Below are 72,089 nucleotides of genomic sequence, written 5' to 3' on the forward strand. Positions count from 1 at the left end.
GGTCCTGGGACATGTTATTATTGATATACCCACGAAACAACTCCTTTTTAAAATTTCACTATTATTTTAGTAATTCCTGAAATATTTATTTAAATACAGAACATTATTTGAACGTCTTAGCGATAGAGCGCTGTCCACGTCTCGTACAAGCTTGTATTGGACAAAGTGGTGTTTTGGATTTTCTTAAGTATATCTTGTATCTCCCACTATCGTCACACTACTACAATTCACCTGCAATTATCATTTGTCTGTTTTACTTTTTAAGGCGTTAAAATAAATTTTGTTCCATCTAATTAAACACTAAAACATATGGCCCTCCTTATTTGCGTTAAAGAACTAACTGTATCTTACCACTAATTAACTCAAATTACCATTCAGCGTGAATGCTATTTTATTCCCTGTATGCATTACAACAACAAAGTAAGTTGAATGTATTTATGAGAAAAGCCATCTCGTTATTAACTTCCAGTTAGGGTCGCGGTGGCTCAGTGATAAAGCGTTCACCTCTTGTGCATGGAGTACTTGGTTCGCGCCAAGTGAACTTTGTGGTGGACAAACACCGTATGCGTGGGTTTCCTCGGGGTTATCCCGTTTCCTTCCACTTCCTTCATTCCATCATTTCATTCTTCATCATTACCTTCTCCTTTAGCCTAGCCGGCATAAGAGTGGGACGTAAAACTCAAAGATTTCATTTCATTCATAAGTTCCAGTTAAACCTTCAAACGAATAGATTAAATCTATCAAATTTATTTATTACAACTTTTTTTCCATTACGATCAATTCAATAAAATAAACTAACGGTTAAACACATTAAAGAAGATATGAATAAAATAAACATGCAAAGATTATATAATTATTTCCACATTATTGAATAGCAAACGGAAATTAAAAAAAAAAACAATGGGATAAAACTAAACCACTGTATGTAAAATATACAAGAAAAATTAAAAAGTGCTATTATGAGGAAAAAATAATCATTATAGATGTTTTTATTATTACTGGTTTTCCGCCAAATGCTAAAAGAAAAAATCTTATCATGCTAATGTAAATTATTATGGTTATTTTCAAACTGATTACAGGCTGGTACGAAATATTTCTACCGCAAAGCCTCAAAATTATTGTCTCAATGTTAATTATTCACTGAACTTTCTTTTTATGAGTGAATATTAATATTTTGTTGCCATAATTACATTTTTATAATTGAATAGTTATATGCTTAAACTTTAATTAAATTAGTTTAGAACAATTCGTAAAGTTATTAGCAGCCACACTGAGAAAAAAAAAAAAACCTTTAGATATGAGGATGGTGGTATATTGTACAAATATACAGAATCCTTATATTTACTACGGAAATCAATACGAAGCATACGTTATCCATATGTTACAAACCTGCTTAGATGTTACATCATACTGTTGCAGGATGTATGACATCTAGCACTCTTCCATATATTACATACATATACATATATTACATATGTCAGCTATAGCCTACATACGTCCATCTATATGTGAGATCCTGACCGCCTATATACGGTTCTTTCGTTCGTACGGAAAGTACGTTTATTGGGAACAGTTGTACGGAAAGTACTATAAAATATACTTTTTCAGTTATACGTTTGCTGTACGTTTAGTCCAAAAACTACAGGATTTACACATGTAACCTACGTTCTTACATAGGATACATACGTTTTTTATCAGTGCACCAATTGAAATTCCGTTGTTCACAATTTTTCTTACTACAATGATAGAGCGCTCACTTTGATACGAGGGGTCTCTGGTTCGATCCAAAGCCATATGTGTTTGTGGCGGACAATATCGTGTCATTGTATTTTTTTTCAGGTTGTCCTGTTTTCTACCGCTTTCTAATTCCACCAATTCCTTCATAATTACACTTTTTCATTAATAACTGTCTCTTTGAGTTGAGTTGATTTTAGCTTCCCTTTCAACAACGAGGCTATATGAGACATGAGACGTATCTCCCTCTCGTTTTTCAAGTTATCAGAAACACAGAAATTTAAATCAGAAAGTAAGCATATATTGTTTTAAACGTATAGTTCCTATCTGGGCGCAACTACAGGGATGTGCGCTAGGTTTTAACCCCGTCTTTCCCCAATCTTGCAGAATTCGACATACTTGTATATCTGCAGAGTTACTAACATAAAAAAAAAAAAAAAAAACATACTGTTTCTTTTTAATAATATTAGCTGAACCTTCTGGATACCTATTTACACAGCGCACATTTCTAATATAAGCGTGAATCTCCTTCCCACTTCTCACTATATCTGTGCAAGTCCTTTACGGACACAAATAAAGGGCAGGAAGACTCTCAAAGGGAGTGAATTGCTATAGACAAACATGTAAATGTAGTATTTTAATATATAAAATGCTGGGGGGAGATTGTGGCAAACTTGGATAAGTGATGGATGATACCAAATGCAAATATTTTTTCTTATAACTCCATATCCGAGTAAGCCTCATTGTGGGTCCACTGGTCTTCGAAGTTGTCAGCTTGCAATTAGGTTTTGTCATTCAGATTAAAGCAAAGCGCCTGAAATTTCCATCAACGCTATACGTAGCTCCTCTACTGGTTGCCTTTCACAAGGGTATCAACCTTAACGTCCTAGTGGGAATATTAAACTAATAGGATCAAATGGAAAAAATGTGGAATAGAAAAAATAGACAAGTTTTTTTTTTTTTTTGTTTTAGAAAATTTGCATGAGAACTGGCAACTCTACACAAAATTTGGAATCGATCGGTGAAAACGGCATGTTTCTAGCACTTGTTGTTTTCAAGTTCTCATTGTCAAAAGGATTGGCCACAAACATATAAACTTTTCTTGACCACAAACATATAAACCAAGCATTTTAATATATAGATATTTATGCAGAGGGATGTTTAATGTAATTTAAAGACATACATTTATGGTTCTTTTTTAACTACTACAAATGTATTCCTTTTCAATCATAGAACCATTATACTCTACTGTTTTCGAATCAAATAAGTACTATCGGGAGATTTGTTTGTTAAAGTTGAGCGTTTCTTTTGAGCACCGAGGCTATATGAGACGTGGGCCTACCATTAAAGGTGAAATCCGAACCACTGTAATGCGTTCAATGCTCTTCCACTGGGAACCGTACCCTGGATCGCGTACCCCACCGGCGTATGCACTAGATCCTTTCTATTTCAAGTATACCCTCGGAAAATATGTGAATCATTCTTCGGCTCCGTCCCGCCACTCTCTTACGGAGGAAACCCTCCTTTTGCTTCAAGGAAAGAAGTGAATGACCACGGCTGTGTTGCCAATTTGCCATTCAGTCGTTTGGTCTTGACCAGTGAAGATCGTAAGCTACTTAAGAGTGGCTAACAAAACAGTGCACAACGAAGCCCGTGTAATAATTCGGAATATTTCAATGTGGTAACCCTGTCCGCATTCAACGATTGAAGGACCTCGGCCAAAGCAACTTGTCCCTTCTCTTTCGAGAGAGGTACGGGAAAACACACATTGACAGCAGCGCCAGCAGGGGCGCACTTTAAATAGCAAGGCTCTAAGTCATTAGATCGGCAGCGGAGAGTCGGCAAAGAGTTGAGGTCCAACATTTTAGTCCTGTGCCGGGATTTTTAAACTTCTGTCATAAAAAGCACTGGATGTCAATGGATACAAACTCCCGTATAGCCAGTGTTGCTTTTTCCTATTGAAAACTCATTAAATCAAATTTCTCTTCTACATGAGTTCAACCCAAGGTTTCTGACTCCAGTAATATAATAAAATGAAAGGTTGCAGAACTAGAAACAAAAACTTTTTTTTTTTTTTTTTGCAATTTATGATTTTTATCTCTTTGATCTTGCACGCTGGACGCAAGAAAAACTGCACAGAAATCAACATTCCATGGTGATGCTAGTATAATCTTTCGCATCCTAACAATGGAAGGAGGAGAAGACGTTGAAGCCAAGAGGCGCGGAGGATGCCACAGCTTCTGTCTTCATCCACCATTCAGTTCAATAACCGACCGACCACCGAACCAGCAACAAACATGCTTTCTCCAACAGACCATGTCCAAATAGAAAAAGCAGAAAGCTTCTCGATTTTTCTTTCTACGATGCACAATGATCACGACACTAGGGCAGTTTTTTTTTATTTTATTTTTTAAAAGAAAAAATCTGCTCTTTTTTCACCTTTAGTTTCTTTAGTGATACCACAACAACAACAAAAAAATCGAAGTACCAAAACCCTAAACCAGTGGTATCATTCAGTTAATTTGTCAGGCTATCGGAGCCTGTTGTTAAAATTCTCTCTTTGTCTCTAAATCCAGTAGTTACGAAAACAAATTCTATAGTTCTATATTTGAAAATCAATACAAAATTATCAATATAAAGCTGCTGCATGAGTATAATAATAATAATAATAATAATAATAATAATAATAATAATAATAATAATAATAATAATAATAATAATAATAATAATAATAATAACAGTGAATCATTTAGAGGACAATAACACAGACAAACGACAATCAACTGTCCGACTCAAGAAAACTGAACTCCTTTCTGAAACAGTAGGATTTATGATGGCCATACAGGACCGAGTGATACCAACCGGAAACTACTGTAAATACATATTGAAGCAAGAAATATCGGATAAAAAGCACAAAATGAGGAGATACATCAGAAACAATTGAACACATCACAGGCTCATGCTGTATAATAGCTCCCACAGACTATCTAAAAAAAGACACAAAAATGTTGCAAAAAACCATTCACCAGTTTTTGACACATAACATGGAACTAATCACCGATACCAAGCCGTACTCCGAATACCAACGAAGTCCAGTACTTGAAAACGATAAATACAAAGTCTACTGGTATCGAGAAATCAAAACAGATATAACGGTACCTGCAATTAGACCAGACATCACTATTATCAATAAAATGGACCAAGAAGTAACCCTTATAAATGTAACAGTACCATTGTCTCATAACATGAGTACAGCATTCAGTACGAAAATAAACAAATATAAGGATCTTGCTCACGAAATCAAAAAGTTATGGAAATATCAGAAAGTTACAGTAAGACTAATCATTATCTCAACTACAGCAATTGTTCTTAAAAGTACTGTGACACAACTTGAACAGATAAACGCAAAAATCTAACAAATCTACAAAAATCATTAATACTAGACACCTGTCATGTGGTCAGAAAGTTCTTTGAAGAAGAACTCTTTAAATAATCTGCACTTGTCAGAGACAGACATCAGATTACTAAGCTGAAACCGGTTAAAGCCGAGATACAGCAATAATAATAATAATATACAAATATATGGTAACTTATATGATAATATTCTTTCTAAGTAACTTTATACTTACTAACTCGTACTAACAACAAAACCGGAGATTAACTGATTTGAATGATTTAATTCTCTAAACCCGGATCTACCGTGTCAATTCTTTAAAAAAAAAAAAAAAAAAAAAATCCTTTCTTAATATGATAAAATTGCGTCTAGAAATTTAGACCCAATGGCGGTGACCCGCTTGTCTTATTGCTTGAAAACCAAGTAAAATATGGTGTTATTGTGGTGTAAAATAAGAACGGTAGCAGGAAGAGTTATGTAGAGAGCTGGAGGCTCTCCTCTAGACCTGAGAGCTACAAATGTATCGTCTAAATCTATTAAAATACATTATGTCGGTGACGGGAAATTTAACGTCACGGAACGTTAAACTAAAAAAAATAAATACTCCCCTTTTTTCATTTCAGGAACGTACGGTCTGCACAAGAAAAATAATTTCATTTAGCACCTACTTTCATGCCAAGTAAGATTAAAATGGAAATAGTTCTGGAAATCGTTAACAATATTGTCCTTGTAATTGAGTTTTTCTTAGAAAAGCCAAATAAAGGACAAAAATTTAGAAACGAAGCTCCAAATAGTCTTTTCAAAATGCTATTAAACAAACTAACAACTGTTTTAAAATTTACACTTATGGATCAGGAATCTAGATGAGCAGTTTATAGTCATAATTATCGGTTACACAAATAAAAAAAAACGTTTATTATCTTAACTATTAGCTCAAAATTCATGAATATTCAGTCGCAGCCTGGACTATAGCTACAGCAATAGAATTAGAGAGGTAGACTTTATAGGAGAAGAGAGCAAAATTTACATCCTCAAACATATTTTTATCCTGAAGAAACAAGACTCTTACGATACCTATCCGCAACATTTTATCTGGTTCATAGATAACTTGCATATGATTCATCCTATGTCAATAAATGTATTTAAAAACGACTCTACAGTTATAGATAGTTAGAAGTTATATTATTTTATCAATCTTTGCACTATTTCTCAACTTTTTTTAATTATAGTTTTGTTACTATTTTATTCTTGTTATTGTTTGTCGATTCTTCTGTGATGAATAATACTCCTTTTACAAATTTTACATCTGTAATAAATACATATTTTTAAATATATATATATTTATTTATCATAGATTATATCATTATATTATTTATCATAGATCCTTGATATTCGATTACCGTAGACCAGAGTTTTCCAATCTGGGGTCCAATCACAAGTAAGGTCACGAGAGGTATACAATGGAGATCACGAAGAGAGATTTAAAAAAAAAGATAAATGTAATTGCGGCAATGTGAAGACAAATAAAGTATGTGAACTTTCTTCTCGTGTTTGTAGTTTCTCAATTCGAGATTGCGCTCACTCCTGGTGCGAGGGTTCCCTGGTTCGATCTCAGGACACGATAATTTGTTGTGGACAACATGATGCTCGTGAGTTTTTGTTTTCTCCCACATTCTCATCCCATCAGCTCTTTTCATAATTATACATTTTGCTTTATCATCCGCCTCTTTCAGCCAATACAACACAAGTTTGGGACGTAAACCTAGAAAATTCATTTAATTTCCAACTCAAATTGAGATTGATTGAATTATGTCCTTTATGATTAAATTTATTGATTGAATTTATGTCCTTTACCAACAGCTGGGCTATATAGGACTAGAATCCCGGTTTAACGTAGGATATGAACCGCTTTAATGCGTACATTAGATTATCTCTAATCGGGATTTGAACCCGGACATCGTGCACTATTAGCGTAACGAGAAGGACTTCAAGAGTTACTAAGAAAATCATATAATATATAATCTAAATTGTTTTGTATTAGTTTATGTATAAAATTCTGCTTTATTATCCCTTTTAAAATATACGAAATCATGAAGCGTTACTGTAACACCCATGATAAATCCTACTTAAGCAGTCGACAATACAACTGCATGCATGCGACATATGCATTGCAATTTCACCATGTAATTTTCGTGAACGGAAATAAGATGCACAACTTATACATAAGGCAAAATTATTACTTATATCTTTGTAGTGCGTGCATACGTTAGTTAATATCATACTAATATATATATATATATATATATATATATATATATATATATATATGAAGCGATAATAATACATTAAGACCTTTTGTTTTTATGCTTTCAAATTGGCGACAAACGTTCTCTATTTTCTTTCTTTTTTTTTTTCTTCGGGAACGATACAAATATCTCAAAACAAGTAGAAGTACTCAAAAACGTCCCATAGTAATTAGATGTACAACATATCCACAAAAGTAGGCAGCGAAAATAAAATAAACGTACATCACTATACACATTTCATTTGACTTTTCTAAAGAAGAATAAAATCAGTCACAAACAGTGTATATCACGGAGAATTTTTGATTTCTTACAGTTAGTAAGAATGTGAAATACTTTTCTGAAGAGGCGCTTATTTTCCGAGTTATGCCGCATTAAAGTTTAGATTTCGGCAAGGCATGGTTCGCACAAAAAAAAAAAAAAAAAACTGTTGCTACTAAAGAGAAGTATGGAAAATATAGAGAAACTAGATACATTGAACGAACCTTTTAAATGCTAATTCAGTGTGTAACTATAATAAAGATTTGCTAGGACGAATTTATTTTCCGTAATTAACTCATTAATAGTTTTGGTTGGCATTCAATTGCAAATTTTGCCAACTATTATAGAACTAACTGAACTGTGTCATCTCCAAACAGAAAGTGTTTAAAGTTAAAATACAAATCTGCTTCTAAGTTAATCAACACCAAATTACACGCATTCACATTTAGGACATGCAATATATATTTAAATTTAGAAGTGTGTGTGTGTGTATTGTTTTATCATAACAACTAAAACATTAATTTTATATAGTAATAAAACTATGGTACCATAACGTTTGAAAGTGCACAAACATTGAAAATGTCACGTAAATTTACGATTAAAGTGGAAATATTATGAGACGCTATGTACTAATAACTACGAAGTCCAGCGGTTCTCAAACTGTGCGCCGTGACAATTACTGGAACACACAGAAATGGTCAATGACATGATTGCATGTGCCCATTAATGCAAACAATACTTTTTTTATGTATAAATTATTTGTTAAATTGAAACAGTGTTTTGTTTACTTGTTTAAACTTAAAATAATGACTGCGCACTAGATCCATGTTCTGACTTTGGAGACAGTTGACTGAATAATATTTTAGAGTGTATAGTTTGGACTAGAAGTGTTAATTTAGGTGGTCCAATCGGTTGTTAGATCATTGAATTTTATGGAGTATGGTTGAAGTAGATGGACTTATAAGTAGTCTATAATACTTAACTAGTAGAGGAATGCTTATGGGAATATAGCTACATAGACTAGAGTTTTCTCTTTTCTGATAAATAAAGCTATGAGGTTGTATTATTTTTGATGTAAAAGTGACTTTATGCTCAAGAGCTTTGAGGTTATAAAATGTTCCTATACAGTTTCACGTCGAGGATATCCAGTTTGACGCGCTGTTAGTATATTAATCTTCAATCTTCAAGCGTAGTGGATACTAAATTACGCACAAGTGATGGCCTTACAATAACCGAGATAGGGTCTATGTGGAGTATTTATCTATTAATTTTAGCCTTACGTAACTAAGTTTATGCTTTACTATTTAGACACCTCTCACCATCCTCATCCAGTCTTTGATACGGAAGTGTAATACCGGAAGATTATACTCAGTAGCCATTCGCTAGTAGATGACTAAAATATGGGAGCAAGTGTAGTATCGAACCTTACTTATTGTTCCATCCCCCTCGCTTTTGAAAGTGATGCACGTCATCTGACATTACAATCACTCTAATCTAATACTAAACAACACATTCAACATACTTGTTCTCTGTATTGCTCTACTTCTTTCATATTCGTCTGAATATAGTACTTTCAGCGTCGATCCATTTAATCTATACAAAATATAGAAATTTCAAGTTTCAATTGTATCTAGCGGGTGAGAATGCCGTGAAAGACAATGAGGTAGTTTATCAAAGAACAAGTGAAAATTCTTTTTAAAGATAAACATACACTACTTGTTTCTTGCAATTTTCCTTTATTGCTATAAACTACAATTATAAATTTAATTAAATTCGTGAAAATGAAATTAATCTTCAACTTGTCCTACAACTACCTGTCAAGGCTAAAAGAGATTATGAGGTCTAAAGAAACAAACAAACAAAAAATCTTCATTATTTTTATTAAATAAACTGCCCAAACAATATTAATATTACTTCAAATAAAATAATGTTGAATTAGTTGAAAAATCTTTGCAAAAATGACACAATTATTTCGCTTTGTTGGCCACTGACGATAATAATAATGAAACAAGAAGTAATTTCGTCACGGCCGCTTAAGTTTCCTTAAGACAGGAAATGTTACTTCCTTAACGACAATTTAATACTATTGTGTGTGCAGGAAAGTTAACTTTTTAAAAAAAGATAGAGAAATCTAGTTCCAAATAAATATTCTTCCTCGTCTGTGAGACTGCCGATTCTTACGTTATTTCAAACATCTTTGCTTTTGACGTCCCTTTATATTCAGACTTAATTACAAAAGATATTCCAATTCATTGTCTTTCTAACTACAAACAGGAACAGAAACAGTGGTATTAAAAAGAAACACTTCTCCAGGAAAACAAAAAAAGTTGATGGAATCCTATGGTAATCATGCGGACCATAAAATTCCCCAATTGTTATGTAACTAACTAGTTACAAATTTTACCACAAGTTTTTTCTATATGTACGTACACAAAAGTTAAACGACATTTTCACTTCTTTTTCTTTTTATTGAACTAGTCATTGCTCCCGCGATCATTTTGTTAAGGTTTTTTAAACGCCCAAACTACGAATATAACTGGATTCCGACGATACTCGAAACATTTTCAGGATACAGAACAAGAAACAAAATAATGTTGGATAACACCAAGTAATACATTTTAAGGAATTATTAGTATTACCTCTTTAAAGCAATAATAATAATAATAATAATAATAATAATAATAATAATAATAATAATAATAATAATAATAATAATAATAATAATAATAATAAGCAGCAGCTTACCACGTTTTAAACATACCTTTATCATTGATCCAACATTTACTACTTTTCATAGTTTTCATCATAATAGTACGAAATTTAACAACAATGATGCATTTTAAAATACAGTAATTATGTACAAAATCTATATTATAAAATTGAAAGTGACTATGTTTGTGACTCATAATCTCTTGAACCGCCCTACCCATCTCGATCAAATTTTCAACGAAGATGCGGTCCTAGCCTGGGAGTGTTTTAGCAAGTTACTTTTATGGTACAACTTAGGGGAGGGGGAGGAGGGAGACAGAAAAAATAAATAAAACGTAATAACTCTTGAACCACCCTACCGATCTTGATCAAATTTTCAATCTAGATGAGGTTCGGGACTGGGATGATTTTTATCATTTCACTTTGACGGAGCAACGTAGGGAAGGGAGTGGTGGGGGATATATACAAAAATCAATAAATATAATAATAAAAGTGACTATGTTCGTGAATTAATTACTTTTGAACCACCCGATTGATCTCAATCAAATTTTCAACATATGTGAAGTTCAAACCTGGGAAGTTTCTTTATAATTTCATTTTGACAGTAGATCTTAGGGGAGGGGGAGAGGAGGAGGCGAAATATATGAAACTGAATAAAACTTAATAACTCTTGAATCATCCAACCGATCTCGATCAAACTTTCGACGTAGATAGACGGACCTGGGATGTTTTCGTTATTTCACTTTTACAGTGCAAACAAAGGGGAGGGGGAGGGAGAGATATATGTAAAAAGAATAAAAATAAAAGTGACTATCTTTATCACGCTTTAATCACAGGACCGATCTTAATCAAATTTTCAATATGGATAAAGTTCGGACCTGAGGTGGTTTTTGTTATATCACTTTGACGGTAGACCTTAGGGGAGGCGGAGGGAAGGGACAAATATATAAAAATAAATACAACTTAAGAACTCTTGAATCACCCAACCGATCTCGATCAAATTTTCAACATAGGTGACGTTCGGGCTTGGGATATTTTTTTCGTTTAACTTTGACGGTGTAACATAGGGGAGGGGGAGGAGAAGCGCAGATATATATGTAAAAAATAAAAATGAAAGTAACTGTCTATGTCACTTCACTCTTGAACCACATGACCGATCTCGATCAAATTTTCAACCTAGATTAAATTCGAACATACGATGATTTTTGTAATATCACTTTGACCATGTAACTTAAAAGAGGGGACAGACATTTACAAATGATCGAAAATGGCCAATATTGGTGTCGCATCTATAGTCTTAGAGGTCGCTGAAATGAAGAGTGACACTTCTGATGCCATTTAAATCCAAATTCATCCTCGCAAAAATTATATTATATATGTATATAATAAAAATGACTAATATCAATGAGCGCTTTAGTAATAGCAAAAAGTGACTGACTAACGAAACATATTACTATTTTTTCTTAATTTAACCCAGCGGAGCGGATAATTGATGCTAGTACTAAATAAAATGGTAATATTTTATGTTGCAGTTTATTGAAATGATTATGAACCTATGAACATATTAAAACATATTATACATATTATTATTGTATTGCTTCAAAGAGATAACATAATTATTTTATGAGGATTTATTATTATTCCATATTATATTATTCATCCATATTATTTGAAAGAGATCTATCGATTGGTATACATCTCATCTTTTTAGTTTCTCAGTTAAACACTATATATATATATATATATATATATATATATATATATATATATATATATATATATATATATATATATATATATATATATATAACAAGTAGAGGTGTATGAGCTGCATGTACACGTACATATTCTATAAGGCCTATTAGCAATTACTTAAAAAAGAAAAACACTGTAACTAGCTTAATTAAATAATGTATGATACAATCTCCTTTTCATCAAAAGTATTGGGAAAGTTGGTATGAAACATGCGTTTTTTCAATTAGTTTTCCGAACTGTGAACAGCAATCTGTGTATAGTGTACTTCCACTTTTAAATTTTCTCTTGTGTAGTTGGTTACTTGTCAAGCAACGCTTTCCAGATGCCCCTATGTGCAGTGGCAGTAGCTGTTTACAACTTTCCACTTCGTTTATTTAATGCACAAAAATACCACATACACACTCTCTCTCTGCCTTGTAAAGTAGCCCTGGTTTCGTGTCATTTTTCTTAACTATAACAAAAAACAGTTACATTTAAAAAAAACGTGTTACTGCATTAAGTCAACGAACAACAGTTACTCATACGTAAAAAGGCACTAATAAAATTCAACCATGGAAAGTGTATTGTTAAAGCATACAGTATACAATACATCTGCCTATAAACTGAAAGAAGTTCATATTAAAACTCACGCTTACTAATAAAAAGTAAGTATTTATTTTATATCAATGCATTCTGAAAGATGTAATTAGAAAACGTTTTCCACTGTGGAAACCAAACCAAACATCTATACTGCAAATGAACTTAGGAAATAAGAAAACTAATGTAATCACGGAATGAAATACTAGAAAGGAACTGTTCAGCATGTAACAATGTATTTTGATTTCGAACACAGTATATAAAGTCAAATATTCAACTTTTAATAACTTCATAATGAGGAACTACATAATTTATATCGTTTATCAAACATTGTTAGGGGTCATCAAACCTAGGAGGCTCAAGTGGGCAGGTCATATAGCCAGAATGGAAGAAAGTAGGAACAATTTCAAAGTTTTAACTGGAAATCCAATCGGAAAACGACCATTAGGAAGATCTAGGCGCAGATGGGAGGACAATATTAACCCTCGCACTGAAGCATATAACTTACGGTGGTGCAAATTGAAGGTTATTGTGTCTCATTAATTTGCTGTTTTAAGTTGGTGAGCAAAAATTCCTCCCTCCTCCGTTGGTAGGATATATAACTGACATTTAGAAGTGTCACTTCTAGATGGCAGTATAATAAATAGTTGTATCCCGCTTTTTCTGAATTTGGTGGTTAGTCTTATTCCGAGTGCTGTTTACTTCGGTCACTGTATTAGTGTCAGTGGCGGATTTAGTCCGGTTGGGGCCCGGGGGCCCTAGCCTTCCCAGTTATTAGAGTGACAAAAATAATTTAAGCTATTACTTATATATTTTTGAAAGTTTATAATAAACTCATGATATACCTATCATACTCTGGGTTCTGACTGCCTCCCCAGTTTTTACCTTCTAGATCCGCCTCTGATTAGTGTGTTAAATTTGCTATTTAAAATTGATGGGCACAAACTACCCCCTCCCCCCGTTGGTAAGAGATGTGACTGACATGTAGAAGTGTCACTCCTTATTTCGTGGATTGTTCACTTCAATCAAGTAGATTTTTGTGAGACTCTAATTTTTTTTTTTCTTTTGTGAGATATATTAAATCTTACCAGGTGGGTACAAAATGATCCCCCCGTACAAAATGATCCCCCCGTACAAAATGATCCGCGTTACAAAAAATGCCTAGGTAGTGCGAGGGTTAAGATGAATCTCGCAGAAATAGGAATACAAAGTGGAAACTGGATCAAATTGGCTAAGGATAGAAATCAATGGAGAGCTTTTGTGAACATGGCATTGAATCTCCGGACATGGGCGTCATTTAGGGGGGCAGGAGGGGCCAATCCCCGCCCAGAGTTTGAGGAATACATATACTTTAATCGTTTGTCTCTAATATACTAGTACAAAACGTGAAAGTCTTATGTCGGTGGTGCTCGTGCCCCATCAAGCGAAGACTGAAATGATGCCCCTGTCTCAGGGTTCCATAGGCCGTAGAGTTAGTTATTTAACTTTTAATTATCATTCTTGGAAACAGCGACAACTTGACAGTAACTGATGCCATTGGGAAATGGTCTTCACCTGACTGCTGCGTTGAGTTTTTACACTTAGTTCTTTCTGGCAAAAGATTTATACACGTAACTCAGCTCAAATGATTTCATGCTTAAGAAATCGGCAAAAAATTTAGCTAGTTCACTAGGGTTTCAGACACCTCAATTGCAGCCTGTCAGTTTTATACAATGTTTTACTTTGAAGATATGCACCACAATATAGAGAAATAAAACAGGCTTCCATTGTCATAAATTACTGTATGTACACTATTTTAGTCTTTCTTTAACTTTGTTGCAATGCTTTGCCACCACGACGACTTGAAGGAAAAAGTAAAAGAAAGAAATTCAACACTATCTGAGAATCCGTGACCAATTGTTTTTCCCGTTTTAATCTCGTCCATGTTCAACTAACTTTCTCCAGTTCACTCATTCGCAGTATTGCTACTTACATTGTATTTATAGAAATTTCAATACATTTACGTAAATTTAAATATCACACCATATACTTTGTAGTGGAAATATTACTCTCGCGATTAATCGCAGTTGCTGGATGAGAGCACGAAAAAAATATGGCATCGCTTCTTTAAAAAAAATAAAATAAAAATCAAGAAAACTGTTATCGCAAGCGTAGTCTTGCAGGTGTCCTATAGATTGAGGTGGACTTAGGAACAAGCGAGAGTTGATTTATTTGTTCAAGTTCAGCGTCCCTTTTCAGCACCGACGCTAGACACAACGTGAACCTACAGTTTAAAGTGGAATCCGAATCACGGTAATGCGTTCAAATTTTTCAATGCTCTTCCACTAGGAATCAACCCCAGGACCCGGTGTACCATAAGGTGCGCGTCTGTCATTAGACCAGCGGGCAGGCCAGGAGAATTATGAAACAAGTGGAAAGGAACAGCTGGAAATTTTCATAGGTACGACGCTGTCTGCTACAAATTAATGTCCAGGATCGAACTAGAGACCTTCACACTACAGGCCAACATTTATACCCTATACGAAGAACCAACTAAAACAGGAGATCACATATTTACTTTGGCCATTATCCTCTGGAAACAATAAGAAGCGAGAAACATCATACAGATTTTAAGTTGACCACACAGACCATTTCTAGATCAAGGTAATTTCAATTACTGTACGTATATCATTTTAGTTGTAATTCTTTCTTATGATGTTGGCAACCCTGCTGGATAGGCGCTCTGGAAGCCAAGAAGGAGACAATAGTAAGTGTGACTGGACTCCGGTGTAAATAAGAATGAAACCAGCAGCCTTGGACCGATTCTTCCGCCTCTTATCCTATCAAAAGCGTACACATCGCATTTTCGATTTTTTTTTTTAAAAAAGAAAGTGAGAACACTACTCATTTTTGTTCTAATCCAGTAGAAAAAGAGAAAAGAAAATACTTTTTTTCTTCCAAACTCATCCTTAACGCTGTAAACATTGTTACGATGAGCCACAACGTTAAATTCTCACGAAAGAAAAGGACATCATTCATAATAAATATTAAAATCTACTTGATTACTTTGGCCGCCCCTAGGCAAGAATATAACATGCATCCATTACAACAAACGTAACCTATGTGTTGTAATGTGGTACGCACTTCGTTCCATATGATTCATCAAATCTTACAGTTTCTCCCTAACAGTAGATATTTTTGTCTATTTAACCTTTCTAATGATTATGGTTAAAGTCCATAATAACCATGGATTGATTGGAAATAAAGTTACTTTATTCACCTTAACTGCCCATATTCCAGTTACTGCTGAAGAATTGAATAGTATTTCCATTTATTTTCCTTTATAGATGGCGTAACTCTCTTCAAGTCGTTGCTAGCCTCAATTAGCAGAAAAAATATTCTTTAAATAAAGAACTTCTCTGAGACGCTCTCTCAATCCTTCAACACCTTAGTGAATGCACTACCCTTCCCCAAGAGAAGGTGTAACTCTAAAAGGCGTTAGTCATCAGTGGCTAGCCATTTAAAGAGATAAAAAAGCAAGATCACTTTAAAAAGCTCTGCCAGTGATCTTCTCTTAACAAATCATAAGCGGAAAGAAAGAAAACAAAGAACGATTATTAAAACTATAGGGCTAGATGCCGTGTACAAAGGTGGAGACATGCTATTAAGTGAGGGAAGGATAACTGTAGCCGGAAATGCAATGTGTTACTTGATACTCTCTCATACAGTGCCATGCCGTGGAAAACCAGCGCCCAGGGCGAGAGTATACGACGGCGCCCCCGTACATATGAGCGAGGTCAACAGACCAGCCGCGAAGCGCCACCATGGTTGGCGCGAAGAGTATGAAAATTTTCAAAAGTAAATCCTGCTATTCCTTGATTTTGAGCACTTCTCTACTTTTTCCTTCCATTTTATATATGTACACATGCATTTTCCTAACATGAGTAACTTTATAGAACCACTTCTTAAAGCAGGAAGAGAATTTAAGTACATACTAGTAATTTTTCCTCCCGAATTTTACGCCCCCTTATTTCGGTGCCCGGAGTCGTTGGCCCGCTCCTTCCTCCACGGCACGGCATTGTTCTCATAAAAATTTAGGGGAAACTATACATTCAGTTTTGTTAGTACAATGTGTACAAACAAGTTCATAAGTGCATTTAGATTTCATGTCTTTTCGTTGTTTGGGAATTCGGAAAGAATTGATTGATTTGAATGCAGATTTCGATAATATCGAGAATACCATCCCTGAAACTGTACTCTATTCATCATTGGTTCCGATTTTAGGAGCCAAAAAAAAAAAAAAATGAAATATTATGCACTTATGAATTGATTAAAGATAATTATTCTTAATTGGATTTTAACTACAAGCAATATATATAATTGATTGGTAGACCTCTAACAAAACAAGGAAACGCATAGTCATATTTCGTCAAAATCTGATTTTTCTTTTAAAGTTAGAATGCAATATAAGACAGATGCCCCACCCGCATACACAAATATAGTTTCCTTTACGTATTGAATGATATTACCTCATTCGCTTCAATAATTAATAGAATGAAAAAAACTGCGAACTTTATCCGGATACATTCCTCAACGCATTATGTCAAGCAAGAAGCTTACATGAACCTTATTCCGAAAGCGAGATCTCGTCGCACATACTACTACGCAACTGCAGTTAGAAGGTTTTTTTTTTTTTTTCCTCAATAGTGGAAATGAACAACGTTTCCAGTTATTAGAAACAAACAGTAAATCTTGATATAGATTAGTTATCACTGGATTAAATACGCTGTGATTAAATTGTCTCAGGATCGGAGAATGTCAAGAACCAAGTTAGTAAATTTCCAGGGCGGTACCAGCACAACGGAAGTGAAAATACGGACAAAGAGATAGGTTACTGAACAATATGGGTATAACAAAACCGCTCCGTAAGAAGCCTATACTGTATATAAAGCCTGTTAATTGGATATTGCCAGGAACCATCTCCTTCCTACTAAACTAATCACCATTTATAATAATGCATTATATATTTTTCATTAACCTTGAACAAATTGAACAGAGTAGATGTATTGTGGTCTGTTTGTCTTGTAATTTATGGATTATAGGTTTGATACTTAATGCATATAGTCGAATCAATTTAACTTTTCGCAGGTCTTATTTTAAGCAGCAACACCTAAGCAGAAAATCTTATGAGTTGAACAACTTATATAAGACTATTACGATAGTTTACACTTTCTATTTATAGTCAATTGTTTTCAAGAGTGTCATCTCCGAACAATTTATAGCTTCGGTTGGATTGAACAGGTACAATTCTCGTCTCAACTCCTAGGTTTACACATGAAAAAAAAAAAAAAAAAACTAAGCTATTTAATCAACTAGAGTCTTCCGACATTCATAGACTACCGAAAAAAATATCAAAGGTAAAGGTATAATCTGTCAATTTTTATTCTATCTTTGTCTCTTTAAGTTTGGACCTGAAATCATTGATAATAACGGAAATATCTACAGATCTTAAAAATTTAATAATTGTACTTATATTTTTCCTTGAGCTTTCGAAACTTCAACTTTTACAAGTATATTATTACATTAATTTTAAATTAGACACAAATACACGAAATTATATTTTAAAAACTGTTGGTTGTTTAAACAACCAGCAAAACATTGATACTAATAAACACATAAGAAAGAAATATTTTTGCGATTCTACAATTCACTATTTTTTACTGGTTTCCTTTTGCAATCGTTTCTAATTCAGAGGAATCAGAGAAGTGAAGAGAAATGTGTATTTCCGAATTGATGTAAATATTTACATTTTTCTTTCTTTTTAAAATTTTATATGTAGTAAGTTCAGCCATAGAAACACAGAGACTTATAGTTATCACACCATTTAAGATCAAAGTTAAATTTCAAACACGTATTTTGAGATATTACTTACAATTACATCTAAAATTGTTTTTTTCCTCTTCCACCACTTCTAACATCCTCTCATTCGTTTTCCGCTCGACCCAGCTAATTATCTCCATTCTTCTCCACACCCATATTTCAAAAGCTTCTAGTCCGTTTTCATCGTGTTTGCTTAATGTCGATATTTCTGTCCCATACAGTACAATACTCCATACGAAACATTTTATGAGTCTTTTCCTCAGTTCTTTATTTATTCAATGACCCACAAAATAAACTTTACTTCCTTTTAAACGATTCTTTCGAAATTCCTATCCTTGCTTTTCTTTTACGTTCGCACTTCATATCATCACTAATAATACTACCCAGGTATGGAAAAAATAGTCACCTGTTCTATTTTCTCACCTTCTATTTGTATATTTGACACCGACTGCTTCGTTCCAATCATTATGGCTTCTGTTTTTCAACATTTATTTTCATCCCATATTCTTTGCAGCCCTTCCTCAAGTTTTTTAAAAATATCTTATTGACTTTTTTTGTTTCAGATTCCGACACAAGTGCCATATCATCTGCAAACCGTATACACCTAATCATTTTATTTCCTACCGAAATGCCAAAGCGGCACGGTGGCTCAGTGGTAAAGCGCTTACAGGTGGTGCGTGGGGACAAGTACGTTTGCGGTTTACAACATCTGATCGTGGGTTTTCTCGGGGTACTTCCGTTTCCTCCCACATTCTCATCCAATTAATCCAACATCAATCACTTGTCTTAATCATCGTCTCCCTTAGCCTAAAAAGGGGCATAATCATGGGACATTTAAATTGAAATATCTCATTTCATTTCCTACCGAAATGCCGTCTTCTGTGTGTAAACTGTTTTTCACTAGGGATGCGCACGAGACAAGATTTGAGGCTGTCTCGTCTCGAAAATGTGCTGTAAAAGTAATATCTCGACTCGAAAAATGTATATTTTTCTATTGGAAGAGCCGTGTCTGGACTCGAATTTTGTCAGGAAAATCCTGTCTCGACTCGTCTCGTGCGCATCCCTATTTTTCACTATCTCTCCTGGATATATTTTAAATAATGTTGGCGAGATACAAAATTCCTGTCGAACTCTCCTCCCAACTGCATCCTCCTATTCATTTCTTCCCCTATTCTAACACTTACTTGTTGGTTAATATATGTTTTTTTTAATGAGTTTTCGATCTATCCATTTCATCCCAACCATTCTTTACAACTATCAACAGTAATTCCTCTTTTTCCAGATCAAATAACTGGTATATTATCTATCCCGATTGCCTTTCCATTCCTAATCTTGGATATAGCTTTTCCGAACTTATCTCGAAGAATGTTAAACCCTTTATCATCCTCCCCAACTTCATTTCCTACTTCAATATCTAGGCCACATGGTCTATTCCTACTCTCATACAAGTCCTCAAGTTATTTCCATCTTCCTCAGACTTCACTCCTCTCGCTATCTTCCCATTCTTATTTTTTACTGCCATCGTAATAACCCTTTGTTTCCTCCGAAGTTCTCCGGAGTTTCGCCCCCTCGTACATTTCCCCATATTTCCAAACTCTTTCTAATTCTTCCATGTGCTTATTGTCTTTCCTTTTGTAAAACTCTTCTATTGTTCTGTCTGATTCCCTTCGTATATTTGTTAAAACGGCCTATATAATTTCAAAGCAAGAAACATTAAAACTAGATTTGAAGAAGAAAACAGTAAGAATTAGAAATGTTCCGTGCTGTGAAGAATTAGAATTGAATAATTAGAAAATTCAGTTATTAAAAATAATAATAATTCCCCATATAAAACAATTAAACTACATGGCATAATCCAACAGATAATATAAACAGATTAATTCTATATAATGATTTCAATACAAATCAGTGCATAGATGAAATCATATTATATATTTACTTTTTTTAAAAAATAAAAGAAATAAAGAATCATAAATACTACTAACATCATGAAAACCGGCACCATCAATGGTTTAGATAGTTGCAAATGTGCAATGTTTTTTTTTTAAAAAAAACACACAAAACAACACAAATGAAAGAAGTGCAGCAAGCAATTCATTTGTTCTTTTTTTTTTTTTAAATTTCTGTGTGTCTGTGCTGTGTCAGTTTCTCTATATTGTCTCTGTTCTTCAACCATGGGAAACGAGCGAGAAGGTAAAGCGAACAAATTAACGGCTGATGATCTTACTAATTAACAAAGTCCCGTAAGAGTCTTTCACGTGAATTTATCGTTTGCTACTGCTACTGTGCCGGGGTCCCCAATGTCACTTCCTTGTTTTTCGTTTGAAGGAGAAACATTTAATATATGAGTTATGTCCTTCTGTTAAAAAAGAAGAAAGAAAATTCCCACCTCAGTGCACATAATGGACCTCAAACTGCATTGTTTGTTAGTTTTTTTTTTTTTTTTTTTTTTGGTCGGGTTATTTCAAACGGGAGAACGGAGAATCAAAAAGATATTGTTTACCCTTTCTAGACAGACACACACACACGTAGAAATGGAACATACTGAACATGACATGTGGTGACGTAAGAGCAAGTTAAAGACCGTTTAGGTTTGCTTTTAGTGTTTTATCATCTTTAAAATAACAGTATAACAAAGAATCGCATATAAATTTTGAATTAACAAATCAATTTGAGACGGTATTGATTCTTCATATTATTATTATTGTATTATTTCAAGAATGTCCGGGAAACCATTTTCACTGGAAAAATTAAGGATTTTCATCATCCTTAATATTCTTATATAATTTCCGCGGTGAATAAAATAAAGACAATATCGGAAATTTAGAAAGTCAGCAATCTGGTATAGTTTGAAGTTTTTTTTTCTTTCTTTCTTATAGTCCAGGAAACTAATGGAATATGATGCCGTAATTACCGGGTCTAAATCTCTACCCTATATGAAAGGTCATTGAAAGAACTACTCATGTGTGCTCTCTTTTCCTACTCAATTCTATACTAACTAAAGTTCTGAAATTTTTGTATAGATACGTAAACCCAGTGATAGGGGCACACCCACGGGGGTTCCATTGGATCCGGACCACCCCAAATCTTCCTAACTTAACCTACATTTGTACATTTTCTAAACTAAACTATATTTGTTTAACAGGGAATTGATTATTGTATCATTTATTTTCTATACTCTTTCTCTTATAAATGCAATCTAGGTCTACGATATTTTTTTAAAAAAATATATAGGTGGAATGTTTTTATATTATATAAAAAATACACTAAAAAGTTGAAAAATTATTGTTTCAGTGGAATACAATAAATAAATTATAGTAAGACTGAAAGCGTTGGACACAATTCAATGTCCCTAGTATGCATAAGAACTTTAGGTCTCAACTTTTGTAAGCAAACCCAATGCTTTTAGCCTGAGTTCTATCTCTTCATTTTTACTCTACCAAAATCATTATTTCCACTCCTTTTAGTTCATTTTAGGCTAGCACTGCTCTTAAAAGTTTCTCTTACGGTTATTAATTTCTCTTTTTGTTTGTTAGCCACTTTTCAAATTTATCACACATTGGTAATGGTTATTACATTACTATATTGTCTCTGTTCTTCAGGCTTTTAAAAATTAGAAAATTAGAAAAAGTTGTTGAAAGCATGAAAAAGAGCATTTAACAATGAAGAAGATTTTTCAAGATTGGATTACCTTCGGTCGAGATGATTAGGTAGGAAATTCTAATGACTTCAAGCTTCTGTAGATTACCTTTTATTGAACTTATAGAGTTAAAAGAGGTATTATTCACTCAGCTATGCATGTATTGCAATTGATACAAATTTTATATTTCATCACTCTGTATTATTTGCATCATCTGCTTACGTTTTAAAAATTAATACATTAAAAACTAGTTGAAAATACTCGAAGAGCATTACCAGAACGAACTTTCTTTTTTGAAATTTATATGAAATTATATATTAAATTTATTTGATTACATTAAATAGATAATACACTTACATATTTGGAACCTGCGTATTAGGGGATCTACTGGATTGCAGATATAACCAATGGACACCGGTTACTCATATTTGGTACCAAATGTTCACCATCCTCTTAGGTATTGATCAACACCAATATCATCTCTTTATGACTTACAGTTCCCGAGATATGGCTCCTTAAATCTCCCGAAATTCGAACTTTTTGGGTCCATATCTGGGGAACGGTGGCTAGTTAGCCAGTGGCCAGCGGTTACTATTTGGTACCAAAATGTTCACTATCCTCTTAGATATTGATCAACACCAATATCATCTCTCTATAACTTAGGGTTTCCGAGATATGGCTCCTTAAATCTCCCGAAATCGGAACTTCTTTGGCCAATTTCCGGGGAACGGTAAGAGTGACGCGAGAAATTCCATCACTTCTTTGAGATAATTTTTGATGTTCTATCGAATGGAGGATTCAGAATTGAAAAGTTCGCAAATAACACACACACACACACACACACAGAAAATTCAGTAACGAACTTTTTAAGTTTGTTGAAAATACTTAATTGTGTACGTTATTTCTTCCCCTTGGCAAAAAATTTAGAGAAGCTATGGCATTCGATAAAAGAAGTGTGCAATGTTAAACAGTAAAAGCAAATTTTCCCCCTTCTTAGCACTTGCTTCCTTCCAACACGAATCTAAAGTTGAAGGTAATGAGAATCCGTGCAGAAGTGCTCATTACATTCTAGGTAATATGGTTCATGCGTAAACAGTGATCCCGAAACTACCATCAAGGTATTTTGCATATTACAAACAAACCATATTATATAAGTCATTGCACAAATTAAAAATAAGTATTTCAAGTTTTAATAGTTCTTTTCTGGTATTGTCATTTATACCATTCAAAATGACATAAATGAATGTTGTTGTACCAAATTATCTACTAGTCAAAAAATAAGATAACAGCTCGTTTTTGAGTATTCAAATTTAATGCGAAAATGGCAAATACTCGACAAAGATACTTGTTATTATATGATACACCTAGAACGAAGCATTCAGAAATTTACCATTGGTTCGAATGTGCAAAATTGTTGTGTTTAGATTTTAGTACGTCATTTCAAACGCATTGTCAATTATTCCGACAAAATGTTTTATGCATTTCTATAAAGTATACTCACATGTTTATTTATATGTGTGTATTAATTTTACGTATTTTTGCTATTGTAGCTATTCTAATATTAAATAATTTGTTAGAAAATTAATTATATAATCTTTATCTACATTCTTATTATTTTCTACAATTATTTCTTTGTTTTAAATGTGTTATAATAACAAGATTGTAAAATATTTTATTCAGGTCTTCTGTAATTGGAGAATATATTCTCTGTTGAAGACAATAAATAAATAAATAAATAAATAAATAAATAAATACTATTCAAAATCAATTTAATATTAATTCTATTCCACCTCAGCTCGCCATTTATCTTTTGGTGTAGCCATTCAAGCAAAGAAACAATACACTGTAGAAACCACGTTTCCCGAACGTGGAACTGTTCTGCGGTTTCCGTTCAATCATGGTGTATATACAAGCAACACGAAATTTGGGACAAGATCACTAGGTCATTGTGAGATAAAATATAGAAGCAAAAATAGTAATGGCAACTGCAGCATAAACGAAGTCTAAATTCGATGCTGTTGACGGATTAGCGAACTCCTATTGGCTCCGATAATAAAGTCTAATTACCCACAAGGGAGCTGATCTAGTTAACACAAAATGTTAAACTAAGTTGTTTTATAAAACAACTAGTTATAAACGGAAAAATAATATTAATTGAAAATGCTGTTACCTATTTGCCTTACTCAATGGGATAGAAATATGAACATTATCGAGAAAGAGATGAATAAAGACTGCAAGTTTTGGAAATGTGGGATTGAATGGAGAGAGTTAGCTGCGTCAAACGGAAAATGAATAAGGAAGTGTCAAAAATAATAGAGGAGAAGAGAACAATTTTAGATGTAATTAAAAAGAGGAAAAGGACAGTTAAGATAATGGCTTAGAAGAAACTATATCATAAGGAACGTGATAGAAGATATGGTAGCACGGAAAAGAAACAAGGAGGAAAGAATCTATAGCTGATGGACGATATAAGAAAAAAAATCGTAGGTGAAGACGGAGGGGTTAACTGAAGATCGTGGTGCATGCAAGCTTCTCAGTTGCGTCAAGTGACTTGAGAATAATGCCACGATACCTATGATGATGAGATTTGTCTTGGGTAGCAATGCATTAATATTACTTGGCAGCTGGAGTAATTATGCAGAATCCAGCCGATATGAAAATTTAAACGTTCTATGGTTGACACAACTAGTAAAAATTTTAAGTTGTGAAACTGAATGAATATTGAAGGCGTTGGAGAAATGATGCAGAAAAAACGAAATAACATATGTGTATTTCAAAAAGTAAATGTAAACCACAATAGAAAAAACAATAATTACCATGATTATCCATTTAATTTGCTATTCAAATTGAGCTTTACAACATTTTGTTAGAAGGAAAAGTTGAAGAAAGCACTGAAAATTCAGATGTAAACGCTTTTTTTGATAGGGATATATACTGTTCAAGTATTCGATAGAATTCTGGTACAGAAGGCTAGAAGTAACTACTTCAATAATACTATTCTTAGACACTACTATAATTTTAGATTTGTAAAAGTATTGGAACAAATTAAGTTTAACACAATAAACTTTTTTTTTTTTTTTTTTTTTTGTTCACTGGTTTCGCTTTACTTTTACATTAATGTCATCTTTAGGCCGATTCTGTAAAATACTTGAAGTTAGTATATAGCTGTAGCTGTTATATTTAATTGGTTTATCTATAGTCGAACTCTAAGAAAGGGGTTCTTGAACGACACCAGGAAACAATAATGATTATATCAGCGTATGAAACAATTAGCACTTAATAAGCTCTGTTATGGCTATATGGTTAGCGCACACGCTTTGGTTGCAGAAGGTGAGTTCGATACCCGATGGAAGCTTATGCTGTTCAGTTTCCAGGTTAAGCTGTATGTCCATGTCTCATGGCTCGGTGCTAGATACCATGTTACCCACTAAACTTTGGTTGAGGAAAGAAACATTAGGAAATTAAAGGGAACTGTACATTTTCATTTAGGAAATTGAAATACTATTGCTACGTTAAACCGCTGTGGCTCAACAGTAAAGCACTCACCTCTAGTGCGTATGGCCCCTGTTAGATTCCAGCGTGCGTCAAGTGGACTTTCTGGTATGAAAAACCGTATGCGTGGATTTCTCGAAGTTCTCTCGTTTTACCCCAGTTGTTTCATTCCACCATTTCATTCATTCTTATCATCACCGTTTCCCTTAGCCTAGGTACATAATTGTGGGACACTAACCAGAAATTTCATTTCATTTCACTATTGCTAGAACGTCAGGATCCTAATCAAAATTTGAAATATTCATTATTTTGCCGCCCGAGGCAGTTCCAAGACTCGCTTAACTCTTGCAATGTACTGACCTTGAGTTAACGAAGATTCAATTAAGCAAGAGTAAGGAAGATGAGATAACCTATTACAAAATACTAGTAGGTATAATCAAAACTCCCTGGTCCACAGAAGATTATGACATGATGCACGTTTAACTAGGTTATGGATATTTAGCGCATTGACGACTCCCTAGGCCATTAAAAAAAAGTTTTCTGGAGTGTGGTCCTTAATTCAGATAGCATCTCAATTGATTCACGATCCTAGGTCAGCATCAAAAATTATGTATTTCTAGCCCAACAGTTCAAATACACAATGTAATCTCATACCATAACTAGCTCAGTAAATGTCATTCGGGTTGCCAAGACTATTACCAAATCTATCGTTCTTCATTGACTGTGGCGCTGGGGAGTTCGTTGAGATCACGCTAATCAGTCTTATAAAATTGCAATATTAGTACATCTGTCCGTCCGTTACTCTACACGGTAACTTTTCAACGAAAACGATTTTTTTGATTTTTTTCTTTCTGCAATAGCTAGAACGATTTTCTCGGCCAAATTCGTTAATGGAGTCCGCTGTTAACATATTAATTGGTAACGATGACTTTAACGGTGGATATTCATGTTCTATTCATTCACAAATCTACGTTTCACGTAAAGCTAATATGCAACCCTCAAAACAGTTTAACAATTACGGGTTACATAAACATCTAGGCGAAAATATTATATACATATTTTTAATCATTATTATAAACTCAAAATTATTCATTGATAAATACATTTCACATGGTCTTGTTTACTGCCTTTAGCAGAGTTTATTTTATTTTTAATTTTTCGTCGGTTATCTTAGGTTCTATATCCTGGTCTAGTCTAATACAACCTAACTTACGTATTATCACAATAATAACAAAAAGATGCAACGATGTTTTCAGGTAATGGGCCTGCGGGAATTCTCCTCTCTGCTCCATACGAGCTACAAAACTCCTCTCGGAGCCATATCTTTCTCCATAGTCAATGTGAGTTACCAGTATACAATTTTAACTATTTTATCTCCTTGCAGTTCCATAATTCATTTGTCAGTTTTATAGAAGCTCATCAAGATATCTTGTGTTCTTTCTTTTGCTGATTCCACTAAAGAAATATTTCCTTTTTTTCCCTTTTGCCGCTCTGAAAGTTCATAACCCTTTGTTTTAACACTATATACACAACACACATCAACAACATGTCAACGCTGCTTGTACTCAGTTTCCGCACCAAGTCGTTTATATATATTTTATTACTTACCAAAAATCATTTCCTCTTCTTAAGATACCGTTAAAAGCCATAAAAGATTACTTTTTTCCCTTTTTGGATGATGTTAAGGTTAATAAGGAGAGTTCTTGGAAGACCTACAATGGCATGATACAGTCTGTAACTTCATATTTTATAACTCGTTATCTAACCAGGTGTATCGCTCGTGTAAATCCACAGCTTCATGGGAATAAACACAAACGCTCGTCAACGGGAAAGGGGCCCGCATACTCTTTCTTCTGGTCTCGCGGCTGGGAATCGAAAGTCACTGAAGAGCTTCTTAGACCGAGAATTTTAAATGGTAAATCTACATTCATTCCATTCGCACATTACCCTAGGGGTAAAGCAAATAAAATGCGAACTGAAATAACTTTTAAATAGTAATTTTACAACAACTAGCGTTTAACTGAAAAAAAAAAGTCCAAATATGAAACATACGCCAATCGATAGATCTAGTTGAGCTGAACAAAATGATACATAAAAGCTCATTTTATGATATAAAAGCTCATGCTGATGCTGTACAAGAACCACGCTATCGGTTAAGGTAAAAATGATGCTGAAATATATTCTAATGAATATAATAAATTTAATAAAAATAAAAGTGATCTTTTCACGTTTTTTAAATGGAAAAATAACAGTCAGATAATTACCTGACTATGTATGATTTCTTTCCTTTACTCCAAAGTTAATAATATATTATTATAATACTACCAAAGTTTATAATTATTTAAGTAAGTTCAACTTGTTTTAACTGGTTAGAAGTTACATTTCTTAAAATACAGCAATTTATTGGAAGTGCTAAATAGTAATACGAAAGTACTAGTTTCATAAAAGAAAATAAAAATAATTTTCTCAAATGCTTTGAAAGAAGTGTAATCAGAGGAAGCGAGACCTACAAGTATCATCAATACAGTCATGGAAGATTATTGAACTATATACAAATAACCTCGGAATGTTTTGACCTTGTTAAAAGAGAATCACGCACCGCCACTGTAGCAGACACAACAACGTGGTAAATAATTAATGCGTCAAAATGGGAAGTTCTATTCACTTCCCAGTTCCTTTATTTTCTGCTGTTTCTCCTATCTAAAGAAATCGATAGCAATTCCATACAAAGTAGAATAACGGTTTTAATAATGTAATTTTATTATAATACGAATAATATCAAATAGGCATTTTTCTATAGCCAATGACGTTTGTTGAAGAAGTTACCATGGTTATTAAGAACAAATTAAGTGGATAACACTTTTATTACCAGAGACGATCTTAGTTCTGCATATTATAGATGGCCTTGGTCAGTTAACTATTTTTTTCTGCATAGAACTACCATGAACAACGTAACAGTTAATTTTATCCTTGTCTCACATATCATGGACAAACAACCTTAATCGTTTGTAAACAACTGACCAAATGTTTTGGTACGTTTAATCAAATACATTTTAATTCAAACAAAATTGCCATTGTAACCAGATAGCTTACACCTCTCTTGAGAGTTCCATTTTCTCTTCAGTGGTATTATTTTTCTTTCAATGCACAGCAACACTACATCAACTATTACACAACAGTCCATATCTTGTTTTGAAGATATTGCAACACCATTTAAAAAATGAAATGAAATCTTGAAGTTTTACGTCCCACGGTTATGCGGAAATGAATAACATGGTAGAATGAAGAAAGTGGGAGGAAACGGGAGAACCCCGAGAAAACCCAAGCAAACGGTGTTTGTCCATCACAAAGCTCACTTGGCGCGAGCTGGGATTGAGCCAAGGACCCCATGCACCAAAGGTGAACGCTCTACCATTGAGCCACCGCAGCCCCTGCAACACGATTTAATTTTACACACAAAAGATTATATTATGTTGTCACTTTCAGAAGAAAAAGATGAAATTTTAAAATTACATACATTTTGAAATTTTGAGCGAATTTCTCACAATCCTCTTAAATCCGATATGTTTATTATATAGTCAATGCTATGTTTAAAACATAACACACATATAGCTATATAACGACAACTAGTTTCAAATATTTCAAATATCCGTACATCTTTCAAACTTATATGTACATCTGAAGTAAAAGGCTATTTTTTCTGCCAATGAACAAGAAAAGTAAATACTTAAATAAACAAAATAAAATACAAATACATGTCACTACAATGAGTGCCGTAACGGTCAATGGACTGAAAGAATTGGTCATTTTTTTTTTCGTTATGTTGCGGAAGAAACTTTTATTTTACTGTATAAATACTCAGCATACTACGATAATGACCTTAAAATATCAAACTACCCATTGTATCCTATATATATATATATATATTTTTTTTTATTTTACATGATAAATTAACAGATGTTTCATAAGAAAAGATAACTGACTCTTATATAACGAGATAAATACATAACGTATCTTAGTAGATAACATTTAACTAGTAGATTAGACACATTGAGATAAAATATATTTACGCACGTTTAGTCATACAGTAAGCAAAATAACACACTTTATATGAATTTCAAAAAGAAAGGGGGGGGGGGAATCTATGTTTCCTACTCAGGGACAGAAACGGTGGTACAGGGGTATATTGTACGTCCTAAATTTTGATGGAGAGGCATTCAATCCGTTTAATTGACCCTATCTATCTATATCTACAAATTTACTCTTCTGACGCATTATTCGTTCTCAATTATATATATATCAGGGCGCCACTGACGACTAGAAATTTAGAGTTGGTGACCAGTGTTCAGTACAAATGGGTTCTGCCTAAACTCACAGGGTTGCGCAGTTTCTGTTTCACACGAAAATAACTGTCACCGAGGAAAAATCTCTGAATTCGGTGTGGAAGAAATAAAGCTGTTTTCTAAGTACTTGCAACCAGATATACATATATATATATATACAGTGAAAAAGAGGACCTTGTCTTAGCAGAATATAAACTTTTGTTTTCTTCATTGATGTTGAATCAGACATTGAAAAAGGTTTAGAGTGAAAACTTCAATACGGGATTTCCAAATTTGCTTCCACTTGTCACATTTTGTGTAATTTTACTTGTGAGTACTGCTTCATGTGAGAGAGGCTTCAGCAGTCTCAACAGTTAAGACTGCCTAAAGGAATTCACTGAAGACACACTGGATGATTTGCTGACAATTTCCATTAATGGTTCTCCACTTAAGTACTTTGTTCCGAAAACTGCAATCGACAACTGGTACTTCAATGCAGAGAGAGAGTGTTACACAAAAGTGAAGTCTTAAAGTAAGATATATTTTTAACATGTATATGAATTGTCCAATTCAAAATTGATTATCCTCAATCTATTAACTGTCTGATTTTGAAATGTTATGCCCTGATGGAATCTCTTTCTTTGTCAAATAAAAGGCCATGTGTGTTTGAGGGAGGAGGGTTCTCACAATTTGTACGTGAGAGATACAGGCGACCATCAATTTTGGATTGGCAAGTGCGTGTGACTTTGAAATTTTGCGCCCTATATATATATATATATATATATATATATATATGTCCAAAGCTAAGACTTGCGTATTTTTCGATGACAAAGATTCTTAAAACAGTTTCAAATGCCAATATAAGTATTCTATAATTTATTTTGCGATCAAATACGAAGAACTATGTGTAGAAGGTAGTGTTACAAGCAACAACAAACGTCTAATGTTAAATTCTCTCAGTGAGGATATACATTCCTATTTTCTTAAAGTTTTCTTTGTAACTTCCTATTTCAAGGGTTCTTTTATATGTTCATGATTAAAGTAAGGAATGATTTTTTTCCCGTCACTTTTAGGAACAGAACACGAAATTTTAAAATTATAGGTATCTTGAAATTTGAAGAGAATCTCTCACAATTCTCCGAAATCCTCCTCTTACTTCCAAACATGTGGAGGATGGACTTATTCCCTATTTTTAGTTATGAAGTTAATTTGTTCTATACACACACACACAAAGTACTAGTTGCATTTTCCATCATTGTTACTGTCATTATCCTTATTATTTATTTTGTAAAGTATATGTAGCAACCAGCAAGTAATATGTACTTTACATATGCAAATTGTTAAAAAAAATCATTAAGAAATAGAATAGTAATAATTGTAAACTTTTGTAATTTTATTCTGTATGACCACAAATAGCATTTTAGTTTCGATTCTTTTAATATCAGCAATTAAACGGATTGAATTTGTTAAAAAAAAAATCATGTATTATTTAGACAATACTATGTTCAAAACTTAACATATATATTTGAAACTATGTAGCACCATCTACCTTGAAATTTCTGGTTCAAATAGTATGGAAATTATGGGGTGAATATGTGTATGGTCCGATTGTGAAAATACATATACATACAGGGTAAACCACTTACAGTGATCGCTCCTTGTAACTTCTAAACTAATTGACTGGAAAAAAGCTAAAATTTTGTAACAAGCAAATATGAAGAGGAAAAAGTAGTATGACATCCAATACTTCCAGATCAGCAGTCTTGGCAAACCAACATAAAATTGTATTTTTTTTTTTTCAAAAAGCATTACTTCCGGTTATGACATATTTTAAATCTATATGTAAAGCAAAAATTTACAATACCACATCTATTATTCTATACTGCCAACTAAGATAATGTAGTATCACAAATATCCAACTTTTGGAGTTCTACAGTAATAATAACGCATTTCAGATGTACGGGTCGAAGCACATTCAAAGTAACTTAGTATTGGACATTATGACTAGGAACAAAGTTACAAGGAAATGAAAATTTTTACTCTTTTTTTCTAGAAAAGGGATTTCTTTCGAAAAACTGCTTAGATCTAAGGTATTATATGGTTTCTAATAGACGAAACAATCTTACACCAATTTGACATCTCAATCATTTCAGAGCTATGATAAACATTGGTAAAGTTTGGGACACTGTTTAAAATGACATATTTGTGAATACTGTCACTAATTGTGTTATTGTCACTCCTTACAAAATACATTATAGAGAACTTGCAGTAATCTGAGTAGATGTATGAGTTATGGGCCACTGAAAGGTGGAGCACTTAACTATCATTGAAACTGTATATTTAAAAATTTAAATTTTGATCGAAGATAGAATACTGCTGTATAATTACGCTTCCCTGGAAAGTTTGCCTTCTTATGAAAAAAAAAAAAAAAAAACACCCGTATTCACGCTACGAGCCAAAAGATTGGCACAAACAGGCTTTCAAGTAAATTAATATATCTAGATATAAATCCTTAATAGAATGTTTCCTTTTTAGTTTTTCAGGTTAAGGGATAAATGCATTATTCTCAGCAATAATAATTTTTCGTTTAAATCATTTATATATGTTAATGCTGCTGCTAAACATTTTTTTAAAAATTAAAAAAGGAAATGTCTTCCATAAAAAAATAGATTCTGGGTTTACCGTTCCCGAATTATGTCCTGTACACTAAAGGAAATGGAGAAAACGAATGATAGTTGGAAGTAAAATCGGCCAAAAAAAAAAAAAAAAAAACTAGTCAGAGGAAAGAGGAAGACTCAAAAACATTTTGGGGATCATGATATCTACTAGTTAACATGATCCGGAATTGAACCAGAAATTTCTCTTACGAGCTTCTAGCACTGAGCTACTTGTTTCTTAGCTTAACGCCTTGCTCATACATTTTTGGCTAAAGCATATGAGTCGCATTTAGAATTTCAATAGCATTGATGCCATTCAACATCCCATCTACTAATAATAGATAGAATTAATTAGTAATTTAAAAGTTAAAGAAATTTTGAATTGTACTATCACAAATTTCGAAAACTTTGATGTCTACATATGAATGAACGTTAGCATTAACGATTTGATAATAATTTACCTACTCGTCTCCCACAAGATTCATTGATCGCTTGGGAAGATCGAAGTTCATTTGCCAAGGTCTTGTTTTTCGTCACGTGATCTTTATCCACCACCGTCACTAAGAGCATAGCTAGCTAAAACTGAGTGGTGAAGGTCGCTATCAGTCAATTTTGCTGGGACACTCTCAGTACGGCAATAAAGTCCTCGGTTATATGGCAGTGTTTCATAAACAGACCGAAACAAGTCACGCGCAATGTTACTTTTTCTTTTCATGGGCATAACTGAAACTATTCTGTTTAGCCTCACCCACATTAACATGATCCGAATTTTTAATATGTTATAGCAAAAATGAAAGAGAAAAAAATAATAATAATGGTCTTAGAGAAATGAAAATGTCAATTTGAAATGCAATTATGTCTAATCTTCTTTTACGAGACTCATTGGTAGCATGCAATGAACGAACAATTTTTAAAGGATCCCCTGCGGCAAGGACGTTTTTAGTTCTTTCTCTCCACAGACACAGAATAATCTTGTGGTTTCTCAACACAACAGATTGTTTTCTTTTCGTAGCCAGAAGCAAGCGATGACATGTCACACACACCATTATGATTATTGCTAATTTGTCTCAAACTGTGAACAATTTATCTGTTGACTGTAATTTTCTTTCCAATGTCTTTCTTCTCAGACACAGAACGATATTGAAATCAACGGTAAACAATATAATAACCTCAAGGTTTGTTAGCAAAATGAACAAGTGTTAAAACCAGAAAGAAAGTTTTAAAAAAAGATTTATTTGAACTGGTTGTTCTTTGAATCTTCTTATTCCTAGAGACATGGACAATATGAGGGAAAAAATGATATAAATAAAATACACGGAATAGCCCAAAGCAATGTTGTCAGAAACGGAAGGACACAGCAGAAGAGGAAGAAGGCCAAACTCCTCACGCAATGATAAAATTGTGGCTTCTTAGTCAGCAGTTAATGTATATAAATCAATGCAGCAGGCTGGAAAGACTCATTCTCTCGCATGATAAGTTTCATTGGTCATGCCACACGCTATGGATAAGTCTGTGAGCGCTTCCCTACTTTCATTATATATTATATATATATATATATATATATATATATATATAACAATAATAATAATAATAATAATAATAATAATAATAATAAATCAATTTATTACGCATCAATTCTTACAATCTATACTTTTCACCATCATATAAACACAATAATTTCACTATAATAATTACTACATAATTGCTAGCACAAACACGTAGTAGTAATTGCTAGCGCACACTACTAGCAATTATTAAAACACACAAAGGAAATGAATGTAGACTATTATTTATAATAATAATAATAATAATAATAATAATAATAATAATAATAATAATAATAATAATAATAATAATAATAATAATAATAAATTTTAACGATCGCCACACTAATCACTGTGCTATTATGGTTACTGTTTGTACTGTCCATTTTTGAACTGTCTTAGATTTATGCTTCTTTCCCTCCTATATTTTAAAGTTTTGGCAGATTGTTCAATTCACCGTTTTTCATAGTGAACAATATGTTCAGTAACTTAGCAAAATTTATATTAGATTCGAAGGGATAGGAAATCACCGTAGTTATAGCCACTCATCTAGAACTAAGAATGTACTTTCGTCACGTAGCAACGATCCGCGTTTAGTTTTAATATCTTAAATAACATGTTTTTAGAATTACTAAACGACTATTTTAAATATGATCTTAATTCAATTTACCTCTAAACGACCTTACAGTGATAACTTAAAACCGAAAATTGTATGTCCCAGTGGAATCAAATCTAGGACAACGCTAAGCAAAATCACGGGATGTTTCTAGTTGGCACGGAAGCACTACTTAGGAAAGAATATATTATTATTTAAAAACAAGAAAATATAAATGTTATTGTCAGTCTCAAGTGACCGTCATAAATAGCTAAAAATTACTATAAAATGCTTGATAAAATGAGTAATATTTTATAATTCAAAGACTCGAAACAAAATAATTAAATAAAAATAAATATTTTGAATGTCGTTAAATAACAATAAAGAAATACCTTTCTTTGAAACCTTGCTTTACGGGTAACAACATTAATATGTATTCCTATAATAACATTAAAAAAAAAGCACATTCTCCCCATTTCTGTATGTCATATAGCCAAGGACTGCTATTAACAACCAATGCCACTCCTCCCATTCAAATGACCTCAAGAGCCGAAAGTTATTGTGTTCCGCACAATATTTGAATTGTTAATATTTCAGAATCAATCTACTTTCATGTTAATTAGTATACCAGAATTTGCACGACTATTTACAATTAGAAAAAAAAAATCATGAATCATGATATAAAAAGAAAGAAAAAATATTTGAGACCAAAACATGCTTCATAAAATTAAAAAAAATCTATTTTTTTCTTTATTTATTGGAAGGTCATCAAAGCTAAAACGTCCTTCAGATTTAATGAAAAAAAAGTTCGATAAAGAAAGAAAGAAAAAAATAGATGAATGTGTAACTGGCCACTGCACTTTTTTATTTTATTTTTCTGTTTTAGTGCCAAACCAACTAAGATTTTGCATTGTTGCGTATTTTCTTTTTCGGTTGATAGTTTTTTTTTCTTTCTTATAAACTCTAAATGCGAAAAATAATAAAACAATACAATTACTAACCTCACCAAGTGAGGTGGGTCAAGGCGTTTCGTCACAATTACAAATTTGCATTCAATTCCCGTGTAAGGAAAAAAAATTATTAGAGAGAGATATGGAAAGTTTCCCTTTGAATCTTCAAGATCCACCGAGCGGATACGGACATGAGTACTATATAAAAGAAACAGCAATTCATAGATTCACTATAGTTTCATTTGTCTAAAAAAAGTTCTAGGCCAGTAGTTCTCAGTCTAATTCCTATCACGAACCCTATTTTATCACATCCTCTTGCCAGCGACCCCCTTATAATTTGTGGTTTGTAATAAGCTTGTGTGGGATTTTTAATATACCTATTGCAGAGATCTCACGATATCCATCTATTTCTATAATAGTAGAATCCATTTCTTGTTTATAATGAATACAGTAACTTCCCTAAAAACGAATGGATTAAAATCAAATTTGGTCAATTCATTCATCTTCCGCTTATCTTTGCGACCCCTAGGTTGAGAAATTCTGTTCTATACTATACAATCGTTTGACTATACAGTATTTACTTTTAGTTATAAAATGCTGTGAGGGTGGTAAACTTCAGTTTATATACATCTTTGTACCAATTAAATATGTTACCAAAATTATAAATAAGATTACGTTTGTAAAAATTTTCTTCCTTTTCTCAGACCTTGTCATCAAAAACTGAAGAAAATAATGTAGAATGATAGATTATATCAACATCTGATAAATATGCTTAATGTATGGCTGAAGAACATATCCTTTGCTTTGAGCCTTTTCTATTCAAAATACATCCAAAGTTTTGCTGGAACTTAACTGAGTAGATGTTAGTGCTGTTAACGTTATTCAAATATTCGTTTTCAATATTCGAACAATTATTTGAATATTTCTTCTCAGTATTCAAGTAAATATATATATATATATATATATATATTTTTAATCGAGTATTTCTTTTCAATATTTGAATATTTCTTCTGGTGTTATTCGAACTTTCCTGTACAATATTCGAATAATTATTAGAGTTTCCTTTAGAATATTCAAATAATTATTCGAATGTTTTTCTTGCTGTTATTCGAATATTCCTTCTCAATATTCGAATAATTATTCTAATATTTTCTTGCTGTTATTCGAATATTCGTTTTTAATATTGGAATATTTTTCTGGCGCTATTCAAACATCCCTTTTCAATATTTGAACAATTATTCCAATATTTTCCTAGATGTCTTTCGAATATTTCTTTTCAATATTCGAGCAAATATTCGAAGAAGGTGTTGTTCAACTATTTCTTCCCAATATTCGAGCAAATATTCAAAAAAATATTCGAATATATTTCCTGGTGTTATTCGAATATTGCTTTTCAATATTCGAATGTTTCTCCTTGTATTACTAGAATTTTCCTTTTCAATATTCGAAGAATTATTCAAATATATTTCCTAGTGTTATTCGAATATTACTTTACAATATTCGAACGATTATTCGAAATTTTTTTCCTGGATTATACGAATATTCCTTCTCAACATTCGAAGAATTGTTCGAATATATTTTGTTTGAATATTCGAATATTCGATTCGAATAATTATTCTTATGACTGTTCAAATAATTGTTTAATCGAATAATTATTTGAATTCAAACAAACCTTTTCTGAATATTTGAATAACCATTATTTGAACCATTAAACCATTATTCGAACCGTAAGGGTATTTTAGTATCGGCTATTTCCATACATAGATACAGTAGTGTACTATGCACACATATATGTGCTAGAAAATCAAGAACTTCCAGTATGTCAACAAGAGACGGAATTATGACTATATCTCAAGTCTTAAAATCGTTCAAAGTATCTTAGTTTTCACAATTTCCTAGCTTCATACTCTTCTAATTTCTCTCCATGGTTTACGTAATTTACTCTTCCACGTTAACTTTTTCCCTGCAGCCAGGGACTATAATTTTCAGTGCGATTTAATACTGATTGTATGTTTAGAAAAAAAATAAAGGAAAAATGTACGTTATTAGTACGCCTACGTCTGGAAGCTTTTGATTAATTTTGCTCAGCTATATAAATGAAACCAACAACAACGCTATCTATCATCTACACTTTTTAGCATTAATTTAAAAATCATTCGCATGTTAGTGTTCAACAGAAGAATAATCATTCTTAATGACAGTGTTATTATACACACCAATAAGAGAATTAAATCTTTTCTGAAGGTCATGAAAACAGCATTTGGAAAAAAATCGTAAATTCGTATGATTTATCTCATATTTTGACCTTGTACATGAAAACAAGAGCTTTCAGACTACAATTTGTCTGCATGCCTCTTACAGACTCATCAGAAAGATAATACTATAGCACAAACGATTTATGCGGTTGTGTTTTACCATGGATAAAAGTTTATTTTTAGCTAAGGAAGCACTGTTAAAAAAAAAGAAGAAGAAAATCGAACAACCTTCCACTGACACTATCACGAAGTATCCTTCTTGACTACTTTGGATACAAAAGACACGAGTTATTTACATAACGCATGATGCTTTTTAGAATTGTATTACATTCACTGCTCACGCTAGCCCTATTTCTGTTAAATTCGTGACGTTTGCACCAAACTGGAACTTTCTACAGAAAGCGCAGTAAAATTAAAAATAATTCAATACTGGTTTCGCTGATACAAATCCTTGTTTAAAAAAAAGAAAGAAACATTAATAATAATCTTTCAATTTCTACTTGCAATAAAGTTTTTACATAGGACAACACAAAACTTATTTTGTACACATTGTCCTTAATATTCAGGTCTATGTGTAATTACAACAAAGTATGGCCAATGTCCATACATTCATAAAAAAAAAAAAGTTTATTTGTCATCCACGTTTATATGACAGCTTTGTTAATTATATCTGAATTATAATGCATTTATGGACAAATTGGAATATTTTTTTCAGTATGAACAGAGTGAATCCAAAAGCACGTGGATAATACTTTTATTACGTGCTGAAAAATTTGATCACAGACATAGTTACCCCTCCTTAACTACTGCTCACAGTTTATCTTCCTTCATAAATGTAATCTGCTCTTATTCGAGCTGCAGTGCAAGAAAAAGACTCAAAGCAAAATTCATTCCAACCACCGTAGAGGGTTTCCATAAATGATTCATTCATGCATTGTAGCTTATTTCTATTCATGCCTTATCAATCGGCAACCCGATTAACAATGAAGTGTGTGTGGTTGCAGAATCATAAGGAAACCATCCCGCAATACTAAAACACAACACATAGTAGCAAGGAAAAAGTATGTCAGTTGGCTCTTTAAAAGAAAAGCTTTAAACTTTTGTTTAACTATAATAGTATCCAAAGATAAAGACACATATATCTATATCAATCGATAAATCAAATCGAGCTGAACAAAATGATATGGTTAAGGGCGAATTCTCATGCGTCAGTCTCGAGAATTCTAATGACGTTACGAAGAATGTCATTCGTTGCTAATCTAATGCAATTCAGTGTTTTCCTGCTGGAATACATTATTTATTTATGTATGTACTACATATGAAAAATACTTATACTATAAAGTAGCAGATTGTATCTAACGTTATTGTAATTTGATTTCCTCTAACAGTGACGTACATACTACTTGCAAATATAATAAGACAGACGCTATGAGAGAAACAATGGAAGGATCATGAGGAAGGAGAAGAAAAACATTGTAATTGACAGCATATATACTAAAAATCAGTAACCTTTACATGATAATTAGAAGGTATGGCGTGGGAGAACCGGGTTCGATTCCTGACGGGAGCTCATGTGAGTCAGGTAGATCCACTTCTCATATAGCCTTGCTGAATGAAAAGACGCTAAACCCAAAACCAACTCAAATCAAATAATCAGGAGGTAGTACATGGAGGCATCAGGAGGTAGTATCAATATGATCTGTAACTAATGATAGAACACTAATGATGATGATGATCATGTAAATAATGGATAACCGAACTAATAGTATTATAAATCAAAGGCAGTAAAAGTTTACTTTTGCTTGAAGATGCCAACTCAGCATATTTCCGTATAATTACGGAACTTACTTCTGGGAAACAGAACTTTTCCGTGTTAATCGCGTCGCGTGCATATTTTCGAAAGAGATCAAATTAATTTTTTCAGGGAATCAGAACAGCACTCGGATACTGAAGGAAACATTTTTTAAAAAGTTTCGTTCATACTTCAAACATATTTCTCAACGTTAAACAAAGAATAAGATACATTTAGTAGCCCGCAGAGTATATTCGCGGGACGTTACACCTAGAATTTCACTTCGTTTGAGGAAAAATCTTGATAGCCATTCATTGGCTACCAGCTAATATTACTAAAGTCTAGGAATATTCTGACAAAAAAAAAAAAAAAAAAAAAAGGCGCTCCTATACAATTTAAAATACATGTTAAGTGCAAATAAAACATTACTTTAGAAGCGGGTCATCAACTTCATATTTAAATCAAGTTTTAAGATGGCAACAGTTCAATTCTAGTTTTCCTAAACGTTCTTTCAGTTACGCTTCTCAAGAGTCAGCAATATGTTGGCCAGAATTGCATGAAGACACATTCTCTGACAAAGAAATGAAGTCTATAAGTTTTACATCTCACGGTTATGCCGGCTAGGCTAAAGGAGACGGTGATGATGAGAAATGAATAAAATGGTGAAATGAAGAAATTGGGAGGAAACGAAAGAACCCCGAGAATACCCAACCATACGCAGTATGTTCACCACAAAGTTCACTTGGTGCGAGTTGGGATCGAACCAAGGACCCTATGCACCAGAGGTGAACACTCTACCACTGAGCCACTGCTGCTCCCTCTTTGACAATGAGTAACGTATAATTACACGCCGTAGTTTTAGTATTCTTCATTCTGATTTCCGTAATATTTTGAACAATGTGAAGAAATGACGGCTAGGTGAATAAGCACCCTCATTGGTAAAGAGCAATTCATAAGTTATCCCATTAGAGATTTTATATGTTGTGTATATATTTTAGTTATACTTAAGTAAGTCGAGAAACAAAGGCTACAGAAAAAGTAATATTCTTATTAGAAGTTATTCTATTTTATACAAGTATATAAAAATATTTTTTGAGTACTTTATTTTATCTCTTTATCATTAGAATTACACCTTTTCTTGATAAGTAATATTGATTGGTTACTGGATAGAAAGATAACAGTGATTAGACTGCGGATAAATTTACCTCAGAAGGAAATCTTATTATTATATGAAGCGTTATAACAACATATTGCCAGCCAATATTCCTACATACTCAAGATGGAGTTCCACGCGTAGCAATTTCTAGTATTTCTTTATTTCATCATTTGATTGAAGAATTTAATCGAAGCTTCTGGCGCTCTAGTATTCTCTGCATAAGAAGAAGGCCATCGCAGTGGAAGCATTGGTCTGTGTATGCGAAGGGCTTTTTTGTATTGGTAGCAGAGGCGAAGGCCGTGCCTGGTGGCTCCACTTTGTCACGCATCGATCGAAAACTGAACACGCGAATCGTTCTCCCCTTCTCCTCCTACACATTAAAAAGTTTATACACACGCTCGTAAAGAAACACTGAACTTTTTTAGTTTTCTTTTTTCCTAATCATACGCAACTTTATAGTTAACTACGTTACGGTTTTGTCATTCCATTCATAATACCGTATATGCATTTAGTTCGATCACCCGCGCTTATGCTAATCGGAGATAAAAAACATGCACCTATTCAGTCATTAATTGTAACGAACTCTTTTTTTCCATTTCACATTGTCCAGACCTAGCAGCAAGCAGCAGTGAATATAGTACTTATATTCGCCTCAAATTTAGAGCTCGTTTTCAATACTGAGGCTCCGTGAGACGTGGACCTGCAGTTTTCTAAGTGGAATCTAATCTAACACGTTTAATGCTTCCCCATTGGGGATCGAATCTGAGACCACATGCACCAAGGGTGCGTGCCAGCTACTAAACCAGCTGAGAGTCCGTCGCGATGCGGTTGCTGTGTCAGGTATTAAAACAACTTTGTAGAGTGGTATTTTTTTAGTTTTAAATTTTAATTTCATTGCCACATGGACTGATAAAAAAAAGTACGTTATTTGCAATTTCGCAGATTCTCCGCAGAGGCGCGGTGCGTGGAAGCTTCAGTCAGCACATTCCGATAAGCAATAAACGGTATCTGTACAAGATACGGTGGTCATCTTAGGGCATGAGAGAGGTTAATGAGGATAATTTGAGCAGCTTCTCTGAAATCCAGACTTGTCATCCGCTATTCTTTTATTTAAAAAGCAAGATAATCCACAATATGTCTCATCTTAGGGAACAAATCGTTCCACAATGTTCACATAACTCTATACGTCCTTCGTCATGCTATTACAAACTGGACTGTACGGCTTTAGTATAATACCATACTGAATATTATATGTGAACTGGTTTCACATTTATGCATAAGTGTAAGAATATGTTATTAAATCTCACATAATTTATATGCTCTACAGTGTCTAAACTAATAATAGCAATATGCAATTATTAATAGTCCAACCGAGGTTAAATCCAATCGAAGTGATCTCTAATCGAGTTGTAATTACTGAGACATACGATGTAGTCATTGCAATCTTATATATGATTGTACTGAAATTTAATTGTAAGAGTTTATTTACAATAAACCACTTCCACCTCTTACTGCCTTCGAATTTAATTGTGTAACGCTTATCATAGTACGTTTACCTTTGGTTCTCAACTTTTCCGACCATCAAGTCATCGCGGTGCGGCTATGTAAACAGTGATCTATATAGTTATAGATATTAAAAAGATTTCTGACAGAAAAACGTAATTTCACTAAACTAAAATATGATGTAACCTGATTCACGTGTATAAATACCGTAGATTCAATTATATGATTCATACATTAAAAAAAAAGAAAAAAAAGGATGATCATTTTATTAACGAGCTTTTGCAAAATCCTTTTCCCTTGCATTTGCTCCCAACTTCCTTCCACGATCGACTGCACTGGAGAACGCTAGTTTTCTACTTTCAACAAATACCAATCCTTCATTGGTCCAGAAAAAGAAATTCACTTTTACTTCGATTTCCGTAAGCTCTTACATAAAATTAATAGGAAAGGAAAAAAAGTATTTCCTATGACATTTATATTAGGAAAGAAATATGCAATCCATCCACACAAGTTTTACTAACATTTTATCATGCATATGGTGTACAGCAAGTATGTGATATCTGAGCCTGAGCCTTTCTAATATGTAAAAAAAAAAAAAAAAAAAAAAAAAAAAAAAAAAAAAAAAAAACATTTGTAGAAAAATCATTAGTAGTTACGAAATCCTCCTCCTCATTATCAAGCAGTTCATTATCCATGTTGCTGTAATTCGTTTGCATACTTATTTCTCCTTAACGAAAATATTCTTTATTTAATATAGTATTTTCAAGAATCACCAAATCTTGTGATAAAATCATAATGTAGTTTACTGGACTTGACAAAAAGGTAGAAAGTAACAATAATAATAATTATCCAATTTTTATTAGCATTATCGAAAAAAATATCCAAAAACTAATCCTAACAATATTATATAACACTATGAGCTGACATAAATTATTGAGCACTTCCTGTAGGGCTACAATGATTAAATTTGGCATGATTGTAGCTTTCCGGAACTAACCGACAGGAAAATTGCCAAAAGTGAATATTTTAAAATTTTTTATTGGTCTAAAGGAGGATGAAGAAATTCCCATGTTATTTAAATGGACGTTTTCTTGGGATACAAAATCTTATCTTTTAGATATAGTTGAAATAGGAAAAGAAACAATAGAATTGTGGGTTCAAGAGGTTCGAGGCCGTAGGCCGAGCAAAGACAGTGTGGGGGCGAATCCCTCGGATGGGCACATTCAGGAAATATGAAGAGCAAGTTCACGAAATTCACTGTTGATGCAAAGGTCGATAGATAAAGAAATGCGAAGCCGTAGGCCGAGCAAACTTATCTATTATTATAAAAATGAAAGTTACTATGTTTGTGACAACATAACTCTTGAACAACCACACCGATCTCGATCAAATTTTCAACATAGATGAGGTTCGGGCCTGAGATGAATGTTTTTCATCCTTTCACTTTGACAGTGCAATTTAGGGGAGAGGGAGGTTTTTAAAAATGATCGAAAATGACCAATATTAGTGTTGAATCCATAGTTTTCGGGGTCGTTGAGGCGAATAGTGACATTTCCGATGTCGTTTAAATCCAAATTCAGCCCTTTACGTCCAAAATGAAACTATTCTTCCCGTGCGAAGAACGGGTATTCTGCTAGTATGAAATCGATAGATTCCATTCAACTGGACGAAATAATATTGATGAATATAAATCCTTATGAATAGTTTTCGAGTAAATCAAGAAGACAGAAAATACCTCTTTTTGTAAGTCTAAAAATTGATGATTTACTCCACCAATTAAGATGAAACTGATATTGAGGCATACATAGCCGTGGGAGGCGGGGGCACGGTTGCTAAGTGGTAGAGCGCTTACCTCTGGTGCGTGGGGTCCCTGATTCGATCCTAGGCTAAATAAGTTTGTGGTGGACAACATCGTGTCTGTGGGTTTTCTCGGAGGTACTCCAGTTACCTTCCACATTCTCATTCCACCAATTATTTCATCATCATTCACTTGAATTAATCATCAGTCTCCCTTAGCCTAAAAGGGCATAAACGTGGAAGTTAAACTGAAATGTGAACACTAGCCAAGGCGACCAAACACAGTATGGTTAACAATATATATTATAGAGAGTTATGTGTTATAGAATTCGCACGTATAGAGGATTCTGGTGTGTAAAAAAATGTAGTTTTCTCCTTTCATTAACCGACATAAGGTCATCGGTATATGGACACAGGATTGTCCAATTATAACACGGGGCTGTGGTACAACCCACGTGGTCCGCGATGACAGCACCGACCTCAAGAGTGAGTGGCTATTCTGGGAAGCGGACTAGGTGACGTAGTGTTAACGCATTGCACGGTATGGCGGAGGTCCCGGGTTCGAGCCTCGGTCTAGTTAGTCACTTTTTTACTGTTCGTGTGTTATAATACGATATAGTCAAAAATTATGATTAACTCAACCCTTAAGCTTTGATTTTCAATTAACTATAATATTGTACAAAGACGCGACATATAAGAATCGATAGACCATAAATGACACTAAACTGAACAAAATGGCATGTTTGAGGTAAATTCTTATGCGTGGTTTTTGAGAAAGTAAACTCGATGCTGAAAGAAGACGTTCAATTCTAATTAATTAATCAAATAAAAAAATCTTTAAAACTCGTTTAAAAATTAATTTAAAAGTAGGGTAAATTTCCATTTTAAAAAAACGCTTGAATATAATCGAAAAGAACAAACGAATGTACCTTTCAATACGTTACCCTATTTAACTTCATGTTGTCCACATTGAGGTATATCTTCCGCTGTCAATAATTGATTAGGAAAGACTCATTTCCGCGTTTTTTTTTTTTTTTTAAGTTAAATGACATTGACTACATGCACATTCACAGGAACGATCAATATTAGTGGCTAACGCGGAGAATTCTTGACGCTGTTGCCCACCTCCACTTTCTTTCTTGGTCTTTACATTATCTTTTCCACAGAAATGTCATTTTTAAAACCAATCAATTCATTGGCTAAGGCTGTTCTTTTACATTATATATAGAGTTCGTTCCTTGACATTATTGAATTTCACTTTGGTTTGGGTGACATTTTGCACAATGTGTTGAGAAGGAATACGTTCAATATTAAAACGTCGCTAACACATTGAACACGAAACGTCAAGAGCCAGCTGACATACTAGAAAGGTCTTAGATAGGGTGTTCCAAACTGTGCGCCGCGGCTAACTTACAAGAGCGCTAAGAAATATTTTGGAAAGTTTGGTTGCAATGATTCTTAACGATGTTTTTGAGCTCGGCCATACTTTTACTATTCTTATGTTTGTCTTCTCAAAACATTTTACGCTTTTCCTACACATTCGTGAATATAAAATATGTATTAACTTCTTTATGTTCATATATGTACAACATATGTATGTATATATATACACAGGGTGTTAATGAACTATACCGAGAAACTATAAGAAGTTATTCCTCATATAAAAAAAAATTCAAGTGGGCATGTGGAAACAAAAGTGCATAGACGATATCTGACAACGAAACACGTACCCAGACCCTTGTGAAGTTATACATAAATCGACATCATACGCATAAGGTACATAACCTTACCATACAATAAATAAACAGAATCAGGTAACCAGTGTGTAATAATAATAATACATTATTAAAACATAGACTCGAAATATCATCTTATCTTGCATAAACTTGACGATTTGGGAGAGAGAGATCTTACTCACTAAATAAATTAATGAACAATGAAGGCGAAAGTTGACACATTACTATGCATTATTTCCATGGCAAAAAGATGCTTTTCTGTATCTTTGATGATCGAAACCTGCACCAAAACATGCATAAGATTATATAAAACTGACTCATTAACAGAAATATAGGCAACAAAAATACTTCATAGAATTTACTCGTCGCTAAATTGTAGCGTTCTTATCTATCATACGAGAAATTTGGGTTTGATTCCTGGTGAAATGAAAATGAAATTAAATATTTCAGTTTTATGTCCCACGTTTATGCCGGCTAGGCTAAAAGAGACGGTGATTATGAGGAATGAATGCAATGGTCGATTGAATAAAATGGGAGAAAACGGGAGAATACCGAGAAAGCCCCATGTACACGGTGTTTTTCCACCACAAAGCCTACTTGGCACGAGCCAGGATTAAACCAGGTAAGCCACGCGCCAGAGGTGAACGCTCTACCACTGAGCCCGCGTGCTGATTCCTGGTGTATTTGTGATTCGCGTCTTAAATAGAGCTCTAAGTTCACGTCTCGTATAGCTTCAAAGCTGAAAAAGGAACGTTAACTCCAAAGAATCCAATCCAAAAATACTTAATGCATTTATATGGGAATCGACCATGATTCTATATAGCTATATTTCCCAAAATGTGTCACCGTGATCTATGAGTTTAAAATGTATATAAGTGGTAATGAACAACACAACATGTATCATAGTGAGGTGCCAATTAAATAGTTTTTCTTATTACTTTATGGGCTGGTGTAAGTGTTTACAAATAGGAATTTCTTCCTTTAAAAAAGAAAAAAACTATAAGATCAGCAGCTAATATCATACCTCTATCTACATACACAACCTATTATCACTTGAGATTGTCATTTCTTAATTCCGTACAGGAAAAAAAGAATCTTGTGTTAGCACAGACACACATATATATAAACATACACACCGCATGCTGTTGCCATGTGATACATATGCGATTTTTATTTTAAAGTTTACCTTATGAATTGATGCAAGGACAGTAATTTCATGTTAACACATACGTAAGAACGTGATTGTGAGCCCGCCCATGGCGGTGAAAATTTGCTTAGCCGTATCATTGAACAAATAGTTATATAGTTTTCGTAATATATGGTTTTGGTTTCCAGGCGTTTCAACGCATGAATGACCATAACAGAAAGGGAAAAAGAAAGGTTCCGAACAGCTGGCGAAAAAATACAAGCTCCAGGTGCTGTGTGCTAAATTACATCAAAATAACTCTCAGATAAATCAATAAAAGAATATTCTACTCCACAGACATGGAAGGAGTTTGCATTTTATTGACATGCAAAAGCACATTTTGTGTTTTGTATCAATCTTGCGTAATTTTGCGAAGAAAAAGTAAGCTTAAGGGTAATTAATTAGCTTACAGAAGGAACTGCACGGTAACAAAAGAGACACAAGACAAGTAAACCAAGCTATTCTCTAAATATTTTAAGCTCAGAGCGACATTGTAGTTCAGTGGTAGAGCGCTCATCTCTACTACTAAGGGGACCTTGTTCAATATTCCAGACTACGTGAAGTTACGGGGGCCAACGTCGTATCCATGTTTTTTTTCTGGAGCTCCACTTCTTTGCATTATTTTCATTCCGCCATTTTTTTTCTGATCATTTATCATAAGTGTCTTTTAGCCTACAATATAAGTGTATTTTTGCCTTCTATAGAATTCGAAATAACATAAATAATATGATCTACTACTAGTCTTGACTTAATTGACTAGAGTTGAGAACCAGATGGGGACATCCAGTCGGAAAGGTGTAACAGCTTTTTCACGCCAGCCATCTTGAATGAGGTTTTTCCTGAGTTTTCCTCATTCACATGCCGAGATGGTACCTTTCATAATGGTCCCAGGTCGCTTCCTTCCTTCCCCATTCCTTTCTCCCTCTCCAATTCCCCAGGTAGTGTGATCTCCGAGGGACGTTATCCCTCATACATATGACGGGCTAACATGGCTATAGATGCCAAAAGCCCAGAAATCTAATTCCTAACCCTATTCCTAACTGCATGTGGTCTCGAGTAAGAAATCAGGCTGAATTAGCGTACATTATGTAAGCTTAAAACCTAAGTGAAGAAGTCTACAGGATTATGAAAACACAAGCAACGTAATATTTATATAGGATGATTTTAAAACCAAATAGATCTAATAGTAAACGCGGTTCAGAAGGTAATGGGTACTGCAAAAGAGATGTGCAAATATTAATATTCTTTCACGACGGATTGTTCATGTCTTTTACAAATTGTTCACTTACCTTCTAATCAAACATTTTAGCATGAATTGATTCTGCAAACACAATTTAAGTTTCTATGTTTGACATTTTACTTATTTTTACTATATTCTGTATATTTCGATATTATCATTTTCTAAAATTGTCGCTCACCTTTGGTTTTATCCTGGCTTCCGTCAAGTGGGTTTTCCCGGAGTTTTCTCGTTTCTCCCACTTTGTTCATTCCATCATTTCCGATCATCATAATCTCCCTTAACCTCGGTGCTTGGTGCGATATTATTATTATTATTATTATTTTAAGTCGATACTACCAGCAAACGTTTTTCTAGTTTCTAAATGGAGCATTTCTTATCTCAGGTTTACTGAAAATATTATTTCGATTTAATACCAAAAATAATCATCCAATTACTCCATTTTTTATGATCATTAGTTTTAATTTTCTTAACTAAGTTACCCACAAGAAAAAACATAAAAATGTTAAGCATAATGAGTGTATTTCCACTCATCACACTATAGTGAACGTGACTGCTAGATAAATGAGGATTAAGTTTAGTAAGTAAATAATTCTACTTTACTTCTTACAAAATATCACATAATAGTCATTGTCTTTGAATTATTTCTTATCGCTGAGTACTCTTTTATCGTCATCAATTGTGCAGTTATAATGTTGCCGGAGATATGAATTACAAATTTTCCCATAATTTGTCATCTCTTGGTACCGTTTAAGTAAGGGTTTGCCCACAGCGCACCAAATGCAAAACCTAGACCTAAATTCTATTATAATTCTAACACTCAATGTCATTTCGCGCAGTCCCTCCCTTGTGTAAATTAACTACAGCGCTCCAAGGCTTCGCGACGCACAGTCTGATAACCACCGAGTTATCTCGAGTATACTGATTCCTTATGAGATGACATTGTATTTTTATAAATAGTAACTAACAATATTTCCCCAATGCTGAAACTTGTGTTGATGATCTCTTCTTAAAGATCTGGAAAAGTCTGTGCCGTGATTAACGGGTTCGCAATGTGTGAGGGCCCAGGGAGAAATGGGGTTCATTTAAGTTTCGAAGATTATTTTTATGATGTTTCGATTTTAAAATACACTATTCAGCTTTCGTATTATTTCACATTTTTCCCTCAATATTGTTCTATAGTCTTCTAACACTTTCAGGTTAGTCCCTAAAAGTTATTTAAATTACCCCGAACACTCTGTATAGGGACATAATATAATCATAATGACTGACTGATTAACGCCCAGGTCAAAAGGCTTAAGCTAAAAACTTGGAGTTTGGACAGTGCATAGGATTTGTGACGTAAAATACCACTAAGGAAGGATTTCGTCGAGGAAGGGAAGGAGGTGAATAGGGCAATTATAATACTAAAATGTCTATATCTCGAAATCTCTGAGAGTTAGAGACATGAAATTTGTATACGAACTTCTCATTTAAAATAATTCGACACGTGTTCCAGCGCTTTTTTGATATTTGACCTAGAAGTGAAGAAAATGTTGTGGGTAAGAAAAAAGGTGGGATGCAATCATTATGATAAGATATCCATTAGCTTAGAGATATGAAATTTGGTGTTTGGGCTTTTCATATAAAATAATTGAACACGTTTTTAAGCTATTTTAAACGTTTGACCTAGAACGGAAGAAAAAGGGATGGACTGCTTCCCTGAGATGTCCATATGACATGTTCGAATTTTGTGCGATATTTTGGTTTCAGACGAATTCAGTGTGAAAGGGCAGAAGTAAGAACGCAAAATATTACCCACGTAACACATGGGGATATTCACTAGTCAATAGGATAGTCAATAATTTTCATTTGACAGTGAATTTTATTTCTTGCTTAGTAATAATGAGAACAAAATCAAGCTGTGCATATAATAATAATAATAATAATAATAATAATAATAATAATAATAATAATAATAATAATAATAATAATAATAATAATAATAATAATAATAATGTGCAAGTTTTGTGTATGAACTAGTAGTGTTTGATTAGATGGAATATCCATTTTTTTTTTTTTTTAAGTTTTAGTTTTCTATTGCTGCATAAATTTTTCCGGTTTCTATGAGCGTGGAATGAGGGGTCCTTTTGGCACTTTCGTGGGTGGGGAGGGGGCATACATCCATAGTTATGCTACTAGGTAAAGGAAAGTATGGCTGGAAACCAAACACAAACTAAGTCTCCTTCGCTAAAGCAGTTACGACGCCAGCGTTAAATTCTATGGGGGAGGCGAGTGGAAAAGCACAGACATTATGGGGGCAGCTATTTTTTGTACACGGAAAATGATACTTTTATATTACTTGACCCACGTTACAATTCAACATGTTTGGGAGAAGAAGCAGTAATAGGCACCAGGGAGGCGCTGGCCCCTTTGTCCTCTTTGGGGTCACTAGTGCGCTAAAGGTAATAATAATAATAAGAAGAAAAGGACAATTTTCGATCAAGATTATTATAGAAAGGAAGAATTGACAAAGTTGCATTAAGATACACTATTTTGCATTAAGATGGCGTAAGTACCGATTCAAGGAGGGGAAAATAAGGGGCTCAGTCGCAGTAAAGTTTTATAACGTAACTGTTTCCGTTACTTTCTCCAAATACGTATATTTTCAATATTTCATGGGTAGTAGCCATAAGATAATAATAAAATAGGAAAATTATTTTGTAGAATAAGAAACACGAAAAAAAAAAAAGACATTTAGGGGGAATCAGCTCCTCAATCACGATATGGAGAGTCCTGATTGGGTCTGAGTTCACATGTTCCGGCGTCTATGTATGGAATCATAGATTAAGACAGTGGTCCTCAACCGTTTTAGACTGACGACACACTTTACTTAAGAGCCACAACATTGCGACACTGTTTTTTTTTTCTTTTAATTTTTGTTAATAATAATATAAATTGTGGTTTCTATGAAGTAGTGACTCTATTATAACAATGAGCATTGTTGTTGTCATTGGATGGGTTGATTGGTAGTATGTCTCAAAATTGATAACTATTAAATCTATGAATCTTTAAATTCTAAAATTTCGCGCGAGACACATTCTATAAGACAGCGCGTACATTGGTTGGGAACCAAAGAACTAAATTAGGAATTCCTTAATTTATGACGGAACTGAAAAATAAATAAATAAATAAATAAATACAGAGTATGGTAGTACAGTACTCACCTCCAATTTCTGCGAATATTCCTCGGCAATCCTTTCATTTTGTCGACTAAGCTCTTCATTTTTCTCCAACAAAGCTTTACCCAGTTCAGCTGCCAAAATTAAATCTTTTTCCTTTTGAGCCAACTGGGCGTAAATGTCTTCGGGGTCGGGGGACTCCTCAAAGTTCCTGTTCTCCATCTCATATATATAATCCTCCAAATCATACGTGGGCTTCATGCCATCGTGGTGCATTTCCTGCAGCCTACAGGCGCACATTATGCATCATTCCAAACACGAAAAAATGCATTTGAAACACACATTTTATTGCACTTTGAGTCATTATAAGATTTGGCGGAAGCATTACACTGGAAAAACATATAAGTCTGTGAAGATACATTATTATTATTATTATTATTATTGTCCGCGAAATTTAACCCTCGATGCATTTTATGCTTTGGCCCGTTTGTATTGTGGTTCTCTCATGATCACATTTAAACACTAAAACGAACACTGTGTAACAAAATATATGTATTGCACATCACTCGTACACGAACAAGCGAAATAAAACCATACATTTTCTGTACCTTAGTAACATTTTAATAGTTTTTACGTCATGTAAAATCGACAAACTATACTTGTCCTCACTACACGATTTTTTAAAAAAAATCTATAATAATATTCACTTCTTTTTTAAAATAATAATAATAATAACTCAGCTCTCTTATGCACTAAAAGTTAAAAGGTATTTACGAATATCACAAACACTCTTTCTTTGAAAATAAAATCTATCTTGTCAATATTTATAGTCGTAATTTCAAATAACGTTAAGTGACAAAAAGAAACTCCACACCTCACTCATCGCACGATCACCTGTCTTCCACTAACTTTTTGTGAAGTTTCATATCGTCTGTCAAGAGTTAACACTAGCGCAGGTATGCGCTCGAATGAGGCTCGCTAGCTAGCCTGATGCAACTAATCTTCCAACCGCTCTGTTTACAATTCTTTTCTGAAGCGAGTCAAACCATACGGTGAGGCTTGAAGGGATTACAGGTGAAATTCTCAGTTCCACACAGGTATTATATATGAAATTTTTAACAATATTTAAATTGCTAATATTTGCAAATAAGTTCGGTTAATTCTAAAAATAATTTACTACAGCTCTCAAAAGAATTTTTGCTTAATATTCTTTTCGTTCATTGAAAATAAACAGAAATACTCTATAGCCTGGAGAGACTTTCGGTTCTCAAGCATTGCTAACATATGGATGTAAGTTGAAAAGCGTCTGCTACATTGTATAGAACATTTTTGTTTTGGATTCTTATGACAAAGGAACTAGAATGGTGTTGTTAAAAAGTCATAAGACTGTACGACAATTTCTTATGAGATAACACATACACTGAGTGTTTTTTGGATCAATTTGGTTGTTATCTTATTTGAGTTAATAAGTTTATATTAAACTGGGTTGAATATATTTTCTTTCAAAACTCGAGGCCTAAGCCTTTACTCACTGTTGTTTAGCGCGATTTTACTGTGTTTTAATTTTATTCGGCTTAAGTGCCTCTGGAATCACTTTCGGGGATAAACAGTTACCATAGATTACCTACACGTGAAAGTTATATATTGTGTGGGTTAAATAGTTCACATAAAATGGAAACTACGTATTTTGATACAGGTGATTTCCACACACAATAGATGTAACATACATTAATATGACCTGTATCTCGTAGGAGACGAATAATAAATTAATGATAATGATGAATACTTAATTTAATATAATAATAATAGTAGTAGAAGAATATCGACGAACCCCGAGAAAACTCACGGAAGTATTTCCTTCCGGCTTCGAACCTAGGACACTTCACACCAGAGGTAAAGTTTCTGCAGAGTTCATTGTTTCCTTATGTTACACTTACCTGGATCAGTTAATCGGCTGAAGCTCATGTAGTTCGGATTTCACGTTAGCCTATAGGTCCAGGTCTCATATAACCTCGCAGCTGAATGAGACACTGAACTCAAGTACAATCCAATCCAATTTCATGCAAAATGAATTTAGAATTAGTTGTTTTTTCTCATGATTACTCCTGTATCTATTTATGCTAGATAGCAACATTAATTAAAGCAAGTCTGCAAAAATATAGATGTGCGCAATATGTGCATTTTGGTAATTCAAAGTTTATGGGTTTCTTAAGTAATGCAACCCAAACGAAGTTTCTGTCTTGGTTCAGAGTACTGAACACGGTTTATTTCTAAATTCTGAGAGAGACACCTTAGTCTTTCACATCGAGTTCAATCCTTAAACACTAGCAAAGCTCAAAATTCTGGAATACTTCTGACGTATAAAAATCTTTATTTCGGAAATTTTAATATTTGAATATTCCGAAATTCTGTAGTATGAAATTGCGGAATCTGAGAAATTCGAAATAATGGGACTTCATCGAGAATTTCGAAATCTGGAAAATTTGGAGTTCCGAAATTTCTGGTATCTTGGAATCTGAAAATTTAGGAATCAGATGTATGGGAACTCGAATACTATTATTATAGAACCTAAGGACTTCGGAATTTTAGAGATCAGAATTTTCAGAACTACAGAGCTCCGAAATTTCGGCACTTCAAGAAACAAAAATTCGACTTCGGCGATTAGGTATCAACAGGGATACAACGGTCATCTATCTTACTTGTTAATGTTCGATCTTATGGGTGCATGACTAAGGTTAGCCAATTTGGGATAAACAATATGGTAGTAGGTGATAACTTTTTCCTAGTCACCAAACTAAAAATGTTTAATATTCTGGATTGTTGGTGATCCATTAAATGGTTCTTGAGGTGTTGTGTCTCCTAGACGGACATACGCACAGCGTAACTCAAACGAGTTTTGGTAAACCAAACTCCTTATAATGACAAGATAAATCACACGATACGATAAGTTCTGGAGAAATTGGTTGATTAAGATTTTAGCGTCTCTTTTAACAGCGATACTATAAGCCATAGACATACACTTTAACGTAGGATCCGAACCACTTGAGCTTACACCGAGAATTGAACCCGGTTTGCCACGTCAAAGACGCGCACGCTAACTATATAGCCACAAGGATGTTCGACTATCATACAAATACAGCGTATATTTTCTTTTGAGTTTCTGAATCATTCCTATTCTCTGGATTTGCATTCAATCAATCATGAAGAGCTTAATGTACTCCATCTTATAAGTATATGTCACTGTTACACGATAAATTTGTATTACTAATGAAACTTTCTTTGAATCTTAAAGAGAAATCCTTTTTACCTTAGGTTGAGCTCAATCACGGATGTGAGTATGATTTTACTTCTACTTACTTCTTTCTTTCAATGATTCCTTTCTAGAAATGATTACTCAAATTTCAACATGTCGTGATTTATGTTTAAGGTTTCCTAATAAAGCCTATAACTTGGGGTTAAAATCAGTTAGAATGAAAGAGACAAGTTCATCCCATATATTTTTTTTAATATTTAGTTTTAACTTTCCCTTCAAAATATAAAATTACCTGACTTTCACTAAATGTGACGAACGATTTTATCTATATATTAAAATGCTAGTTTTATGTTTTTTTCTTAAAAGAAAAGTTTATATATTTTTCTTTAATCTTTTCGACAATGAGATCTCGAAAATCACAAGTGATAGAAATGTACCATTTTCATTGGTCGATTCCAAATTTTATGTAGATTGTCCAATTCTAATTGAACATTAAAAAAAAAGCACGGCCGTTATTTCTTTATTATATTTTTTAGGGGCACACTGGACGTGTTTTTTTTTTAAAAAAACGTAAAGGATCGTATTCTGCGAGTTATACATTTCAACTCCACGTAGTTGTATCTCTCTCAGGCGTTTGTTTCGTCTATATATTAAAATGTTAGGTTTGTATGTTTGTCTCCAAAGGAAAGTTTATATATTTATCTTCAATATTTTCGACAATGAGATCCCGAAGACCACAAGTGTTAGAAACGTGCCGTTTTCACTGGTCGATTCCAAATTTTGTGTAGATTGTACAGCTCTAATTGACTATTTAAAAAACGTGACCGTTATTGGTTTATTACATTAGTAGGGGTACACCGGAAGTGTTGAATTCTTTAAAAAAGGAGCATATCCTGCGACTTCTACATTTCAATATAACGTTGTTGTATGCAGGGGTTGCATATCTCTCAGGCGTTTGTTTCGTCTATATATTAAAAAGTTAGGTTTACATGTTTCTCCCCAATCCTTTGTACAATGAGAACTCGAAAACCACAAGTGCTAGAAACCAGTAGTTCTTTCAGAAAAAAGTTTTTTTTGGGGGGGCACACTTATTATTCTGGGGGGGGGAGCACTGCTGATACAATTCTATTTATAATTATATTATAGACATATTATTTTGGTCTCCTCCGGAAGGCACTCTCTGAGCTCCGGGGGCAGTGCCCTCCCAAAAACATGTCTGGAAGAAACACTGCTAGAAACGTGCCGCTTTCACTAGTTGATTCCAAATTTTGTGTAGATTGTCCAGCTTTCATTCAAATTTCAAAGCATTGTCCAGCTCTCGTGTCATCATTGTTCATTTTTTTAGGAGCCGTTTTGAGCCCTAAGATTAACATTGTTGCAGGTCGAAACTACGGTGTTAGGCAACCAATACAGAAGATACGTGTGGCGCGTTGACTGACATTACAGGCGCTTTGCTTAAGTCTATATGGCCAAACCTGTTGTATGATGGCAAATTCAAAGGTCTCAAGAGACGCAATGAGGCGTACTCGGACGAATATGGATTTATTAGAAAAAATATTTCCACTTAATATCGTGTTACTTCTACAAATTTCCAACAAACTCACTCCAACATCGATACATACCAATTCACTTCATTTGTGAATCTCCTATCCTTTACTTGTGTGAGTAATGAGACAAGCACAGTGGGAAGGAGATTCATGGTCATAAGAGAACGATGTGCTGAGTAGACACAGCGCAGGTTCAGCTAGTCTATATATTAAAATGCTAGAAAAAATTATATATTTCTCGACAATGCTTTCGACAATGAGTTCTCGAAAACCACAAATGCTAGAAATGTGTCGTTTTCGCTGGTCGATTCCAAATTTTGTGTAGATTGTCCAGTTCTAATTGAATATTGTAAAAAAAACAAACAAAAAAACGTGGCCATTATACTTTTTTAGGGGTACACTATAAGTGTTGAAATTTTAAAAAAGTAAAGCATCATATCCTATGAGTTCTACATTCCAACACAACATAGTTGTATATCTCTCAGGCGTTTGTTTCATGGCCAAAGATAATGAAAAACGGAGGATAATCATTTCTCCAAGCTAAGATGTATCTTCATTGTTTTGAGTGTTTTACCCAATGAACACCATATATCACTGTCATTATAATTAATTTTGTATGTAATGTTTTTGCTTATTACATACTGCATGCAAGAAGAAAGATAACATTGATCATACATGATTTAGAAACTCAAATCGGAAGTAAACTCTATCTTGCAAACGGTGCGAGATATTAAAAGAAATCTCCCCATTTTGGTACTCCCTGTCGATTTTTATCAAGGCATCTTTCACTTGTGTCTGTAAAGGGACATGCACAGATGTTGTCAGGAATGACAAGGAGATCCAAGCTCATGTGAATAATGCACTGTGTAGAAAGTGCAGGTTCAGCTAGTCTATATATTAAAGTGCTAGGTTTATATGTTTGTCTCCAAAGAAAAATTTACATGTTTGTTTCCAATCCTTTCGACAATGAGATCTCGAAAACCACAAGTGCTAGAAACATGCCGTTTTCATAGCTCGATTCCAAATTGTGAGTAATTGTCCAGTTCTAATTGAATATTTAAAAAAGCCTGGCCGTTATTTCTTTATTACATTTTTAGGGGTACACTAGAAGTATTGAAATAAAAAAACCGCCATATCCTACGAGTTATGCATTCAACACCACATAATTGCATACGGGAGTAGTCTATCTCTCAGGAGTTAGTTTCATGCCAAAATGAAAATGAAAAACGAAGGATAAGCCATTTCTCCAGACTAAGATGAATCTTTATTGTTTGGAGTGTTTTGCCCACCATATATCACTGACATTATTATGAATTGTGTGTGTAATGTATTTGCTTATTACACGCTACATGCAAGAAGAAAGAAAACACTGATTATACATGAATGAGAAACGTTAACCGGAAGTAGGCTCAAATCTTGCAAACGGCGCGAGATATTGAAAAAAACTTCCCTTTATGGTACCAGTTGCCGATTTTTATCAAGACGTTCATCTGCGTCTGTAAAGGGACATTTACAGATGTTGAGAGGAATGATAAGGAGATTCATGCTCATATGTGAATGATGCGCTGTGTAGAGAGTGCAGGTTCAGTTAGTTTTATTTATTTTATTATTTTTTTTTTCAGGATTCGTAAGTGGGACTTGAGGGTTGCAATTAGTCAGGCTCAGAAGAAGACAATACTATTACTTTCCTTAAAATATAGCGTTTTATCTGAAGCTTACATAGGAAGTTTATTTATTGAGGTTAAAAACAGACAACGGCAAAGGGGCATCCCATTTTTTAAAAAAATAACTTTATATTCATAAATATTTTGAGTTTTTTCTCTTTTTTGTGTGTGAAATACGTCCGTAGCAAAAGAGGGGCTATAGGGGCTAGTGCCCGTCTCTTTTTTTTTGTTCTACTTAAAACAAAACCATGAAAAGAATTTTTAAATTTACTGAAAACTAGATATTATGTTCTTGCAATTTTAATCCAATTAAATCAATTAGGTGCATTTTATTCATTGCTGCATAAAATGTTTCTTGCTACATGCGCCAAACATCTTCCATTCGGCTCTTCCCATTTCAAGATTTTGAAACCAAAGTATTCTATGATCGCACCATGACAAGGATCCAAGCTATGGTAACAGATCCAAAGAATAGCTAATTGTATCGAGGTACACGGCCAACATACGTAAATAAACGATTGAGACCCATTTATTTTAAGAGATGGTAACTTGAGTGCAAGCGGTCAATAAAATGTAGATCTTTGTTGTGAAATAATATAACCTAAAGTTGCTATAATACATAATGTTTTAATTTATAAAGGAAGGAATACTTCAATTTTAATTTTTAATAAGAAATAATACACCTTGCAAAGCACTTATATTACTTAACTTCAGAAGATACGATCAGCATTAAGGACGCAATCATAGACTGTTTTTAAAAAGTAGAATTCAAAACTAATAAGATTATAGCGCAATACTACGATGGTTCACCAGTTATGAGAGGACAGAAAAAGGAAGTACAAATCTTGTCTGAAGAGGAAATTTTTTGTTTGTGTCCTGTCTCAATCATCAGATGAATATTTTTGTTGTTAAATCTATCGAAAAAGTAGAGTTCACAGGCACAGAGATCAGCAACATAATTTCAGTTAGGTAGGTTAATTTAGGTGCTAATGTAACACTCATATTTATATTAAAAAATACTTTTTTTCTCCTCTGACATTATCATTAAATAATTGGACTATTGTGTCTCTCACACTTCTTATAATAACAAGATACTAGACCTACCTGACTTAATTCTTGACACTTATTACAATTTTTGTCGTGTTTTAAAAATCCTTGGAAATTGAAATTTAGTTTCTTGCAACTAGTATAATGAAGCTACTAAAACAACAGAAACTGGTTTAAAATAAATTATACACCGACCCAAGAGAAGTCGATACTTTCTACGGCCCGTCCATCTTCAGTTGGGAATTAAATGCGCTTTATAAAAAATAAATTGCATTTGTTTGTATAATAATAATAATAATAATAATAATAATAATAATAATAATAATAATAATAATAATAATAATAATAATAATAATAATAATAATAATAATAATAATAAAGTTGATTTTAATTTTCCTTAAATTATTTCCAACCATGTCACTTTCAATTTTTTAGCTGTGAATGTATTTGGAAAAAGAATTCGGAAGATCTTCTTCCAATAGCGCATTGATATGAGCACTTTCCATGTCATAATTTTATTGACTAGGTTGGATTTGCCTCCGATCAAATCCATACATGAGCCGAGCGAGTTTATAACAAGAAATTAATATATTACACTGATTAACTGTACTTTGTTACATTCATTTGGTAGATTTATCGCCGGACTAGCAGGTCAACTGCTTCCCAGTACCTAAAGCAAGAACATTTGAATCGTACAGTATTTTTTTTTTTTTTTTTTTTTTTTTTAGATGGAAATCTCTACGAAACAGCGCACATCTTGCTATTAATGAACACCTCCCCCAGTTTCGCTATAATTAATTGTACTGTAAACAAATAAAAACAGTAAGAATCCGCAGTCGCAATATTAAGTGTATGACACAATTTTTCAGTGATCGATGTATTTCTTTGCCTTAAATTCTGGCCATGGATAGCCACTATTACTGCGCCAAATTTGAGGACTGTGAGTAAAACTGAGTTAGGAGATAGAAAACAAAATGCAAAATGAATCCATGAGCACTTCACTCGTGTAGTGCAATTAACATACTTAATTACTATGACTGCTGATGATACGAGACAATGAATAATTTTCGCGAAGAGATGAGACAGCTTTCTAACTAGAAACAGATACATTTTCCGACTCGAGACATCACTTTCTCGACATCTTTTCGAGAGGAAACAGCCTCAATTCTTGACGCGTAAACAAAGCTAATATATGATTAATTCATTTATACACATTTCTGTGTTATTTCCCGGTTATCTAGATCCGTTATCATTAAAGTCAGAACTCAAAGCATTAAAATTGCAACGTGTTGTACAGAAAATTGTACCATATCACGTTGTGTTTCATGCCAGAGATGCATTTACATATATCATGGTTTTAAAAAAACTCATGAATCCAACTTTGTAGCAGGTGCTTTCTATTCTTATTTGTAGATAAGATTCATCACATGAAGGCATATGTTGTTCCTTACTCACAAATCTTTCTTCCAAGTCTATATATTAAAAATACACTTCCTAAGGGCAAGATAAATCTAAAAAACTTTCAAAAGGAAAGTGGGTAATCTATTTTTGTTTTGTTCTTTGTACATGAACACGATCGTATTTTATATTCGCTGGATACATACTTGCGATAAAGAACACTTGTTACTTCTTTTGGAAAGTCAAAGCCATTTCCCGATGCGAATCTTTTACTTGAAACGAAACTACTAACATTCGTATCAGGAAAGCTAAAAATCAATTACGGGTCTTTGGAGTGCGGTACATGGATTCGATTCCCGGCGGGTGCTCATGTGGTTCGGATTCCATGCTAAGCTGTAGGTCCACACCTCATATAGTCTCACTGCAGAAAGGGACGCTGAACTCAAAATCAAATCAGATCAAATATGAAATTACGGTAGATTTCCAAACTATGCGAATTCAATACTCAAGGTTGAAGTAGCTACGGTAGTGCATCTATAACTACTCTTACATTAGACGAATAAGATCAGAGATAGAAACCTATTCCTCGAACGCTGAATTCATATCAAAAAGCCATTACTTGATATAACCCTATCTTACTGTTTTAGTTTATGGAGATTAATATTAAAACCGGAAGTGCTAATTGATGCCTATCACTTCCGGTTGCAATAAAGAAAATCAGTGATTTTTTTTTTGTGAAACTGAATTAATATTTAAAAAACTGCTGGTCACTATCTATTTCCGTTTTATCAATTATAACATCAGTCTTGAAACCGGAAATGAATCATAGATATTCAGTACTTCCGGTTTGAATAGATAGGTAAAAGACGAGAGAGAACTCATCCTTTGGACACTGAATCTGTGTAAAAAAAAATACTTTCCGATTTCTCTTACTGTTTACGCTCTATGGAAATAAGTAATTTGAAATAAAATTCAATCACTCCCAGTATTGCTAGTGGTGGTGATGTGTTGTCTTGAGACGCTGAATCGATTGTAAAAAACTGCTGGTCGCTGTATATTATTGTCTTTGTTTTATGGCGACCAACGTTCAAACCGGAAACGGTTGATTTTTAACACTTCTGGTTTTACTAGAGAATTAACAGAGGAGATGAGGCCTATTCTTTTGACGCTAAAACGATTGCAAAAAAAAAAAAAAAAAAAAAAAAAAAAAAAAAAAAAAAAAATCTTGATATTTCTCACTGCTTATGCACCATAGAAATCAATATCGAAACCGATAGTACTAATAAATTTCATCAGCTTGAGTCTCTTTATCGATTAAAAAAAAAATGTCGCTATCTGTTAAGCGATAAAAGTTGGAACCGGAAAAAAAAATCTCTATGAATAGAGGGTTAACGGAGAAAGATGGAATCTATTCTTTGGACGTTAAATCGATTGCAAAAACCGCATCTCGATATCTGTTACCGTTTTTGCTCTGATACCTATTCACAGACAGACTGACGTAGCCGTTCTATAAGACTTTCGATTCTTACGCATAGCATAGTTTGCAAATCTAAAAACTGCGATCAGTCTGCCACATTGTACTTCCACTGTAGCTTCACTGAATGTTCATCTCTTTCACTCGACAGAGGAAAGATATCAGATTTCCTATCGTAATTAAAATATTAGAAAGTATTCGAGTTATTAATTTCACTCAAAAGAATGACATGGGAAACATAGTTATTAAATGCTATGCTAATAATAATAATGATAATAATATAATGCGCAGTCAATTTAGCGTGTGTGATCACGAGATCAGTTCCCTGTATGATTGAAGAGTCATTGTTCTGGCAGTGAATATTTTTCTCTTCAAATCTATTCTTAATAAATTCTTAATTGAACATAAAGTATAATTGAGCTACTCATATCAATAGGAATTAACCTCCCCCCCCCCTTTGAAGAAGATACAAGGGTAATTCAAAAAGTAAAGTCTCATTTTTTAGAAATACAAAGAAATGCTTATTTTCAATAATGTTTACATCATTTTAAAGATTGTAAATTTATCTATTATTTTTTTTTAACATAATCGCCACTTCAGTTGATCCATTTTTGTAGATGCTGTGGCAAATTTTGTATGCGTATGCCATTAATAGCTTTCAATCATGCGTTTGAGGAAGCGTTATGAATCTCATCCTTCACATCATGGTCATTGCTGAAGCGCATTTCAGCCAAATGTTATTTCAACTTAAGAAACAGGCGCTAGTCACTCATTTGCTCAACCTTACCGACTGTATCGTCGGAAATTGACGGTCCTCCGCTCTTTCTTCGTCGTGAATTTCAATATGACCAGCTGCAAACTTCCTACACCATTTACAGACGTTTATGACATCCATGCACGACACGACATTTCCGTCAATTGGTAATGAACTTCAGTCGGTTTAACATTTTTTTTTCGTTTAAAAACCGAATAATTGCGCGAATTTTGCACTTGGCGATAGCTCCATTTCAAACGACTGTTAAGCCAAGACTGACTGTCCCAGCGAGCCACACAAGCCATTCCCTGCGTCCCTATGCTTTGGAAACCTTGGACGCAGGTTACCCTTGTATAGTGGAAAAATAAACACTTATCATATTAATATATGTAAACAAACATCTGGAAAGTTGTGAACTTGGGAGCTTCAAGGTCCCCTCATAAAATTCTATCTACGCCACTGATCCATATCCTCATAATAATTCAATTGTAAATATCTAATGGTGGATTATGAACTAGTGAAGAAGCGGGGTCACTATGGCTCAATGGTAGAGTGCTGAATTCTACTAATCGTTATTGTCATCATTATTGGCAGATTGCTTGCCATCTGCATGCACCACGGTCTTCAGTCAGCTGTTCGTCTTGACGCAGAAGTTTCCGTTTCATTACTGTCCATCAACTGTAGCCTCCTTAGCCAGCTCCCTCTTTTCTCTTCTATCGTACCTTTAGCACGTTCCTCACGATCCAATTCCCCTTCAAACAGTTTCTAATTACATCTAAAATTTTCTTTTCGCCCTATTTTTAACCCCCTCTCATTCATTTTCCGTTCGACGCAGCCTTTTCCATTCTTCTACACACCTACATTTCGAAAGCCAGCATTCTTTTTAAATTGCTTTTACCATGAATGTCCATGTTGCCCCATGTAGTACAATACTTCACACGTAACATTTTATGACTCTTCTTATTAACTCTATTAAAGGATACTGGCTTTCTGTGCATTATCCCACAATTCTCATTTTCCTATTCCTTTCTCATTTCACTTGTTGTTCCATCTTATTCACTTCCACTTGCTATTGCTTCCTTTAAATAACATTATATAGTGCTGTGGGACGTTAAAGAATTCAACTAGGTAAAAACAAAAGAGGTTGATTAAATTGCGTTTAAAGTAGCTGGCATGTCAATACGATGCTGGCTAGCATGTTAACTGATTACAAATTATATAAAATTTACCTAAATTAGAACGAAACTCAAGTAAATGCGTATATTGTAAATTCTTTGCTTATAGTGTCAACGAGATATCACAAAATTGTCAGCCCCTGTTATTGGGATCATAAATCAATTGAAAATATATTTATTAACTGTTTGTTTAAAATTTAAGGTCTGTTTTAGCAACGATACTATACGCAGTGCCGTGCCATGGGGGAGCGGGGCGAGTCCCTGGGCGCCGAAGTAGGAATGGCGCAAAAAGAAAAAAGAAAAGAAAAAGAGAGGAAAATTATTTGGAATATTTTAGAATAGCAGTATTTTTAATATTTAATTTGACCAGGCTAAGATTTATATTAGCAAAATGCATATGCACATATACAAAATGCAAGGGAAAAAGTAATACAAAATGCTCAAAATCAAGTAAAGCAGGATTTGTTTTTTAAAATTTTGTGGTGCTTCGCGCCAAACATAGTGGCGCTTCGCGGCTGATTTGTCAACCTCTCATATGTGAGGGGGCGCCGTCATATACTCTCGCCCCGGGAGCCGATTTTCCACCGTACGGCACTGACTATACGGGACGTGAAACTGCTGTTCATTGTATAATATAGAATATGATACTACCACCGGAAGTTGGAGTACAGATGTTTTAAGTTAACAGAGTGAAAACATTGGTAAGCATGAAACTTCCGCTTCACATTGTATTGTTTATAAACTTATATAAGTTATATGGTCATTTAAAATCTTCCACAAATTTCTTATGAAAGAAGTTCTGAGTGAGTGACTGATCAACACCCAGGCCAAACCACATAAGCTAGAAACTTGAAAACTTGACAGTGTATAAGATTTGAAAAATGAAATGAAATCTTTGTTTTACGTCCCACGATTATACCGGTTAAGCTAAAGCAGACGGTGATGAGTAATGAATTAAATGGTGGAATGAAGAAAGTGGGAGGAAACGGGAGAACCCCGAGGAAATCCACGCACACGGTATTTGTCCACCACAAAGCTCACTTGGCGGGATGTATAAGATTTGTGAGCATAGTACCATTATGAAAGGATTTTAGGAAATTCGATGAGGAAGGGGGCTATTATTATTTAAAAAATATTCATATTTCCGAATATCTGAAGGGTGAGGACATCAAATTTGGTATATGGACTTGACGTATTTCAGCGTTTTTTAAAAATATATTTCTCCTAGAAAGAAGAAAAAAGTATAGAGATTGCAATTATTATAATGAGATGTCCATATCTCGAAATCCCTTAAGACTAGAGATATGTTAGGGATAGGAAGCTTGGCATATAACTCTTTAATGAAAACGAGTGGTAATATGCAATTCCCGTAAATTCCGAAACAGCGTTACATATACGATGAACTGCTGTAATACTTCTAAAGTGAAAAAGAGATGTCAGCACTGAGCAATCGCTTCTTCTAGTTAATACTGTTTAAACCTACAGATGTCACATCTGTTGAGAGGCACACAAACATTCAAGTCAATCTCTAACGGCTTCATTTTTTTTTTTTTTTTTCGCTTTCCAATTTTAGCAGTTTTATTTTATCTGTCAAATACTGCCGAAAAAAACTAGAACAAATGTTATATCTGTTGATCTAACAAATAGTCTACTTCTTCGCTGTTTTTATTCTACACTTGCAATTAAATTGAGTTCTTAGCCGGCTTGAACCGATTCTCGCAGCCTTCCGCGCGAATGGAACTGGCTGACGTCGAGTTATTATAGCATCGTTTTTTAGCCTTTAATTCGCTTCAGTGATGCCAATTGAAGGGAAATTTCCCTTGGCGCAGGGAAATTTTGAGTAAATTTTGGAGAAAAGGGAAATTGCTTGTAATCTCTCAATATTGCAGGGAAATTTGAACCTCTCTTCAATCATTTATAGATTGAATGTATTTACATATCTGATTAATCTCATTAAAATTCAGTATAAATTCAACATCCTATTCGTTAAAAACAAAATACGTTGCACATATTTCACATAAATTCTCACAAATTATTTTGCTTTGCTTTCGTTAATATTTATCAACGATCGATCAACATATTCAGTTAAATTCGAAACATTACAACAATGCTTATTTAAAATCTTTTATCAAAATTAATCTTCCCATTGTTGAATTAAATGCAATGCAATAAGATGAAATATTTCTCAATTAAATTATTACTCCAACTATTATAACAGTTTGTTTTTCCCAATCAGAAGATGTTTTTTCTAACCAGAAAATTGATTGTGAAGAGGATTAATCGATGTAAGAGAAGAAAATCTGCTGTGAATGTAAATATGTATATATGGGTGAATACTGGGTCATTGGTGTATGTGTGTTTGTGTAAGTTTACAAATTTTCTGGTGACTGTGCACACAGAATTATAAATTCTTAAGAATTCCGCATCTCTAAACTTTGATTTAGTTTGTATTGTGCTTACGAACATTCCTCGTGTACAGCCAAAGACAGTAGCAGCTAGAGTTTTCTTTGTAACTGTTCGTATTCGTTTCAGTAAATATGGGAGTGCGTTCTTAAGTAAGTACGTACCAAATATATACTTAATATTTTCTTTGTACCTTAGGTCACATTAGTATTAAAATCTATCATGATACCTAGGATAAAAATTAAATTTACATAATATTTATTATATATTATTTTATGATTTATTTAGGTTGTCCGTCTTGACCGAGGTATTTATAGGGTTTTTCCTCAGTCACACCAGGCAAATGCACAGATTGCACCTTTAACATAGGTCCTGGCCTACACCTTTCCATATCCCTTCCCCTCCTCTATCGCGACGCCTTAGATACCTAAACAACAAATCAAATTCAAATTCTGCGTAAGCTCAAAGGAAGGCTGTCAGGTATCTGTTTGTATGTGGTTATAAGATTGAGGTGAGGGGGTGGAAGCGAAAACGATTAAAATACGTTTACTAAGTACTTGGACGGTTGGATGAAGGGAAATTTTGTTTGGAAAAGGGAAATTCTGAAGCTTGTGAAGGGAAAACGGCTCTGAAGGAATTGGCATCACTGATTCGCTTTGAAGCGATAATAGGGAAAAGTGGAGGATTTTTAAAAATCAAAATTCCATCTGGCTATTCTTGATTCCTGACTTACAAAAATGAGGTGAGCCTCGTGAGGGAAGTTACACTGGTAATACTTAAATTTCTATCGCTTCAAATTAAAGGAAGAAAAGTTACATACTTAATATTCAAAATATCTATATTAAAATGCTAGGTTTGTAGTCGTCAACGTACGTAAAATAGACACTTTACCTTGAACAAATTGCAATAGAAATGAAACATACGCCAAAATGATGCTGAGCACATTCTAAGCAAACCTAAAAAAGTCCTCAAGAATATTCAGTCTGGAAGGTCATCAAATCCAATATGGCCGCCGTTATTGGTCATTTACGGCAGACATAATGACAAATGGAGTAATTATGTGACTTTGCAACAAAATAACAGGCCTTATGAAAGTTGTTCACAATTATGTGTCCTTTCGAATGAGGCATTGAACATACCTCTAATATACAGGGTGTTTCAAAAGTCTCCCGACATAGAGTAACTGTTATTATCAGAGTTATAACAAAATGTAAGGGGGAAACTGTCTCCAAATATGTTTTCAATCTAAAGTGAAGGTTTAAAAAAAAAAAAAAACGGACGAGCCGTTTGTGCTGTACACTCTTTATGCGCCCAATGTTAAATAAAAATTCAACGCTGCCATTTATCGGGAGATGGATAAATTTTGTAAGAGTATGATGATTGGGGGCATGTTTGAAATGGGGGCTGGCCATCGACACGTTAGCGTAAAAGACAGTAACTTCATTCACTTATGTTGTGGGTTCCGGTAAATGGCAACGTTGCAGTTTCATTTAACATTGGGCGCATAGTGTATAGCCCAAACGGCTCCTCCGATTAAAAAAAAAAAAAAAAAATCCACTTTAGATTGAAAACATCATATTTGGAGACAGTTTCCCCTCTTATATTTTAACTCTGGTAACAGAGTTTCTGGAGACTTTTGAGACAGCCTGTACTTTATTCACTATCTACACATAGTAGGCCCTTTATGATTCTTGCAAGTGTAAATGTAACTGTGTTTGTGATTATTGTTCAAATGACTGAATGGCTGAATACAGAACTTTAACTGATGATTTTAATTTTACAATGCAAGTTTTTAATGTTAGTCCTGTTGTTGTTGTCTTACAGCTAGTGGAAACATTGAATATGATACTGCTCACTCGTCATGGATAGTTGCATTATATGAGAGAAGGTATTCACAGAAGATGAAAGACCCATATGTTTATCTCAGAAAGAATGCCAAGGAATTCAGAATGTGAGTGAATTATGTACAACTGCACTAATAGCCAAATCTGGAAATAAAGTACATTGCGAGTGCCGAAGGAAGTATGTGAATCCCAGTCAAATCAAGAAGGATACGCAATCAAGAACACCGTCCGATGAAGATACATCTGCCAGTATTCTGCGTTCAAATTCGCCTGCCTTTATTTTTTCTCTTAACTGTTCGTTTTGTGGTGAGCCTGAGAGATATGACGGTAAGTGGAAGGATCACTGTCTAATTCCACTAAAAGCTAATACTTTTCAAGAAACAACATTGAAATTATGTGAAGAATGCGATGATGATTGGGTCATGACTGTAAAAAGTCGTATTGAATATGCCAGAGATTTGTTTGCGAAAGACGCAGTGTACCACACTATTTGCAGTGTAAATTTTAGAAAAAATAAAGGGGATTCCAGGAAAGTTGAAGAAGGGTATGTCATCAGGTGAATAGCACTGAAAAAAAAAAAAAGCATAAAACATTCCCGGCTCAGATAAAATTGCAAGTAGCAAGTTTAGTAAGTTTACATTGATTCTACAATTGATAAAAATGTCTGGAGACAGAAGAAATACTGAAATTTTGGAGAAGGGTGATATTTAGCCCATTTTTCGTTTCTCTTAAGTAGAATAACATTAGCAACCCAACATGCCAAAATTTTTGAGACTTGAGAAACAGTTAAACACACGTGAAAATCAACGATTTTAGGAAAGGAAGATCCGTAATAGATCTAATATGTACATGAGACTAGGCCCGTATTTAGGTAAGAGCTATTCTGTGCTCGAGCACAGGGCGGCAAAATTTTGGAATTCTTCTTAAGATTCATAATAAAGTAATATTTAAAACTAGCAACCTCCAGAGTCCCGTGCAAGCGCGAGAAAATATGTTAAGTGTTTAATTCGCTCTAATTACAGTAGTTACTAATTAGCTAGCTTATTTGATTATCTTTAAAAAGTCATCTTCTCTCACCCCCACCCCAAGGGGTGAAGATGAATTTGAACATTATGGAAGCTGATACCTTTAAACACAGCGACCTCGAAAACTATGAATTCAACACGAATATCTGTAGTTTTCGATTACTTTTAAAACCATGTCCCCTCCCTGGGGAGTGGAATATGACCTTGAAGCTGAATTAGATTAGAGTGTCACTATTCATTTTAACGACTCCAAAAACTATGAATTCAACTGTAATATTCGTCGTTTTCCGGAAGGGGCGACAAAATATTTACAGCACAGGGGCGCACAATATATAAATACGGGCCTGCATGAGGCTGCTAAATGAAAGGAGGAGGGGATACGGTAAACATTCGAAGATCTAGAGAAAGAATATTACAACATACCCAGGGAAAGAGCGTTAACAAATTAGGAATACGATAAACTATACAATGGTATAAAAATACCAGTGCAGAGTACGAACGAACAATCGACAAAAGCAAACAGTTCGAAGTGAAGTATAGTCAGAAACAAGATTGTGTGTATTTGCATCGGATGTAATGATTTCGAGAGAAATCAAGGAAAATAAAGACAACTGATCATTTGAAACAAATTTATAAAAAGCCTATACGAGCTTCAGTAAGTCAATAAAAACGAAGTTAAGATAATTTCAAGAAAGAAAAATCAACAAGGGAAACAAATAAAACTATGAGAGAACTCATTGAAGACAGCGGAAATGTTTACGTATCTGGGTTCAGAAGTGAATACAATTGGTCAACAGAGAACGTACTACTGGAAAGGTACAACCACCTCCAAAATTTAACCATAATATAGAACAATATAGAATCATAATTTGTTTAAGAAAAGTTGAAATACTACAATGTTAACACGTACTTGATATCTAACTAACTAACTAACTCTATGGCCTATGGAACCCGGAGGTTCAGTGCCGCGTTCACAAAAGCTCTCCACTGACTTCTATCCTTAGCTAATTGCATCCAGTTTCTACTTTGTATTCCTATCTCTGCGAGATCCATCTTAATATTGTCCTCCCATCTGCGCCTAGGTCTTCCTAATGGTCGTTTTCCTATGGGTCTACCAGTCAAGACTTTGAAAGCGTTTCTACTTTCTTCCATTCTAGCTACATGACCTGCCCACCTAAGCCTCCTAGACTTGACGACCCTAACAATGTTGGGTAAACCGTATAAACTATGTAGTTCCTCGTTATGAAGCTTCCGCCATTCCCCATTCTCGTTCCTCTTGGGTCCGAATATTCTTCTCAGGATCCTGTTCTCAAATACTTTCAGTCTATGTTCTTCCCTCAGAGTAAGCGACCATGTTTCACAACCATACACAACAACAGGCATGATTATCGTTTTATATATTTTAAGCTTCAAATTCCTCGACAGAATTCGCGACGACAAGAGATTTTGAACCGAATAGTAACACGAATTCCCTGCGAATACTTGATATCTACGATAACCTATACTGCGAAACATGGTAATGACGAAAAGAGTGGAGCAGAATACAAGAAAGGGATGAGATTCGCAAAAAGTATTATTTGCAAGACAACATCCAATAAATCAATGCTCAGATATGCTCAACCAAGAAAGTATTCGAGTAATAATACAAATTTAAGCTACGTTATTATACATGAGTATAATAAATGAAAAACGACCAATTACCTAAGATGATTCCAAACATGAAAATGACAGAGGGAGAGAATTTGATTGGAAAAGGCACAGGATGAAGGGTGGTAGAGTGAAAGAAGTAATTTGAAAAGCCTCACATCATTAGACTTAGCAGGATACTGGAATCAATTAATAATAATAATAATAATAATAATAATAATAATAATAATAATAATAATAATAATAATAATAATAATAAGTGAGGAGTGCAGGAAGAACTGTGGTAATGCGGAATTGGTAGTAATGTCGGAGTCAACGTTCTATGTATAAACAAGAAAAAATAACATTATTATTGTAATGCGTAACTTGGTTTCTTGATTATATTTTGTTTGTTGCACAAATGCAAACATTATTCTCGGGCCACTTTTCAAAAGTTACATCCTGCTTAAGGTCTTGTTTTACTGAATAATGAATACTATACTTGTGGAATACCAACAGAGAAAATTTGTAGTGTAGGGAGAAGGGTGGTTAATGGCCCCTCCCTCCTGAGTTTGAGGAACACATAGGCCCTACTTTTTAATAAATTATATGATAATATACTAATAAAAAAAAACTTCACACTCTTATGTTGATGGACAGTCCTCCCCCCGTGGTAAAATCTGAAATTAAGATACTGTTGTAGTGCCGTAAGAACAGGAATTTGCGAACATTTATTTTTAGTTCAATGTAAGGTTTTTGTTTTTACCTGTTAATACGTTACATTTTAATCCATTCGATTAATCGATTAGCCATGTAATAGGTAAATCTAATAATAGTGCAAGTGAAACTCAGATTTCTTCAATGCTGGTAGAAGAAAACCACATAAACTTCCAGAATTATATATGTATTTAAAAAATCTATTTGTCCCAAATACATTAAGAAATAATATTTTTAACATCAAATGTAACAAAAATAAATTATAGAGTAAGTAGATCCAAGGGCAAAATAAAACTCTAACACGTTAAATACACACATCTACATTTTACCAGCTATTTCAGTCTTAAATTTTATCTTTTATAACACATCAAGTAAACCATCTCAAATTATTATCTACACATTTAATTATATAAAGTAGACAGAATCTTAAAATTAATTGACAATAATTATATTTTGAACAGATTTTTTTTTTTCATAAATTACCAGAGTAATACTAGCGAAGAACCTGGAAAAAATAAAGGAAAAGTCATTGGACCAGTTGGGTATCG

At 33.8% G+C, this 72,089-nt stretch overlaps 1 protein-coding gene across 1 annotated transcript; it reads right to left on the minus strand.

Moving 5' to 3' along the window:
* Window positions 1-12,336: 12,336 nt before the first annotated feature.
* LOC145691785 (bicaudal D-related protein homolog) lies at window positions 12,337-52,575 on the minus strand. Its single transcript, XM_081767095.1, has 2 exons — window positions 51,660-52,575; window positions 12,337-12,607 (listed from the first exon to the last, which is right to left on the minus strand). Exons 1-2 carry the CDS (start codon window positions 51,912-51,914, stop codon window positions 12,527-12,529), a joined length of 336 nt encoding a protein of 111 aa, XP_081623221.1. The 5' UTR covers window positions 51,915-52,575; the 3' UTR covers window positions 12,337-12,526.
* Between the last annotated feature and the right edge of the window lie 19,514 nt (window positions 52,576-72,089).

Source organism: Thermobia domestica, chromosome 8 (genome assembly GCF_964235325.1).
Source record: "Thermobia domestica chromosome 8, izTheDome1.hap1.1, whole genome shotgun sequence".
NCBI classification, from domain to species: Eukaryota; Metazoa; Arthropoda; class Insecta; order Zygentoma; family Lepismatidae; genus Thermobia; species Thermobia domestica.

Coding starts and splice junctions, on each gene's coding strand:
- LOC145691785 (XM_081767095.1), bottom strand. CDS start 51,914: ATGTGCGCCTGTAGGCTGCAGGAAATGCACCACGATGGCATGAAGCCC. Junction 12,608..51,659: donor AATATTCGCAGAAATTGGAG/GTGAGTACTGTA, acceptor TTTTTGTTATAG/TTAAGAAAAATGACACGAAA.